This window comes from Lactuca virosa, chromosome 8 (assembly GCF_052849685.1).
Source record: "Lactuca virosa cultivar CGN04683 chromosome 8, Lactuca_virosa_CGN04683_v6, whole genome shotgun sequence".
Lineage (NCBI taxonomy): Eukaryota > Viridiplantae > Streptophyta > Magnoliopsida > Asterales > Asteraceae > Lactuca > Lactuca virosa.
This window is the reverse complement of record NC_136433.1, coordinates 11,568,049-11,633,384: the sequence shown is the minus strand read 5'-3', so window position 1 is coordinate 11,633,384 and position 65,336 is coordinate 11,568,049. Positions and strand designations below refer to the sequence as shown.

At 35.6% G+C, this 65,336-nt stretch overlaps 4 protein-coding genes and 1 long non-coding RNA gene across 5 annotated transcripts; all 5 read right to left on the bottom strand.

The window, feature by feature from the left end:
- Nucleotides 1-7,418: 7,418 nt before the first annotated feature.
- LOC145130089 (uncharacterized) lies at nucleotides 7,419-8,132 on the bottom strand. The gene has a single exon (XM_079064945.1). It carries the CDS (start codon nucleotides 8,130-8,132, stop codon nucleotides 7,419-7,421), a length of 714 nt encoding a protein of 237 aa, XP_078921071.1.
- A 1,150-nt stretch (nucleotides 8,133-9,282) lies between these two features.
- Nucleotides 9,283-11,626, bottom strand: LOC145128415 (uncharacterized). The gene is made up of 3 exons (XR_013716884.1): nucleotides 11,082-11,626; nucleotides 10,768-10,952; nucleotides 9,283-9,952 (listed from the first exon to the last, which is right to left on the bottom strand). It is a non-coding gene; the product is annotated as an uncharacterized LOC145128415 (long non-coding RNA).
- A 10,076-nt stretch (nucleotides 11,627-21,702) lies between these two features.
- Nucleotides 21,703-25,076, bottom strand: LOC145129857 (uncharacterized). The gene is made up of 6 exons (XM_079064674.1): nucleotides 24,594-25,076; nucleotides 23,378-23,976; nucleotides 23,062-23,254; nucleotides 22,642-22,706; nucleotides 22,341-22,551; nucleotides 21,703-22,268 (listed from the first exon to the last, which is right to left on the bottom strand). The coding sequence occupies exons 1-6, from the start codon at nucleotides 24,807-24,809 to the stop codon at nucleotides 21,903-21,905; spliced, it is 1,650 nt and encodes a 549-aa protein (XP_078920800.1). The 5' UTR covers nucleotides 24,810-25,076; the 3' UTR covers nucleotides 21,703-21,902.
- Nucleotides 25,077-39,945: 14,869 nt separating this feature from the next.
- On the bottom strand, nucleotides 39,946-42,039 carry LOC145130088 (uncharacterized). Its single transcript, XM_079064944.1, has one exon. It carries the CDS (start codon nucleotides 42,037-42,039, stop codon nucleotides 39,946-39,948), a length of 2,094 nt encoding a protein of 697 aa, XP_078921070.1.
- A 3,529-nt stretch (nucleotides 42,040-45,568) lies between these two features.
- Nucleotides 45,569-48,227, bottom strand: LOC145132601 (uncharacterized). Its single transcript, XM_079067447.1, has 7 exons — nucleotides 47,806-48,227; nucleotides 47,555-47,718; nucleotides 46,934-47,463; nucleotides 46,668-46,860; nucleotides 46,441-46,505; nucleotides 46,138-46,348; nucleotides 45,569-46,024 (listed from the first exon to the last, which is right to left on the bottom strand). The coding sequence occupies exons 2-7, from the start codon at nucleotides 47,681-47,683 to the stop codon at nucleotides 45,668-45,670; spliced, it is 1,485 nt and encodes a 494-aa protein (XP_078923573.1). The 5' UTR covers nucleotides 47,684-47,718; nucleotides 47,806-48,227; the 3' UTR covers nucleotides 45,569-45,667.
- Nucleotides 48,228-65,336: the final 17,109 nt, after the last annotated feature.

Genomic DNA, 65,336 nt, shown 5'->3' with positions numbered 1-65,336 from the left:
TGGTAGCTATGGACTTAGTACCTACACTGGTAGCTATGGATTTAGTACCCGATGAAGGAACTTTTGCAGCTATGGAATTAGTGCATTGGCAACTATGGACTTAGTGTCGGCCTTATAACCCTGGAAGCAAGGGACTTCGGAATAAACGAATAGATGACTCTTAGGGTAGACCCTTGAGAGTAAGGAAGATAATGGGGATGGGTAAATGGGGTTGATTGTTTGTTGTTTAAACATAATAATTATATTATTGTGGGTTGAAAACCCTATGTACTCACCAGGTTTCCCAACCTAACCCACTCAAGCTTATTTGTATCACAGGTGTAGATATGAAACTACTTTACACTGAGAGATTTAAAAGAGATGTAGATCATTAGTGTAAATGAATGTAAGTTCTGTTTATGCTTATGTTTCTGTATTGACGATGACATCCCAATGTTTTGAAAATGAATGAAATACATTTCTTCGAAAATGATTTAATAACGTATTTATCATGTTTTTCTGGGAACAAATTCCGCAACGTTTTTATTAAAAGAGGTACTCAGATTTTTATAAAGCATAAACAAAATCGGTCTTTTATGGCCGTGAAAATGGGGATGTCACAGTTGGTATCAAAGCATTAGTTTAAGCGAACTAGGAATAAGGATTTATTTCTAGACTTAAACTTAGAATGCTAAGCGATGATCGTGAGGAGTGTGTCTAATATATTTTAGATAATACACATTAAAAGACACAAGCACTAGCTTATTTAGGGAAGATGCCTAAAATGCTTTTATGTGCTAACTGATTTATGATGCTTTATGATGTTATTATTTGATCGGATCTATGGTCTGTTGCCGACCGGATCTGGAAACTTTATGTGTTCACATTTCTAAACGTTTAAATACGATATTAGAACTAGCATGTAACTTTTCGGAGTAATAGGGAGATTTATACGTCTATCATAAATAAAACTTTCCTATCTTAAATTCTCGCCTCGGTACACCGAATGTCTGCTTTGGTGTACAAAACGTCATGGTGAAGACAGACTAGGAAATATCCGAGGAAGATGACAACTTGAGCCAAAGAATGTGATGGGTCATGCTTTGGTCGTTGCGCCTGCACCCGAACCTATCACAATGGCAGAAGTTCAGGAAGTGATGTGAATCATGATAGACTGATAAAATAGAGGAAATAATAAGGCTTACGATAGTGAATGATACCTATCAGAAGATATCGTAAGAGAGGTATCTTGCCTTTAGAATGCGTCTAATAAATAATACGTCTAGTACGGGAGAAGTACGCTTTCGATTGGCAGAAAGAAAGAATTTTTGGTATAATCCATAAAGTTATCCCATGGTCTGGAATTTTCAATACCAACCGAGTTGAACATAATTAATGATTGAAGATGTGCATGGAAGAAGTCCTAGTAGAGTCTAGGGAAATTTTTTATTATTATTTGGACACACTCGTATGTGTTAAATTGTTTTGTGATTTTAGGACTTGGGGACTGTGAGACAATACTTGGGACGAGTATGAGTAGGTGTGAAAGGTAGTAGGTGCATATACTACCAGAAGCAAAGGACTCGCACTTGGATCAGGGAAAGTCACAAGGTTACCAAGGAGCTAGTAATTGAATTCGTTTTATTCAAGTATGTCGTTACCATTGTTTCGGTAACGATTAAGAAGATGATTGTTATTCCGACCCTAGTGGTCATACCAAATTGAGTCCGACTACGACGAGTATGTTACGTGGTTTCGAGAACCAAGTTCGATGTAGCACCTGACTTAAGCTGGAATAATTAATCAAAGCGATCAATAGAGGTATCGCGACAGTTGTTTGTAGCCAGAAATGCTACCTTTTAAGATGAGTGTAACATCCCAATTTTCAAGTCCAAAAATTTCTTTTTAATTAACTGACTCATAAAAGCATTCATAATAAAATACTGTGAAAACACATCATCTCATAAAACAATGCATCATGTCTGAAAACCCAAGTCATAAAATAATAACATATCAGAGTACATTCCCAGAAAACTCCATGCGGAAATCATGTGTGTGTGTGTGTGATGCGCTGCTACACTGCCGGCTCCTTCCCCTTAGACGAAGAGGTACCTGAAACCAAAACTAAAACTGTAAGCACAAAGCTTAGTGAGTTCCCCCATCATACCACATACCATACAGACATATCGCATTCATACTGCCGGGCAATTCTGGGGTGCCCGACCTACCCAGTACGACCATTCTGGGGTGCCGACCTACCCGTGTCAAGCCATTCTGGGGTGCTGACCTACCCATGTCAAGCCATTCTGGGGTGCTGACCTACCCTTCGGTCCTATCAACCGAACCTCGGGGACTATTCCACCCCTACTGCTACTAACACATATATCATAACGTAAACATACTGTCAGACGTTTCTGGGGTGTCCGACCTACCCTTCGGTCCTGACAACCGAACTTGACGACTATTCCCTCCCTACTACCACTATCACATATAACATATCATGCCAGCATATAATCATATCCTCACATACTGTCAGACATATCTGGGGTGTCTGACCTACCCTCCGGTCCTAACAACCGGACTCTAGTACTGTCACATATATATATCATACTAGCATATAACATATCAGGTAGTAGCAAACCTAGATGAATATCACAAAGAAAATCATCCAACATACAACTCCTACTGGTGGGCCGACATTGTGGCCGTAGACCCACCGCTACTGGAAGGTAACTCACCTTGAACGAGTAGCTGCTGATAATCTGTGCGGGAAATCTCTATCTGCTGCTGCTCCGGAAATCCTCCGGCTATAATCCCCACAAAACACTTAATCAGAGTCTGAAATCTATTCTTAGGGTAAAATGACCATTTTACCTCAGACCAAGTCCAAGTCAAGGTCAAAGTCAACTTCCAGTTGACCCGACTCGCCGAGTTGGGCCGCCAACTCGTCGAGTCCCTACCTCTTCAACTGTCCTCATCCACGACTCTACTCGTCGAGTTTAGCGACAACTCGACGAGTTCCTCTTCGATATGAACATCGAATGAACCTTCATCCGACTCGTCGAGTTGTATGAACAACTCATCGAGTTCACCTTCATCTGATGAACAAGTTCTGACCTTGACTCGCCGAGTTGTATGAACAACTCGTTGAGTTCATCTTCAACCATAAGGAGATTGCCTTGGACTCGCCGAGTCTGTTCTAGCACTCGTCGAGTCCCATGAACTCCAAGTCTAAGGCTAAGTCCAATACATTGGGTCACTCCTTCGGACCTTCTACAACCTTTCTAACACCCAACTGAGTTCTTTTGACCCTCAACAGACATAGGACTTTATGCCTTGGACTCGTCGAGTCCCAAGAACGGACTCGCCGAGTCGATAACGTCCACACCCTAAATCCTCGATTTCTGATGTACAACCTTTGACCAAAAGATAGATCCAATCCCCTAAGCTCGATCTAGCACGTAAAGTTTCGAACTTTACGTGCATGCATGAGACTTTTGAGCCTAAAAGGCTCTAAAATGGCTCTTATGTTGCAATGGGCCTTCCTTGAGTGCAAAAGCAACCCAAATCTGCCTTGTGACCCCTCCCAAGACTTAGATCCGAAGTATTGACCCCCAACCATGTTTGCAATCATGGTTGGCTACCTCATATGGCTTAAAAAGCCCTAAATCTTCCCCAAAAAGGGATCTAACAAACAAGCAAGCAAGGTACAGACTTTATACCTTTCAAAGACTGCAAATGATGAACCAAACTCGAATCCTTCAGTCTCCTCTTGATCCTTCTATGCTCTTCCTCCTTCCTTGAGGTCAAAACCCAGAAAAATCACTCAAAAGCCTTAGATCTTGCACCAAAACACTTAGGGTTTGCTATGGAGGGTTTCTGGGAGCATAAAGGGGCGATGAAGGCTGTATAAGGTTTTTTAAATAGGGTGCAAACCCTCAGATTAGGGTTTTGTCCAGTCAGAGCCTACTCGTCGAGTCCGGGACCCAACTCGACGAGTCCATCACTTAAATCCCGCGTCCCATCCCGCTTCTACTCGGCGAGTTGGTCCTTCAACTCGCCGAGTCCAAGGCCAAAAATGCAAAATACTTAAATAAAAATTCATACCAAGAACCAGGTGCTACAATGAGATTAGAACCTGAAGGAAGGTATAGTCTGTTCCGGAATTTGAATCTAATAGATCTGAGTCTAAGCATTGCAACATACGATGAGAGGTCATTAGAACGTGACCCATCGGTCTATTGTAGAAGTCAAATAACAAGTTTGAAGAAGGAGTCTCTGATAAAGAGCGAGATTGTGACATGAAGGCCATGATTGAAGGTCTAACATGAGACAGAGGACGGGAGCAAGATCGAGCACCGCTTGCAGTCAAGGAGTCCAAGAGTTAGATACTCATTCGAAACAACATAGAAGTTACGGTTATTACCTAGGATGAAGAGATAACGTATGGAGTCATTATATAATCCTGTTTCGTTGATGATTCCGGGACGTAATCCTCCTAAGGAGGAGATAATTGTAACGCCCGTAGATCCGGGCTAGTCAATTTAGAGACAATGATCATCAAAATGAGTTTTTTATGGAATATTATTTAGAAGGAGTAATCTTAACCAAGTGGTAGTATATGTTCCAAGGGTTCCGTACATATAAAGAACGCGAAAATCCGAGTTATAACGAAGAAGTTATGGCCCGTCGAAGTTTCGCTGCAAAACCGGCACGGCACCGAGAGACGTAAATAGTGAATTTACGATAGAAGACTTTTTAGCCTTAGTGATCTAAACAAAAGTTGTAGTATATGTTAAACCGAGAACATACAAAAAAAGAACGCCCAAATCTGACTTCGTATGAGGAAGTTATGATTTTTCTAAGATTTGGCATAACAGTGCACGACCCGAAACTCGAATTTTAGTTCGAGCGGTTTTTAGCTTACGCAACCTTAATGAGAGTTGAATATCTCATTAATAGGAACTCAACGATAAAAAGACAGACGAAAACGGAGTCCGTATGAAGGAGTTACGAGTTCTTCGTGGTCATTTAACAGTCTAAACTCATCCTACTGTTAAATTTAAGATCGGTCGAGAATTAGCCGATGGAATATAAATGAAAGTTGTAGATCTTGTTTTTACCTACGCGTGTAAAAAAAGAACGTCGAAAACGGAGCTCGTATGCGAAAGTTACGGGGTTTAGAAGTCGGCAGGGTGCTGCTGCAAAAGGGGTGACGTGGCTGATTATGGGCCAAGGCTTTCTCCCCAAGGCAAGCCACCACAAGGTGACATGTGGCATGGACTCGACGAGTAGGAGGACCTACTCGACGAGTAGAGCTGTTTTCCAGCCTATAAATAGAGGTGTCGGGTTCCCTCATTCTTCACACCTTTCCAAACCATTCTTTCTCTCTCTACACTCTCTCTCTAGCCCCCAAACCCCCCCCCCCCTAAAGTCTAGGTAAACCCCCTAGCACCTGAAGGAAGCCCCGAGGCTCCCGGAGTCCCGAGAAAAGAGCCTTTCGGCTCAGAAACGCTGCTCCAGCGAAGCCCGGTTTTGAGAAAAACCCGCTGTAAGTGCGCTACGCCTAACCTATCTTTAGTATAGCTTATGTTTTAATATAGTAATGTTATTAGGACCTTATAATAATTATTTGGGCTATTATTATGAGTTATATAGTGTTGTTTAACGCTTATATAATAATAATAATAGCTAGACTATTAATTAGTCTCGGTGAATATTGAGCTAAACCCTAGTGGTAATGATACTAGGTTTTGTCGAGGGAAATTGTTTTAAGAAGTAACGAAGCGATGTCCGAATTCAGAATCACCACCTTATCAGGTGAGTGCATAGTTACTTTCATCTTACACATAGATATGAAGTATTTAATATAAATTACGTGCTATGTGTGCATATTATCTGTATACTTGCTATCTATGCTGGATGAATGTTTTTATACATGTTTTAACTGATTTAAACTGTATATGTATTTTATATCTACAAATATGTTGGTTATAACATGGGTAGATGAATGATGAGAGATAAAAGATGATGTGAGTAAACATTGGCAGCTATAAACTTAGTGCCCAATAAATAAACACCGGCAACTATGGACTTAGTGCCTATTGGACAAACGATGGTAGCTATGGACTTATTACCTATTAGGTAAACATAGGTAGCTATGGACTTAGTACTTGTTAGGTGTTGGTAGCTATGGATTTAGTACCTGGTAGCTATGGACTTAGTACTTGTTAGATAAATGTTGGTAGCTATGGACTTAGTACCTACACTGGTAGCTATGGATTTAGTACCCGACGAAGGAACTTTTGCAGCTATGGAATTAGTGCATTGGCAGCTATGGACTTAGTGTCGGTCTTATAACCCTGTAAGCAAGGGACTTCGGAATAAACGAATAGATGACTCTTAGGGTAGACCCTTGAGAGTAAGGAAGATAATGGGGATGGGTAAATGGGGTTGATTGTTTGTTGTTTAAACATAATAATTATATTATTGTGGGTTGAAAACCCTATGTACTCACCAGGTTTCCCAACCTGACCCACTCAAGCTTATTTGTATCATAGGTGTCGATATGAAGCTACTTTACACTGAGAGATTTAAAAGAGATGTAGATCACTAGTGTAAATGAATGTAAGTTTTGTTTATGCTTATGTTTCTGTATTGACGATGACATCCCAATGTTTTGAAAATGAATGAAATACATTTCTTCGGAAATGATTTGATAACGTATTTATCATGTTTTTCTGGGAACAAATTCCGCAACGTTTTTATTAAAAGAGGTACTCAGATTTTTATAAAGCATAAACAAAATCGGTCTTTTTTGGCCGTGAAAATGGGGATGTCACATAGACGGACTCCACTCTCCGTCCTTCCATTGTTGGCTTTTCTGATATTTTAAGATCTCGATAGACCTTCACATCTTGTGGGCCAAACAAGACGTAGTTTCCTGACGATGTTAGTTGCGATACCGATAACAAGTTCTTCTTCATACCTGGCACGTGATAGACATTATGTAGTGACACCATGTCAGATTTATTACCAGGCATTATCGTTGTTTTGCCAATCTGAGCAATTGGAAGTCGTGCATTGTTGGCTGTAAGTACCATGCGACTCCCTTTGTACTCCTTCACGTCTTGTAGTTTGTTCTGATCACCAGTGATGTGATTGGAGCATCCTGAATCAATGATCCAGTCATTCTCATAGTTGATACGCTCTCCCATCATTGCCATGAGTGCCAACTCGTTTTCTTCTATGGCACATAATGCCTCAGCATCCCATTCATCCTCTATTTCCTTTTTGGAAGTTACGACATTGCTGTCCACAGACTTTTTCTTTGACCAACAATCTTTGGACATGTGGCCCCACTTTCCACAATTGTTGCAGTTGCCTTCGAACCTCCTCCCCCAAGAACTCTTATTGTCGGTCTTTTGAGATCTCCATGGTTATGAGGTTCCTGGCTGACTCTTCCCTTTGTCAGCATTTTTGTATCCTTCTTTAGAAGGTGGCTTGAAATTCCTCCGACTTTTACTTGTGTAGAGTGCTTCTTCTTCACTCTTCAGCGTGATGCCTCCCATTTGCTTAGCCATAGCTTCTTGGCTGGCCAACAAATTCTCAAACTCTACAAGTGATGGTTGAACAGGCCATCCTTGTACAGCAGTAACGAAGCTTCTATATTCCGGCCTCAGTCCATGGATGATGATCCTTTTCATTCGAGCTTCTGTAAAGACGGATTGCGGATCTAGTTCAGTAATCTCCCGACATATCGACTTGACCTTGTGGAAATATTGAGCAATCGTCATGTCACGTTGTGAGATTGATAATAGATCGTTCTCCAAAAGTTGTAGTCTCGTATCATTCTTCTTTGAGAAAAGCGTCACAAACGTGTCCCAAGCTTCTTTCGGTGTGTTCTCGTCCCGAATATGCTCCAACATCTCTTCTTCGATTGTGGTCTTCAAGGCAAACATTGCTTTGCCTGCTTTGATTTTCCATTTGCGTAGAGCGCCATTAACATCTTCCTCCAGCGGCGTAGTTTCGCTTCCGCCAACGACCTCCCATAGATCTTGTCCTTGTAAGTAGGACTTCATACATGTTTCCCATGTTTTGTAGTTGTTGTTGTTGAGTTTCTTGATTCCTCCGACGACTTGGAGATCACCCATCGTGTTGGCAGTACCTCGGTAATACCAAACAAGCTAGTTTCGACACCGAGCTTGCAGAGTCACAGACTACTCACGATACAAAGAGAATCACTCGTTCTCACTATCAAGAAACCTTGCTCTGATACCATATTGTTGAACACGACTCTTTGTATGGGAAACAACAAGACTTTTATTAAGACACTTAAGAAGACCTTACACTTTGTGAGACTACTACACACTTTGCTCTCTTTGAGGCTTTCTTGGATGGTTTGGAGCAAATGAGCTCCACACCTATTTATTGGCCTCTTAGGAAGGTTCTAGATACTAGTATACACTTACTACATACTAGATAACTCTAGAACTATCTAACATACTCTATATGCTTCCATATGTTTCTAGAATATTCTACCATGTTCTGGAGAGGTCTAGGTTGCTCCAGTGTCTTCTAGAATGATCAATAACATTCCAGGGTCTTCCATGTCGTTCTAGAGTATTCTAGACTCTTCCGGTATATTCCGGAGTCTTCCATAGTCTTCCATAATGTTCTAGAATCTTCTAGAGCGTTCTAGAACAAGCTAAAGTTTTCTAGATAATATTTGTTCTATTGGGCTAGTGATGATCTTTAACATTCTTGACGTGTGAAATGACAGTATTGTTATTTTTTCAATAAATTTGTATTTCTAACCGTTCACCTTTAAAGAGAAGTACCATCACCATGCCTCCTACATCTCGGATATGTTGGTTTCTTTTTGCAATTAATGAAAAACATTACTTTTCTCTTTTATATATATAAATAAATTATTAATCTTTTTATATTTATGTTAAACTATATAATTTTTTATAATAAGTTTCTTTCAGTGAGTATTTTATTTGAATACAGTGACTGATTTGATAAATCGTCATTTCAATTTTAAAAAAAAAAATTGACTTTAAATAATATTAAAATAATAATAAGAAGATCATTAATATTTATAATGGTTGTTAAATAGTAAATACTAGGTATCATAAAGAGCTAAGCATGGCCCACCAAGGGTTATTTGGGTATTTCAAATATATGTAAGAGAAATAGATCTTTTATTTATTGTATCAAAAGTCAGAATACTTAGCTTTTTAGTGGGAAAAATTGAAAATACAATGCTATAATTTGATGGATTATTCACGGTACAACGCATTGGTAAAAAAGAAAAGAGGTATAGAATGCTATAATATACAAACAAATGCTACTTCTAGGCAGCATCTTCGTCTGTAATTCCTTTAAAACACATTTATAGGTAGCTACATAAAACATGAAACAAAACGTCAAATTGTGGAAAATAGCAACATATATACTTTATTCTCGTAACCAATATGTGCAATTGGATATGTTGCAGTCATCATTGTGAAATCCTTATTTGATCCCTAAGTTAGTGAAACTGGTAAAAAAGGTAAAACGGAAAAAGATAAAATTAAGAAGTTGCATGAATTTCAAAGAAGCCAAAAGAAAGGATGAAATTAGAAGGAACTATGAGAAAGAAAGTCTTGGGACCATAGTCACTTTGATTTTTGACTTTTGAACCACTCGTGAATGATTTTGATTTGAGGTGGGAATGGGATGGTCCTTTTTGATGAAGATTGAAGGAGTTCTTTGGAATTTGTTTGCATTTCTTATTTTATTCTTCAAAATCTGGTTCAGTCATATCTTTCTTCACTTTTAGTATCTTCAGATTTCTCCTTTTTAGACTTGTGCGGATCACCGTTTGCTTTTTCATGTTCTTAGTTATCTTTTTCATCTTCAGTCATTCTCAATTCTTTTTATCATCTTCTTCGGAAGAACTTCTGGTTTTCTGCTTCTGCTTCTGCTTCTGCATAAACAAACAGCAAACTAAGGGTTTATTTGGTTGGATGGAATGGAATAGGCAGGCAAGGTAATGGAATGAGCCATAACATTCCATTATCATTTTGGTTGATCTGTAGGAAAGAAATAAACTTTCATACAAATTTTAACTTTATTTTATATGTTATTTTCAAAATAGCTAACAAACTTTTACCTAAAAAAGGTCAAATGAAATGAAAACCTAAATATTTTCCTCTGTTTCCTGCAATTTTAACTCCATGAAAAGCCATCTTAGAATTTTAAATCCAAGACTTTTCTGGATAGTTAACGAATCTCAAATGGTTTTCATGGATAGTTAACAATTCTTTGATGGCTTTTATGGAAAGTTAACAAACCTAAGATATTTTTCATTAAAATATTACAAGGTAAAAGATTGTAAGATGGATTTTATAAAAAGTTATGCATATCTTCTTAATAATGGCTTTTCCTAGAAGAGGGAGAAAATATGGTAGCATTTTCCGTACAAAAAATAAAAATTAAACACAATTAGACCTCTCATCACACCAAGTGATATGTCCAACAGCAGGTTGTAGGCAAACAGCATGTTGTAGAACAAGAACCCATTTAAAAAAAAAAAAAAAAAAAAAAAACACAAAAAATAAGCATCCGGTGTATTAGAAACTAAAGCCAAAATAATAACTCATCCATCATTTGTATCAAAACAAACTAACTCACTGGATTAGCATGAACACGTTGCTCTCCAATAGCCTTAATAGCATCGCTATCCAGAAAATCCGTGACATAAAAGTGTTAAAGTAAAATTTATGATTGATGATGAATTACCCTTGTCCCTTGATTATAGCGTCCGCACTACTGAACCTTGCAAGTCAAAAGAAAGGCCCAGATATAAATTTGTGGAAATTAGTGACATTCAATTAATTTTGCCAAGTTGAATTTGTCCCCTTGATAACAAGTACGCAAATATCAGATTCTGAGGCTAAGCTTCGAAAGAATTGTTCTTGACCAACCTGCACAAAAGTTACAATGTAATGTTTACCATTCTTTTGTTAATAAATCAATAAAAAACAGACAGATGGTATATGACAATTAGGATCTCAGTGTTATAAAATCCTTAAAAAAAACTAAACTTAGTTCACCATTGCAACCCCTTTTGGACATTGGGCTTAAATCCTGCAATCTTGAGAGACCTGAAAATAGATGAAGATATACGAAACAAAGGCAACACCCATTAATTTAGCTTCAACTGCAACATCATCTGTGCAAGAGATACAACACCATATAACACCCACTCCCTTATTAAAACAAAAAATCCCCAAATATGATCAGAAGCCAAACTCGGACCCTCGGTGATTTTGAGACAAAATAATTGATGTTGAAATGAACCCTAATTAGCCAAAGAAACGTATAAATTGAACTTTAAACGATAGGGAAAAAGCAAACCCTTAGAACTCATATCCAGTTCATTAAACAAAAGGTTTTTTTTTTTTTTTTTTTTTTTTTTTTTTAAAGGCGTAATATATTAAAGGCTACCAAGATAATACAAAGAACAAGCACCAAACATTATAAATTACAAGAGGAAATAGGAAACAAACATTATAAATTACAAGACCAAAATAGGAGAACACCACGATCGTTCCAATTTAAGGAACTCAAATTAGTCATGTACTTAATCCATTTGTACCTAAGTTGTATATTGTCCGCCGTCTACATTTTATCATTTTGAAAATAATAGAATTCCGGGATCTCCACATCACCCAAATGATTATCCTCAAAATTAAAAAATTAAAGCATAACAAGTCAGTTATTGTAAAGCGGTGACAATGGGTCATGTTGGTTTGGTTTTAGATTCATCATGTTTATTAAAATCGTTGAAAATCTAAACCTAACCGGATTTGTTTAACTAAATGGGTTGAGATGTTTTTTTTCAAGCTTAATCTGTTTAATAAAAAGATGAATTCTGGTCAGTCAATTTAAAATTTAAAATCTAATTAAAAGAAGCTTATACCTACTTAAATAAGTTACAAACTTCAATAATTTTTTCAAAGTTTGAAAAAAAACAACAAGGAATCAAGTGGTCATTTAACATTATAGATGTCAAATTTTCTAAGATTGTGTTTAGTTACGAAAAACAGCTTTTGTTTTTTTCTTTTCAGAAAAATAAAATATGCTTTCATTTTCAGTTTTCATTAGAAAATGTGTTTAGTTAAAACTTATTCATTATTCATTATTTATTTTAGAAAAAAATAAAAGAACGTGTTTAGATGTGTATTTTCCTATTGATTTTCATTTTTAGAAAACAATAGTGGTGTTAGGCCCCGTTTCATATACATCTTTTCAGGTCCAAACAAATCTTTTTGATTGAATAGACCGGAAACACTGTTTGATATGCACAAAAAAATGGGTCTTTCCCCGATAAGATATGTTTTTCCCAAAAAACTTCAAAAATATATTTTTCTGGCTTAATAGGCTGAAAAGACAATTGTACCCTAAACCTCGTCTCTTTTTTTCTTGGATTATTAATTACTTTTAAATATTTTATTAATTTCTTTTTTATTGGATTATTATATATTAATAAATATTATTTTTTATATATAATATTTATGTATTAATTAATATTTTTTTTTAAATAACTCGTTTTTTTTATTTTCTTTTTATGCATTAATTCTTTTTTATTGGATTATTATTATATATTAATAAATATTATTTATAAATATATAATACATATATATTAATAAATATTACTTTATTGTATTATTAATTTCTTTTAGTTAATTTTTTAATTCATTTTTATTGGATTAATTTTTTTTTTTGGACAACAGTGTCATCATCCTTATATATTTTAAATAAATTCATCTATTCCACCACTATCATACATAAACCAGATCAAGAATCATATGTTGAGTTATAAAAAATTTAAAATTGCTAGATAGAATAACAACGTAACATCATCTTGAAAAAAAAACTAAAAACAACTTAATAGATATTCTATTTAGATTTTTAAATGATTATTGTGCAATTTTGATTTTGTATGACAATTTGTATGTTTTTATAATTATTCAACAACTTCATCTATCACAGTATAGAACAACAGTGTAATATTGTCATTTTTTATCATTCAGCACAGTCAATCAGATATACAATCAAACAACATGGTTTCTTCACAGTCAGAAAACTTTCCTATACAGCACTTTCTCAGACAACACTTTCCCAAACAGAAATTATTGGGTCAAAAATATGGTTTATACTTTGCTTTTCTAGGAAAATGTATTTTTATGTCTAGGACCGTAAACAACTCAGTGTTTACGGTCATATATGTGTTTACGGTCAGGTTTACGGCCAGGTAGTGTTTACGGCCGTAAACAGGTTTACGACCGTAAACCCTGTTTACGGCCCAATGGGTGTTTACGACCGTAAACCCATTTACGGCCGTAAACCCAGTTTGCGGCCCAGTCGAGTATATATAGGGGTGAGGGGTGTGAGGAATAGACTGATGAACAGAAGAGAGTGTACGGAATAGAGAGAAGAGAGTGTGTGTGAATCTTGTAAGGGAACTTCATTCTAATCAATACTATACAAGATTTATATTATTCTTCTTCTCATTCTCTTCTATTTGATCTGACATCATCCGTTTGATTGGGATTCCGCACCATCAAACGGATCTGATTGATACACAAGCAAATTAGGGACTTACAATTGGTATCAGAGCTTGGATTGTATCAATCATTTTTGTCAGATCTGGAGCATATTTGATCTTATTTTTGAAAGATTCTTGCGTTTTTGGATAGATCTCTGAAAATTAGGGGGGGTTTGTTCTTCGCGTTTTTGATAAAAACGAGTTTTTGATCGAGTTTTGGAGCAAAAAGAGGTGAAAAACGTTGTTTTTCACGTAATCTGCGAAGAGTTTACGGTCTTTGAAGGGTTTACGGTCGGCGGCGGCGGCGGCGACGGCTAGGGTTTCCCGGAGTTTACGGCCGGAAACAGTTTACGGTCCGGAGTTTGCGGCCTCGGCTCGGAATTCGGCTCGGTGAATGGCTAGGGAAGCCGGCTCAGCAGCAGCAAGCTTCGCATCAGCATCCTCGCACCAGGTCCTTGCCTTCGCACTTCGGACCAGCGCCCTCGCATCGCAGCAACCTCGCCTTCGGACTTCAAAATTTGAAATGGATTTCGGGGGTGCCGGGGATCGAACCTGCGACCTCTACTTCATCAGCCCTCCGCCTTACCAGTTGAACCAACATATCACATGCTACAAACCTTCGCAATTTAATTCATAAACACTCCCTGTCGCATCCAGTTTCGAAATTTTGTCACTTTTAACCCCAAAATTCAATTTCTTTTATTTTAAAATTCCATTTTCATCCAAAAACTTTAGTTTTTAATTTTTGACTTTTTACTTAAAATTTGACATTGACTTTAAAGTTTGACCTTTGACTTTAAACTTTGACTTTCTCGTTTGACTTTTAAATTTTCAAATTTAGCTTTTCGGTTTGACTTTTAAGTTTGACTTTTGAGTTTGACTTTTTAAATTTGACTTTTGAGGTTGACTTTTGAGTTTTTAGTCAAAGGGCATATTAAAAAAAAAAAAAAAACAATGAGTTCTTCAAACATTCCAGTCAATAAAGTTTCATGTTCTCAATCTTGTGAAACTACGATTAAATTTCTTCGGGAACAAATTGATTTATTAAAAAGAGAAGTTGAGGACCTGAGATATGAAGGATATCAACTCAGGAAAGGACAGAAACCCCTTAAGGCCCAATTAGAAACAAAAATAAAAGATTTTAAAAGAATTCAGACAGAATACAGTGAAAAATGTGAGCTTTATGATTATGTTAAGAGACAAAATGATGAGTTAATTACCGAGCTTGATACATTAAAAAGACAATTTGAAACTGCAAATTTTGATTTTAGAAAATTTGATGGATCAAGCGAGGTAGTGGCCAACATGATTGATCACTGCATGCAGTTTAAACGAAACCAACAAAAGGGTCTAGGATATGATAGTGTACCTCCTCCTTATAATCATACATATCAGTATCAACCCCTATCCAAGGATGAGATTGCCAACGAACCATTTATGGTTTATGGCAAGCCATCTGGTTTTGTTTCAGGAGGATTTATTAATGTTGAAAATACTAACGTTTCTACTTCCCCTGCAGATCAATCCTTAGATCAGTCAAAGCACAAAGTTGAAGGATCTATTTCTGATAACAAAACTGAGCCTGAACCTGATGTTTCTGTTTCCAATGAAAAACCTTTTGTTTCTGATATTAAAGTTGATGATACATCTTGTGATGCTTTTGATGCTTTTGCATCGGATCATGTTGAGTTAAATTTTTTTTGACATATTTGATTATTTGTTTGAAAATACTGATGTTCCTGTTTCTAGCACATCTACTTCATGTGCAGGTAAAGTAGCAGAGAATGAGAACAAGGAGAACACCACTAAACAAACCAACATCTCCTTGAGCTCTGAATTTGTTGCTTCGAACTCAACTGCTTCTGATCAACCTGATGTTGAGAAATACAGGCCACCAAATCAAGTGAAACAACCGACGGCTTGTTGCAAGTGTGCATGTGGGAAAAATAAGAGACAAGGCAAGGATACGCCACCAGGGGCAGGAAGAAACAACTTCACAGTGAAGAAAAAGACATGTTTTCACTGTGGAACACCTGGACACATTGCCAGAAATTGTCCTAATCGCGCATACGTTCCCTACTATACACAAGGGTGGCAGAACGCACCAAGAGGGAGATACTCCAAAAGAAACCCCTCAAGGTCACGTTCAGAAAATGGCGACTGGAACACACAGAAGGCAAAGAATCAATCCCACAAGGCCAAGAATCTAACTCCCAAGGACAAGAAGGGAATGTCGGCCAAGAAGCCCAATCCAAGAGATGCTCCAGTGAAACAAAGACCGGTTAGGTCAAAGTCATCTCAACGGCTGACATCAAGTTCAAAATCAAGTACCGAGCCACCCATCAGATCGAAAAAGAAACGGGTTAAACCCAACTACAAATGGGTTCCAAAGGCTCACTCTCCCAAATCTTCTAACGATTCTAATATTTCTACATCTTCTGTTTATGATAAGCAGGACATGTCATGGGAGAGAGTACTATGCAAGGATGACAAAGGTCAACCCAGTTTCAAAATGGATTGGGTTCCAAAGACAAACTAATCCCGCTCTGTGTCGGAGCAGCTATGGAGGCATATCATCAGACTTCGGTTTGTTGGTAGTGGCTGTTCCAGGCACATGATAGGAGGCATCTCTCAACTGTACAACACTCAGAACATTGTTTGAGAGTATGTGTCCTTTGCGGGAAGGGAAGAAATGAAGGGATCACTCATGGGGTTAGTGCTTAACGATGTGAAGAATTTTTGGATCTGTTCTGAGATTACACGTGCTGTTCTCAGACCTTCTGGATGCAAATTCAATCGGTGACTTACGGTTTGAGTTTTCTTCTTTATACTCATGAGTTTTTCGTAAGCTGATTCGCTTTAAAGACTAATTTTTGTTTTAGGATAGTTTAAATTTGCGCATTTACTTTCGTTTCTCTCCTATGCACAAATTTAGGGGGAGAAATAAAAACAAAACAAAAAATTAGAAAGTTTTAAAAAAAAATCCAAAAACATTAAAAAAAAAATCTGAAAATCAAAAATATGGTGTTAATGAAATGTGCTTGAGGGAGATGTTTTGGGAAGTGATATAATCATGTGATAACAAGCAATCTGAATCTGTGTAAGGGACTGAATCTGAATTGTCTAGGCTCTGTGTTCGATGCGCTGGTAGGCACGAGAGATTAAAATGGACTTGACTAGGCATTAATGAACTTAAGGAATTCATAGACTTAACAAATTTTAACCTAGTTAAATCCGTTTAGCCTGACAATACGACGCTCGGATAGGTTATCCGTTTAGCCTGACAATACGACGCTCGGATAGGTTGAGCAGGGAGATATATATGGGAATCTACTGGTCATATTAAAGAACTCGTATCTGGAACTGTGGATTAACTTTTCCTCGATGTGCGGATTATGTCCTTAATCCCGGTATTGATGGGGTGACTGGTGAATTCCGATAAATTAGGTCTGTAGAAGGTTATATTCTTTCTTTCTATCTGTTAGTCATATGTTGCCTCCTCTGCGTGATCGAAAGATCCGACTTGGAATGTAGCATATGCAACTCTATCTCTCTGCATCTTCTATCTATGCAATTCTTTCTATCTGTTAGCCATATACTGTCTCCTTTGCGTGACTCACAATCCGACCTGGTACACAGTATATGCATCATTCTTTTTCTCAATCCCTCTAAAACTTCAGTTAGTCATATGTTTCACCCTCTGCGAGATTGGAAGAGATCCGACCTGGGTGTATAGCATATGCATTCTAAATCTATCTTCTCTCTTAATAATTGTCTGCTCACCCGATGTAAGGAGTATTCTGAAAGTCCTTGATTACTGGAGCATATCAGGAAGCGGGAAACATGTTCTGATACAACTAAAACTGAACACTTACAGATTGTCTGTAGATCTCGCTGCTCAATTTAGGTGGAAAACAATATCTTTGGTCGTCGTCAGCTGAATGGTCCCTAAGGAATATTATCTAGGAACTTAGGATCACATTGTCTTGTCACTTATAGTATGTCCTAATTTTGTCACAATCTCTCGTGTTTAAGTGGACCACAATACAGGCGATTGACCAGATCTATTCATGAAGGGAGAGGTACTGATAAACGGATAAAGGCTGTTTAAAAACTTTGATCCCAAATCACTCTTAAAGTTAGATATCATTTTATTTTTGTTAAATTTGTTCATAGTTTTCTTCTAATTTAAATATTATGGGAGAATTAAAAATTAAAAAAAAAACAAAAATCAGAAAATTAAAAATCCAAAAATAGTGTTATTTCTGTTTTATTTCTTTTTCAGAAAATATGAAAAATCCAAAAATATTGTGTGCTAAAATTTTCTTTTAGTTTTGTTTTGTCTTGAATAGTGAATTCAGGTGAAGATGAAACTAATGGAAGTTTGTGTCGAAGATTTCTGAGCCAAGGCTTCATCCGTGATCATCGAAGAATTCTCATTCGAAGGAGCAAGAAATGAAGATTATTCTTTCGACATTCAATCTTTCAACCCCAGAAGCAAGGAGAAGCTGAAATTGAAGAATATGTGACAGATTGCATTGAAGCCTCCTCAATCAGTCTGCTGCTATCTTGAACCTGCTGAAGTGATCCAGAAGATTTGTTCTCTCCGATGTTCTCTCTGAAGATTCTCAAACTGAAAGCATTATCTTTCAAGAATCAGTACAAAAAGCCTCCTCACCCAATGTGCGTTCAATGTCAAATTCTGAAGAAAAGCCCAACTGCTCAAGATGAAGTCATTCATTGAAGATTCATCAAGTTCATCTTGAAGTTGTGAAGAATTTGAAGATTAAAGTTGAAGCCAAAGCTCCCAATGAAAAATTAACAAGAAAAGAAAGCTATAAACCAAGGGGGAGATTGTTGGGTCAAAAATATGGTTTATACTTTGCTTTTCTAGGAAAATGTATTTTTATGTCTAGGACCGTAAACAACTCAGTGTTTACGGTCATATATGTGTTTACGGTTAGGTTTACGGTCAGGTAGTGTTTACGGCCGTAAACAGGTTTACGGCCCAATGGGTGTTTACGACCGTAAACCCATTTACGGCCGTAAACCCAGTTTGCGGCCCAGTCGAGTATATATAGGGGTGAGGGGTGTGAGGAATAGATTGATGAACAGAAGAGAGTGTACGGAATAGAGAGAAGAGAGTGTGTGTTAGTGTGTGTGAATCTTGTAAGGGAACTTCATTCTAATCAATACTATACAAGATTCATATTATTCTTCTTCTCCTTCTCTTCTATTTGATCTGCATCATCCGTTTGATTGGGATTCCGCACCATCAAACGGATCTGATTGATACACAAGCAGATTAGGGACTTACAGAAATACCAAACAGGACCTTAATGTGTCAGACGTTGGTGAGGGAGATGCAATGATAGACATAGTTGGATCCACGGTGGTATACTAACAGAAAATTTTTATTGGTTTAAGTTTTAATAGCTACGATGTCAGAGTTTAAATTTAAATCGCTCTTTGTGGGTATTATGCCTTTATGAATCCCAAAGCCAAATTCATATGGGTCGTGTACTCTCAAGACCCTCACAAGTCACTTTGTCCTAACTTTTACGTTTGAGGTTGCATTCGCTTTTCGTCATCTTCATTAGTTATTATAAGATGAATAAGGATCATAAAAGGAGTTACTTGATCTTGTAAATAGTGTGATCATGTAAAGACATTTTGTTTATTTTAGTAAACAATGTTGTATTCATTCGATGGTGATCGAAAGAGTAACGTGTAGTAGAAGTGGTGTTGACTAATCTTTTGAGGTGAGATTATCGGGACTACACACACACACACACACACATATATATATATATATATATATATATATATATATATTGATTCTCTTAGTTTGGTTTTTCATATATATTATGTACAAACCCTTACTTGCAATATGAATTATATGAGTACTGTTTGCATTCATGAAATCATTTTCTAAAATGATATTTGTTTGATAAAAGCTAATTACTTTTTTATAAATGGTTATGAGAAAACCTACTTTTTGCATACATGCTAGTATGGGTTAACTGAGAGATCACAGGTACTCAATTTGGACATTTTTTTTTGTAAGTAGATTTCTAGATAATCATCACTTACACAAGTAGAGGCTAGCCGACCCATGTGTGGGTTAGGGTTGATGACCCCCTGGTACTAGTTTTGATCTTAGGCAAAAGTCGAGTGGTAATTCGCCACTCGCGAGTCTAAGGCTTGAGATAAAAGTCGGCAGTTCACGATTCGTGAATATCAAGTTAAACCATCTATTTTGGCGAGTTAGACTTTTTGATATTGAGAATGGTTTAAGAATAGTTGCATGCATTGCATATTTGTGTATTATTTCCTTATTTACCCTTTTTGGGAGTTTTGATATAATCTTGTAAACCTTTGCTAATCAAGTTTAGCCTTTTTGATATATTTTGGAATTACGTTGGGATGATAATATTTCACAACTGAATCTTTTAAAAACTACATTCATAGATCTTTGGGGTGATAACATTGTTATGAATGACCTGTTGGACAACTCTATTGTGGAGTTTCTCAACATCTAACGTAAAGAAACCAAATGTATCAAATGTGCATTGTATAAACACATGTTGATTTTCCATACACGTTTGTTCATGCTTTTTCATTTTGTATGAATCGACTTTTAAAGCAATCTACCCCATGCTGAAAGCCTCTCTCCTCGAGCAAACGAAAGAAGAGAGGAAACTCCTGTTATATTCATACAAATATATTTCCTTTTTGTCCATCATAGACTCAAAATTTATATTTATTTTGAGAAAACCACAATTTCCCTATGTAGAAAAACCTATTCATTTATCGTTTTTTAAAAATATATCTAGAAAGACCAAGAATCTATGTATAGAACAAAAGTTATTATTTGAAAAACGTGAAATAAGATATTTAAATTATTATTTATACATCATTTTGAATTTAATTTCAATTTTTTAAAACATATGCACTATGCGTCTCCAAATAATTTTCATTTTTAAATAACTTTCCAATCACTCTTACCATCAATTTTTTTTCTCCAATTCATTATTGTACTATGTTTAAACCAGTGGAAACCACAGATGTCTTGCAAGTTCATACTTTCACACAAAAAAAACTAGGGAAATTGTTAGAAAAGTCCCAATATTTTCAGAAAAGTTATACTTTAGTTCTAAAATTTTTTTTTTAATATAAAAGTCTCGATTATTTGTAAAAACATGATAATATGTCATTTCATGTTAAAATTAAAAAAAAGGATTTTTTTTGACACGTATCATTTTAATTTTTTGGATTTATTGTTTTTTCCACTTGTCAGTTTATGGTTTTTTCCATTTTATTAAATTTCACATAATTAGTAATGTAATAATTGTAATAAATATAATAATAAATGCATGTTTATTTAATTAATGCAAGTTTCCTTTTAATTTCTAAGTTTCTAAATTTAATCTAATTATTTTTATTTATTTATATTATTTGTTTAAATTTAAAAGAGAAATAAAAAAAAAGTTAAAAATAACAAATTAAACATTACATTTAAATAATTCAATATTTTTCTTTCTTTCTTTATAAATTCAAACTTCCTAAATTTATAAATATTAATATATTTTCAATAAACTCATGTAATAGACAAATTTTACAAATAATAGACGAACTTTTTGCGATTATTTTTGTAACACTTTGCTCATAGACAAATATATCTTCAATTTTATTGTCATCTCCGATCAATTTATTATTATAAATAATTTCTTAGAAAATGCAATAAAGCAATTCAGATTTTGTTTTAATCATCATCAAAACAAAAGATTGGGACAAATGCAACAACAAAGTGTGTGGTCGCTCGTGCATACATATGCATGTATGGAAATACCGAGCCCTTAGTTTTAATGACTTAAAAGATGTGTGAACTTTTAAATGTTTGATTTTAAAGATAAATGTGTGATTTTAGATGCGTGAATCTTTTAAATGTTTGCTTTTAAACACAAATGTTTGATACATGCATACATATGCAACAGAAGTAACAGAAAAACGACATTCAATCTTCATCAACGAGATTAGAAATGGATTTGATTTCTTGTATTTAAAACCCAAAACAGAAGCCACTCATCTAACAAGCGATTTGCCTATTGTAATTTGTAAGATTTAAAAGACACATTTTATTGATACTATGAATTGGAGTTTAAACTTTTCAATTTGTACCCTATGACTAAAGATACATACGTATAGATCGTGGAAACTAAAAACCCTAAAACATGCTCTACAATCCACTCTTTTCTACCACTATAACTCGAGGAAAATACAATTATACATACAAAATAAAATAAAGGATGAGAGTTGGGGATTAGGGTTTGTTATGTTGATTTTCAAAATACCCTTTTTCCCATTTCTCAACTTGTAATATGGAGTTGGCTTTTCTTCTAAGAATAGATTTTAACGCTTGAGGTTCATATGGTGGTGGCATAGTGCATGGACTCACTTGTGAAGAAGGGCCTTTGACCATGGATTCCATCATGAATTCCTTCTCAAACCCCTTTGAACCACAAGCCATTGCTTCTGAACAAAGCTCAACTGCTTTTTCAGGTATTGTGGGCTTGTATTTTAATAGCTTTGAGTATTCGGTTAAAAGATGGAACATGTAGTCATACACCTTTTCCATTTTCAACTCCTCTTGTATAAAACTACTCGCTGTTTTTCCTATCTCTTGTGCCTGTCAATGCCATCATAAAAAAAGAGATTAGTGTTTGATGTAACTAACGGGTGTATTATTAATTATTATTACCTTTTTTTTATGTGTGTTGCCCCAATCAACTGCAAACTTAATGGATCTACATTTGTCATTTTCTTTAATAGGCCAATAATGGTGAACAGGCATTAAACCTCGTGTAAAAAAGTCATAGTAACGTGGCTTCACTATAAAAGTCACTGAGTCACAAGCAAGAATGTATTTATCACTCACGGACCATGCGGACCCCTCGATATAAATCTTGTATCTGTTAATAAATAAAACAAAATTCATCAAATACATATCATAACAATGATATTGAAAAGAAAATAAATATATATTATTAATATTCTCTTGCCTATGAATACACTGGCTGGCCAAATCTGATTGCTTGAAACCTTGCTGTGATTCTTTAAACCAATCCTGAAAAGAATCATCAACAATTGTTTAATTCAAATCATTGTGTGTATGATTACTGATTATAATAAGAATTTGAGTAAATTACACTTTTGGTCCCTGGGTATAGTTGATTTTTTGCGATTTTGGTCCTAATCAGTTTTCAATTGCAATTGAGTATATTACATTTTTGGTCCCCGAGCATATCTGAGTTTTTCAGCCATATGGGGACCGAAAGTAGTCATTTTTCTTAGAATTTGGACAAAAAAAATGTTAAAAGAACCTCAAATAAGGACCAAAGTTGCAAAAACCAGTTATACTCAGGGACCAAAACTGTAATTTACTCTAAGAACTAATTTAATAGCTGTGAAAGAAATTAAACCTGGGCATAGACCCGGGCATTCCAGTCCTGTTTTTCAGAGACATTGCATTTGAGAAGATCCATTCGGGTTTCAGCAACAATTGGATTACCTTTCCAGTAAGCATATGGTTCCCTATCTATCCATTTACTCCTTGTGTTTCCTTCATTTAGCTCTTTCAACAAAGATCCCCATGGCTTTATATTAATTTCCGGCCTGCAAAAGAGTCTCTAATTTATGAATTCATTCAACTTCAAGATTATTATAAAACATGATAAAAAGGGGCTTATACTTTATACTTTATACTTTATGAGGTAACTAAGTAACTTAGTAACTTACCACCCCCAAAAGGACCAATCTGGGAAAACAATGTCCAGAGTGGAATCATCACTGCAGTAACGAAACAATGGTGGTGGAGCAACTGCATTAGGGCCACGATAGTACTTCTTCAAGATGACTGGCCAGTCAACGCAGTCAAACATGAGGTCCAAATCCGGGACCTTTCCAGGGTATTTTCGTAATAGTTGCAGGATCCCCCAAAGAGTGAAAACATCTCTAGATTGAAATGACTTCTGATATGTTTCAACGTATGCTCTTCCGTTTGATATCACTAGACGAAAATTTGCAGTCCTTTTTGCCCTTTCCACCATATCTTCTGTGATTCCAGTCTCTTTCCATGCCTTTAGATCCTCATGAATCCAACGAAAGTATTCTGGACACTCGTGTGGTGGGTCGGATATGTATTCTTGATCTTGTATTTTGAATGTTTTTGGGTAGTAGTCAGCTGGGCATGTTCTTGTGAGATTGCCTGAAGAGCATTTCAGTGGAATCTCTATTATCTTGGGAGGTTTTGAAGGAATTACTTGAGTTATGGTAGGTTCAATGTGCACAGTTTTGGTAGTTTGGACTGAATTCCGAGAGGGATTTTCAGCTATTGACTGTAACATGGAAGATCAAACACGGAACAATATTAGATTCAAATATGTGTTTCAAAATTTCAATCCATTAGTCATTTTAATATGGAATTCTAATGAGGAAATGTAGCATCCTGTCCCTTCTATTAGCAAATTAGTTGTGTGTTTTCTCTCAAGATCCAACACATTATTGACATTCTTGATTCAAAAATGGGACCTAGATTTCCAACAACCATGTTTATGATGAACTAATAAGAAAGCTTACTTAGTTTTGATAGAATTACATAATATGATTAGTATATTTTGTACAAGACAAAGGGGCAGAAACGCAGAATTATCAGTTATGTACTATCAATTCACTTTATACTAAAGTAGAACTGTAGGTGCCGACATCTCCATATGTGGGACCGGAGAAAGGACGCGTATAAAAACCGACGAGTTTTACGTGGAGCTGAATTCACGGCGAATGCAACGTGTTCATTTAACTTCCCAAGAGGAATCTGGTATTACTACGTCGTTTTATCCATCACAACTTTGGCGTTTCCACTACAGATTTAAAAAAAAAAAGAGAGAGAGAGAGAGAGAGAGAGAAATTCAAAAGCATAAGTCGGTCGGAATCGGAGTCGGAGAGGGAGACTTACGGAGCCGGTAGCGTCTAGCAAGCGAGTGGAAAGCAAGAGTCCGACGAAGATGAATATGAGGAAGAAGAGTAGTCGAACAGAGGATCTAGAAGTTGCTGTCATGACGGCGGATAATAGTGGATGCCAGATCGTGTCTGAGAAATATCTGTAGAATCGTTTAGATCTCGATCCCCAAACGGAATTGCTACTCCCTTCGTCATACCAATCACGCTGCATCTTCAACCAAATCTAAATGTGTCTCGTCGACTCTGAGCTAAAACTGTTGTTGTTGGATTCTAGTGAGCTCCGAGATTCGGTGGTGATTTTAGTAGGATTGAATCAGAATGGATGTCAGTGTGTTGTTAGACTACTTTACAGAGTAGAGGAGGGAGGAAGGCGTTTTAACTTTTGTAGACCAGGGTTTTGGAAAAAAGAAGACACAGAGAAGGAAACAAAACCCGAGGTCCCGAGTCGCCGGGTTGAGACTTTTCTTCCGGGGTTTTTGTAGTGTTGTACCATTCTCTCTCTACAACCAAAATTCAAAATACTTTGTTTCTCTACATTTGGGAAATACTTTTTTTAATAAATATAGATAATTAAAATTATACGATTATCATATGCCATTATGATTAACTGCTTATACACAAAATAATTTGACATGAAAAATGGGAAATTAGCTAAAAGTAACCATTGTGATCTGTATTTAAAGAAAATTCTCAAAAGAAAAAATTTGTCAAAAAAACTAACAAGTTTGGAAAGAGGCGATCCAGACAAAAAAAAAAAAAAAACATTTTTCTCTGAAAAAAAAAAGTATTTCGGACTGATATTTTGGATTTCAAACTGATATTTTGGATTTCAAACTGAAATTTCGAAGATCAGAAAAAAAATAAAAAATAAAATTAACTTCAGAATTTTCAAAAACAAGTTTCAAAGAATTAGTTTTGTCATTCAGAAAGGGCTAGCGACGCAACTTATTACTCGTTTGTCTTCCGTCGATATGTATTAACATTTTTTATCATTAAAGTATTTCAATGTGTTTTATTTTATGTAAAAAAAAATTTGAATTCTAATAAACAATTGTGGATGTTTGAGATAAAAGTTTATTTTTTTACAAATAGTTAAACAAATATAGTAAATAAGAAGTTTATAAGACATGAGAGCTTGTAATTAAACGGTAATAATATACTTCACACCATACATTTTAGATATAAATAAAGAGACTTTTTGAAGAAAAAAGTTGCAAAAATAAAAAAGACCAACTCCGAATTTTGAGTCAAAAATAAAGTAATCGGGAGAAAATGACATTTAAAAAAAATATGAAAAATAGTAATCTTTAAAAAAAACTCATTAAAAGAGTGATATATAATAGATTTTGATATAAAGCAACATAACTAACTAATACATTTATCTTGGGTGTGAAACATTTACCACATGTACAATGGTTATAAAAGTATGTCATCATGGTAATATAATAAAAAGGTTTACGATAAAAAAATAAATCTTGTGTTAAATATGTTTATTCCTCGTGCAACACTGTTTTATGAGTATAATCTTTTTGATTTTCCGTAAAACTTCTCACCATGCATTAACAAATTAATATCGTTACTCGTTAATAACTCTCAAAACAACACATTTTGATATTTTGGTTTGATTGAGGGGTTGGATATTCTATCAATGTGAGACATGTATGGTCTTTGGATCATATACCAATTATGATGACATATGTCTGATGCTTACTATCAAAACTCATTTTGAAATGCTTACTGATAACGTATCTCTTGGCGCGCACCAAGGAACACCGGATAAGACACCTTTGGGACCATCGGGTTGTCCAGATCTCTCCCAGTAACAGCTGAAAACGGCTAAGCTCCGTGCCCACGGTCGTTCGCTCCGTACTAGCAAGATTGTGTGAGTCACTATTGTCCACCACACAATCCCCTTGCGACGGAAGACAATTATCCTAAGCGACAACGGTAATGCTCAGAGCATTAATACATAAGCCAATCCCGAGCTCTGACACAGAGAAGAGCACGATCATCCAATCAGTGCATCTGTAAGGTCCCACCAATATCAAGGTAAAAATTTTCATTTTTAATATAATCAAAATACCAATTATCTTTTACTCAAACATTTAAAAGTATATCATAATAAAGTAGTTATCAGAGTACAATCCCAAAATCACTAAGTTGCGGAAAACATGGGTGTATGTGCTGCGATCAAGCCGGGCCCTTCCCTTCGAACCGGAAGTACCTGAAACCATAAACAACAACTGTAAGCACAAAGTTTACTGAGTTCCCCAAAATACCACATACCATACATATCAAACATATCATACACATCATACATGCAATAGAAGGTGATATGTGCCAACCATAGTCATGTCATTATCCCACGAGCCGCACCGTGGTCTTTCCTTGTCAGGTCAGGGGGCAAACACCCTGGATCTCATAGACAAGTGACAGGATCCACCTCCTGGTCTTCGATACAAGCATCACAAAGACAACTAGCATACACTCTACAAATAACTATCTACTTAACTGCCATGGTCCAAACAACGGTCTCGCATTTGGATTTGTCAGGAGCCACCTCTGGGTTTTTCATACAAATGCCAAGGGCCACCCCCTGGTCTTCCAATAACATAAGCCAATGGGCCGACATTGGTGCCTTCGACCCATAGTACAGTGAGGAGATTCACCTCAGACAGCTAAAACCCACGAATAAATCTGACTACAGAACGGCTAAAAATCCATGCGCTATCAATCACAAATAACATCAAATTAATAATTGGGTCCCGACTCGCACTAAGAGTCCAAATTAGGGTAAAAGACCTTTTTAACCTTCCTCTAACTTGGCACAAAGCCAAGGCCCAATCTAATTGTCCAAAAGCCAAAATAATCATCTGCAACCCAAAATATAGCCCAGTTTTCCAAATTGGGCCAAAAATAATCAGCGTACTGCTTAAAGGGTGTGTATGCGCAGCGTACATGCTTGTACGTCCAAGCTCAGATTTGACTTCCTTAAGGTGGTTAATCACATAAAGTTGTCAACTTTATGTGCATACATGGCTTAATGAAGCTCTTAAAGCTCAAAAGGACTTAATAGATGACTTAATGCATGCATGAGGCCAAAAGCACCATAAAGCTTTCACCTTTAAGCTAAAGACACTCATAATATGCCCAGAACTAAAAGGATAAACCCCATAAACGACTTAACTTATCAAACCACCCAAAAAGGGACCAAAATCCTAAAAACCAATACATGAAGAGATCTAATCAAACAAGGATCAAGGTTGGGACTTTATACCTCAAAAGTCACCGAAAGGTGGAGCTAATTCTGGATCTCCAAGCTTCCTTCCAATGAATGAATCTTCAAGCTTCTTCTTTCCCCTCAAGGTGCACAAAATCCCCCACAAGGCCTCACAAGAGCTCAAAGCACCACCCAATGGCCAAGGAACGAATTACGGTTTTTAAGATGTGGAACCTGGCTAAGAAATTATCAAAAGAGGCTAACATATGGCTTATATAGGGTGCAACATCTCAAAACTAGGGTTTCATTAAACCTTCGTATGCCCAACGTAATCCTCGTACGCCCAGCGTACGAGGCCTCGGTCCCGCGATCAATCCCTGTTAGTACGCTAAGCGTACACCAGTGCACGCCCCACATACTGAACTTTGCACTAGTACTTCCTGCGTACTTCCTATGTACGCCCCACGTACTAGGGTTATCCTTAAACCCTATAACCCTTCGAATGCCATAACTTCTTCATTATAAATCCGATTTCTAAGATCCTTATATCCATGAAAAGGTAACGAGAAGCTCCACACTTTTATCAACTCATACTTGCCTTAAAATTTCCCGAACAAAAATCCAATTTCCATAAAAGCCCGAACTGACACTTTACCAAAATACCCCTTGGATCAAAAACACAAACCGAACACCCATATCATCTAAATTATGTCACCCATATCCAAATGGGTCCATATATCATTTCCTCAAAGGTCCTAAGCCTGATAATACCCGATCTTTGGTCACCACTCCGAAATAGGAAATGATTCGGGATAGGGCGTTACAACTCTCCCCCACTTAAATTAGATTTCGTCCTCGAAATCATTCCTTATCGTCCCAGGCATGCCAGACATCTTGAGCAACATGGACACAACCTTGAGCATACCACAACCTTCCCAAAGGCGACCGAAACCCACCTCGCCACAGTCTCTGTAGTCTGATGAATGTCTTGAAACTTCATCGCCAACTATTGTACCTCAATAGCTGGCACGAACTTAGCCCTAAACCAGGTCACAAACTCATACCACGTCATCGTCTCCAAGGCCTCGCCTCCCAAGGAAAAGTCTACATCGTCCCACTAATCTCGAGCTCTGTCTTTCAGAAGATAGAAAGCAAATCTGACCTTCAACCCCTCGGGGCAGAAACTCGTCATGAACGCGTTAGCCATATCTGCTAACCATCTCGTACTGGAAATGGGGTCATTCTCCCCAAAGAATTCGGGAGCTCCACAAGCACAAAACTCACGAAAGGAAAGAGTGCGAGCTCCAACAATCGCCAAAACCTCAGCACGGAACGTGCCCAAACGCTCATCCAAAATCTCCAAGATCCCCTCCTTGACCGTACCAAAAATCACAAGAGTCTGCTCCAAAATACTTCGAGTAATCTCCGACGAGATAAACTCCTGCATCTGCTCGATAATTGGCTCTGTACCTGCACCTGAGCCGAAACCAGAACCTGAACCTCCTTCCTAAGTGCTCATCACCATACTGAAAAACAACATGCAAATGATCAAAACATACCCAAGAATCCTCATCCCACAGGCTTCCTAGATTTTCCAAGACTCTCCCCGATTCGAGTATGGATCATGTGCTTTCAGAATTACGGGCACAATACTACCTTCCACACTTATCCATACTTTCCTCAAGAATCATCCCAAATCCTCTAAGTCATCTTCTCAAACCGATATCCAAATGCTCGCTACAGAGCGCAACCAACCCACTAAAAGCACTCCTTAGGCTCCCCTAGGTTCCCGACCCCACCCTGTCATCAGCTGCTGAAAGGCTCCCACCAATGTCAACCAACTACCCCATGAATATAGTCACATGCAACAGAGATAAGATAATCATTCGAGTAAAAGACTCATCCCTAGAAGGGTTGGACTCAAACACCTCATCAATGATTGTCCCACGTAAGATGTCAAGAGAAAAACCTAAAGAAATAATTCATAAGTACTGAATGAGTACAAAAACAAAAAAGACTTATTTTGAAACAAAAAAAATATCAAGGACTAAATGTGTACAAAAATATTAAGGACTAAATGTGTACAAAATGAGAAATATATTACCCTATTAAGTCATTTTTCCCGGCTAACCTGGAGTAACTGTCATAAGGACTGAATGTGTACAATTTAACAAGTTGAAGGGTGAAATGTGGACAAAAAAACTCAGTGACCAAATGTGTACAAATTGAAAAATATATTACCCTTTTAAGTCATTATCCACACATATATATATATATATATATATATATATATATATATATATATATATTATCTTTGCTTTGATATCTTTGATAGAATATTAGGACATCGTACACTTAAGTAATTATTAGGTCTTTGATACTTATAGGATATTAGGGCAGAGTAACAACTAAGTACAATGCTTATCCTAATATTTGGCCAACATAACGACTAGAAACTAGATTATTCTAGGGAATAGGCCAGCATAATAACTAGGTATAAAGTTTTATTATAATCTTAGGCATTACAACGACTAGGCCTAATATCATTATTAAAGCTTACGCATGGTAACTACGGGACATAATATTATCCTAACGTTTGCATGCAGTTTCAAAACTATTGATATATTACAAGTAATAATCTTTTTGTAAAATCATTGAAATAGTTTTATAGCATGTATTCCCCCCTCCCCCCATCCCCAATAAAACATTTGAAAGATGTAAAAAATGGGGTCGTGAAACTCACCCTAGTAGTATGATACTTTGATGTAGGGTAGATTCGGGCTCGAATCCTCGGAGATCGCCTCAGGAAGGAATGACTTCGACCAAACTTTTCTTGAGATGAGTGTGCAGAAGGGGTTTGTGGACACTTCTATTTATATCAAAGTTTTGAGGTGTGCACGATACAAATATATGTGTGCGTCGTGCTTAAGCTTCGTGGCTCCATCTAAGAGTCGCCATGTGTCACTCTATCGCTAAGCCACGTCACCCGCAATCTTCATGAATATGGGGTCCGAATGCGCCGCGCGTGCATAAATGGTTTTGTAAAAATCATATATCCTGCATACGAGCTCCAATCTTAACCCTCTTTATATCTATGTGATGGCCTCAACTAGTACTGCAACTTTCGCTTAAATTGTCTTGGCTAACTTCTATTTACACTTATTGGCCTAACGGGGGTATGATTCTAATGATTTTATAAAAATAATATATTCTTCATATGGACTTCGTTTTTAGCGTTCGTTGTCTTATTGTTCTCATCTCGAGAAATACTACGATTTTCCTTTTGGTGATACTAGCCAAAACTCGACCGATTTCTTAATCCTATTTTGACGTTAATAACTTTAATTACACGGTTGATTTTTCTTTTTACTAAATTAATAACTCATCCATTAGAAGTTAGATTTCCGTGAAGCTCATATCATTGGAATCACATCGTTGTGTATTTTCTGAATATGTCAACCAACTTAGAAAACGACATTACTTTTTGGATACTTGCTTTTTGAGATTTATAAGTCGATTTATCCTTATACGTAAGAGTATACTCAATCATGTTTATTTATAAAAATGAAATATTACATTGATACTCTATTATATTTATTTATCTAAGCTAATTTCTAACAATTGCCAGCGACGAAATTTTCCCAGTTGTCACACTCCCCCCCCCCCCCCGTTCAAGGAATTTTTTCTGGAAATTCAGCTTGTAGTTGGGATTCTTCGAACAAATAAGGGTACTTGCTCTTCATTTGATCTTCCCGCTCCCAAGTGTATTATGGTCCTCGCTTAGAGTTCCATCGTACTTTTACTATGGGGATGCGACTTTGCTTAAGCTTTTTAACTTCTCGATTCATAATCTCTATTAGTTCCTCGACTAAGTTTAGCTTGGTGTTGACTTGAATCCCCTCAAGGGTAATGATAAGTGTATCATCAGAGAGACATTTCTTGAGATTTGACACATGGAAGACGTTATGCACACCGTTGAGTTCTTAGGAAACTTAAGTCGGTAAGTTATTGGACCAATTCTTTCGAGGATCTCGAATGGTCCTTTGTATCTTGGATTTAGCTTTCCCTGCTTTCCAAATCTTATGACTCATTTATAAGGAGAGACCTTTAGCATAACCCTATTTCTAACCTGGATATCAAGGGGTTTGCGTCTGACATCAACATAGCTCTTTTGACGACTACAAGCGGTCTTCAAACGCTCTCGTATTTGCACGATTTTCTCAGTAGTCTCATGGATGATTTCTGGGCATGTTATCAAGGTATCTCCTATGAATTCCCTTGCTACTTGCGTATCTCCTACTTCTACCCAACATATTGGTGATCGACACTTACAACTATATAGATCTTCAAAAGGCGCAACCTTGACGCTGGTGTGATAGTTATAATTATACGAGAACTCGATAGGGTAGATGAGTGTCCCATGCATTTCCAAAATCTATCACACATGCCATGAGAATATCCTCCAATGTATGGATTTTCCTTTCGCTTTGACCGTCAATCTAAGGATGAGAGGTTGTGCTCGTATCTAGACGGGTACCAAGAGATTTCTGTAGACTTCGCCAGAATCATGAGGTGAATCTACTATATCTATATGAGATAATGGATAATGGAACCCCATGTAATCTGACTATCTCTCAGAGATATGTCCTGGTCATCTTCTCCATCTTATCCATCTCCTTGATTGGTAGGAAGTGGGCGGACTTGGTCAGTCTATCGATCACTACCCATATAGTGTCGTAATCACTAAATGTTCTTTGCAGTTTCATTACAAAGTCCATCGAGGTCTGTTTACACTTCCATTATGGGATTTTTGGTTGTTGCAATAATCCTGATGGCTGTTAGTGATCTGCTTTAACTTTCAAGCAAGTCATGCACTTGGATACATATATAGCAATCTCTGCCTTCATATTTTTCCACCAATAAAGCTTCTTTAAGTCTAAGTACATCTTTTCTGCTCCATGTTGAATGGAATATCTCATCTTATGAGATTCATTCATGTCTAGTTCCCTAGTATTACCAAGTTTTGGAACCCAAATTCGATTCATGAAATATCTTGCTTCATTTTCCATAACTTCGATTTGTTTTTCCATTCCTCGCAGATCTTCCATACTCATGTTTTCTCCCATGAGAGTATTCGTTTGATCATCCAGAATACGTATGGTAAGATTAGACTGGATAGTCATGGTGAGTGCCCTAACTCTTCAGGGTTTGACTCGCTCCTTTCGGCTTAAAGCATCAACCACTATATTGTCTCTACCTAGGTGATAACGGATCTCACATTCATAATCGTTTAGAAACTCTAACCATCTTTGTTGTCTCATGTTGAGCTCCTTTTGATCGAAGATGTGTTGAAGACTCTTGTAATCCGTGTAGATTGTGCATTTTGTTACATAAAGGTAATTACGCCATATTATTAGGGCGAAAACTATAGCTCCCAACTCCAGATCGTAGGTGGTGTAGTTGTTCTCATGCACCTTGAGTTTTCATGAGGCGTATGCTATGAATTTCTCTCTCTGCTCAATACACATACTAATCCCTTATGCGAAACATCGCAATCCACGACGAAGTCTCTGGTGCCTTCTGGAAGGGATGATATTGGTACACTACACAACATATCCTTTAGCTTTTGAAAAGCAGCTTCTTGTTTGTCTCCCCAATCAAATTTTATATCCTTCTGCATTAATGATGTGAGAGGCTTGGCTATTCAAGAGAAGTTCTCTATGAGTCTCCGATAATATCCCGTGATAGCTAGGAATTGACGCACTTCAGTTGGTATCTTGGGTGCTTCCCAGTTCTTCACAACTTTAATCCTCGAAAGATCAACGTGAATTCCTTTCTTGCTAACTACGTGCCTTAAAAAGTGTACTTCTCTAATCCAAAATTCACACTTAGAGAATTTTGCATCAACTTTTATTTCCTTAATAATTCTTGGATCATCTGTAGATCTTGCCCATGCTCTTCCTTGGTTCGTGAGTATATTAGGATATTGTCGATAAATACGATCACGAATTTAACCAAGTAGGTCTTGCATACTCGGTTCATAAGATCCATGACCAAGAATTCATAATGACCATAGCATGTCCTAAACACAGTCTCTGGAATGTCCTCTTCCATGACTCAGAGTTGATGGTATCCCGATCTTAGGTCGATCTTGGAGAAATAGCTTGATCCTTGAAGCTGATCGAAAAGATCATCGATTCGGGGAAGTGGATACCGATTCTTGATAGTCAATTTATTTAACTCGTGGTAGTCGATGCACATCCAGAAAGATCCATCCTTCTTCTTGACAAATAGTACTAGTGCTCCCCAAGGCAAAAAGCTTGGTCTACTGAAGCCTTTATCAAGATGTTCATGTAGTTGGCTAGAGAGATCTTGCATCTTCGATGGTTCCAAAGTATAAGGAGAATTTGATACAGGGGTTGCTCCTGAAATTAGATCAATCCTAAATTTGACGTGACATGCAGGTGGTAATCACGGTAGATCCTTAGGGAATACATCAAGGTAGTCGCACACCCGAGGTACTTCCTTGATCTCTTTCGTCTTGTCTCTCTTATCGACAAAGTGGGCTAGAAAGGTGTAATACTTATTCTGTAGGTATTTCTTGGCCTTCAGACAATAAATGATCCTAAGGTTCTTACTAGGCTTGTCTCCGTAAACAGTTAAAGATTCTTCGCTTGGTAAGGAAAGACGTATTGCTTTCTCGAAGCATAAGATTTCAGCGTGATGAATGGATAACCAATTCATGCCCAGTATGACGTTGAAGCTTCCAATAACCACTAGAATGATATCGACGAGAAATGTGTGATTACTTAACTCTATAATGCAATTCTCTAGTACTTCATGGGTGCTACGGAATTGGCTATTGGCCATTTCTACTATATAGGTTTCCTTAAGTTTACTAGATGGATGATTTAATAATTTCCTAAACTCAGAGGGTGATATAAATGTTGGGAAGAAGATCGTGAACTCGGCATAACATCTTTAACGTCACCATCTTATTGAAGGCGTTTGGAATCAACATATGGATATTGCAATCATTCATCCGCAGTAGTTCGTCCTGAAAGTCAGTGATCAGGAGACGAAGCTCGAGTGAAATTTTTTCAGATAAACGCCGATTTTACCCACATAAGAGGGCGGAATCACAGAACTAGGAGCTGGAAAATCTACGCCTTCCTCTGATGAGAAACCATAAATCTGATGCAAGGCTTCAAAATCGGTGGTGGAAGGAACGATTCCGGGAACTACAACCATGGTTTACAATCAACAATGAGAAAGGATAAAAGATTGAATAAACACCAAGATAAGGTCAAACACACAAGAAATATGGATGACAAGGGGCTGTTATATAAGGTGAAAATCACATAGGCAATAAGTTCAAAACAACGCCATAATGTTATAACTAACATTGTGAAAACCGGTCACGTCGCCATAAAGATCGAAGTATCTACAAAACCCTAAGTCAACATGTGTAAAGCAGTTAGTCTAGAACATTATAAATAGTCTATGACAAACGCTATACGTATTGTACTAGGGGACTTGATAGCATACCCCTCGGTACACACCAAGGAACACTAGATAATATTTCAGACAAGAAGTTGTGGCAGCTGTCAGGTTGCCTAGATCTCTCCCAGTAACAGTTGGAGAGCGGCCAAGCTCCGCGCCCACAGAAGTTTGCTCCGTACTATCAAGCCCATGTGATTCACTAGTGTCCAGTGGACAACCGCCTTTCGAAAAGGCAACCTCCCCAAGGAACAAAGGTAACGCTTAGAGCATTACCACCTGAGCCAATCCCCAAGCTGTGGCACATATAAGAGTACGATCATCTAATCAATGCATCTGACCCTTTTCGGATCTGACGCATTTGTCTACCATTCAAACTAACTATGAGACCCAACTATAAATGGTATCCCTGTCCACCAGAAAAACAAAGATCTCTCTCTCTCTCTCTCTCTCTCTCTCTCTCTCTCTCTCTCTTTCTCTCTCTCATACTCTCACTATACAATCTCTCTCAAGTCGCTTACTTAACCGTTAGAGCGTTTTTCCTGGGATCATCCCCCGAAGAACAACCAATAGCCTCTTTTCTATTGTGATCTTGCAGATCTCCACCGCAGGAACCTAATTGAAGTCATCCCGGAGATTTGAGTCACATCACTTACCATAAAAACTCATTGTCAATTTCAACATATTTATAAGACAAAATTACATAAACGGTTTTTGTTGTTTATCAAATGTCACAACTTTAGTCTCTACTATTTTTTGTATGCACATGGTCTCTATTGTTTCTAAAACATGCATGGTTGCACCCAGAGCAACATGAAATGACTCTTTTGCCATTTTCAATTTATTATTTTTTTTCTACTTATTTCAATTATAATAATTAAAAAGAAAACAAATATTACCACTTACCCATCCTTTTTCTTTCTCTCTTCTTCCACCGTTTACCACCATTGGTCACCTCCATTTCCATAACCAAAGTTCAATTTTGTTCTTTAACATATCAAATAAAATTTACAAATAATGAGAACATAAATAATTTTGGATGTGTTGAAATCTATCAAAAGTTCGACTCCAATAATGCCGAACAAAAGTTAAAACCCCAAAACTAACAACAAACCATTGAAATTTGATGAACAAAATTACTAAACAAAACAATTAAAACACATCCGAATTTCAAATTCTTGTAAAAATAGATTAAAGATTTTAAAATCAGAAGATATTCTTGATCTCCAATCAGTTTAACTCCAATAGCATCGAACAAAAAGAAAACCCCGAAACTGAAAACAAACCATTGATATTTGATGAACGAAATCACTAAACAAATGAAACATACCTAAAATCAAGATTCGTAAGGGCATCTCCAACCCTACACTAAAAAAGCCACTTTTACAATATAAGTTACATTATAATGCTCCAACCTACACTATACTTAACACTACATATAGTGTTGGATTTTAGTGTAACACTATATATAGTGTTGGATTTTAGTGTAACACTAAATATAGTGTTGAATAAAGAATAATATACCTAAAATATTCTTTTTTGGTGTTAAATATAGTGTGACGTGTTGGAGGAATTTAGTGTTTACACTATCTTTTACACTATAATTATAGGTATAATGTAAAAAAATAGTGTTAAGGGTTGGAGATGGTCAAGGAAATAGATCAAACTTTTTTATTACAAACTCGGAAGATCGTCTTGATCTGTTGGGCAGTAGTAAAGGAAGAATGGGTGAAATGAATGGTGGCGGAACTGAAATAGATAACCTAGTGGGTCTTTTTCTGTTAAAACATACAAGAGAAACTTTCCCAACATCACCATTTCTCATATCATTTAAGGACAAAGAAACAGGTGGTTTTCAAGAACTTACAGATCAAACCTCACTACAAACCACCTAATCTACTCTCATTACAATACACTCAACCTAATCTATATCAACCAAGACACAATGATCAAGAACTAATCAATCAGACTCTTGTACAAATTATCCTAGTCTATACAGATGAAGATGAACAAACGAAAGAAAGAATCAACGAGAGAACAGAGAGAAAACCCTAAACTGATCTGAGATGAATAATATCTTGAACAGTCTCCTCTCTCTTCTTTTATATTCTGGATATCAACCACAGTTACAACCCGAACCGAACTTGACCCAAGCTATAACCCGCGTATCAATCAACCTGCATATACACTTTACTACCCAGAAGAATACCAACTTTACATAATAACCCCTCAATCACATAACACTTTATCTTAAACAATAAATATGAGATTGTAATATGCATCTACATTTTTAACATCCCCCCTCAATCGAAATATTTATTTTCTTTTAAAAATATCAATAAGACCCATTTTTCCAATTAAAAAATCATGTTGTTTTGAACTCAAGGATTTTGTAAGAATATCAGCATTCTGTTCAGAAGAATCAATTTTAACTAACTTCAAAGTACCACTAGCAATTTTTTCCCTAACAAAATGTAAATCTATCTCAAAATGTTTTGTTCTTTCATGAAAAACAGGATTAAGAGCTAATTTGATAGTTGAACTATTATCACAAAAAATAGAAACAGGAGTAAGATTTTTAACCTCAAGTTCAAATAAAATTTTTAAAATCCAAATTACTTCACTAATAACAGAACCAAGGGCTCTATATTCTGACTCAGTAGAAGATCTAGAAACTGTAGATTGTTTTTTACTCTTCCAATAAATCAAACAATTATTAAAATAAACCATATAACCTGATACAGACCTTCTTGTAACCAAACATTTAGCCCAGTCTGCATCAACATATCCTTTTAATTCAAACACACTGGACTTAGTCAAAGCTACACCTTTTCCAGGACTATTTTTCAAATATCTCAACAACCTAAAAGCAAGATTTAAATGGGACTTTCTAGGTTTGTGCATATACTGACTAAGAACTTGAACTGCATAAGAAATATCAGGTCTGGTAATTGTAAGGTAAATAAGTTTACCTATCAGTTTCTGAAATTCAGTTTTATTTTCCAGCAACTTATCCCTTTCATCAGTATCACCTAATCTTACAACAAAATTTGTTTCCAAAGGAGTACTTACAGGTTTACACCCAAGCATCCCATATTCATGCAACAATTCCAAACAGTACTTTCTTTGATTTAAACATAGACCATCATTAAAGCTTATTACCTCTATTCCAAGAAAATATTTAAGGATACCAAGATCCTTAATCAAAAATTGACTCCTCATAAAATCCTTAACTTTTTGAATCTCAACTTCACTATTCCCAGTTAGTATAATATCATCAACATACACCAAAAGTATTGTTATAAATGTATCAGATTTTTTAACAAACAAAGAGTAATCACTAATACTTTGCTGAAAGCCAAACATAAACAATGATGCACAGAGTTTTTCATTCCACTTTCTAGGAGCCTGCTTTAGGCCATACAAAGACTTTGTAAGCTTGCAAACCCTAGAATCATTATTTGAATAATAGCCAGGTGGAAGAGACATATAAACATCCTCAGTAAGGTCACCATAAAGAAAAAGCATAATTTATATCTAACTGATATAAAGGCCAAGAATTATGCACACACAAAGAAATAACAATGCGTACAGTAACAATTTTGGCAACAGGAGAAAAAGTTTCCTCAAAATCAATTCCTTCTCTTTGATTATACCCTTTAGCAACTAAACGAGCTTTATACCTTTCTACCTCTCCATTTGACTTATATTTTATTTTAAATACCCACTTACATCCTATGGGATTTCTATTTTTAGGCAATTTTGTTATTTCCCAAGTGTGATTACGATGAAGAGCTTCCATCTCTTCATTCATTGCCCTAACCCAATTTGGATCAGACAAAGCTTCTTTGTAATCTTTGGGTTCAACAGACTTATTAAGATTAGAAATAAAGTACTTAGTTTCATTATCAAGATAGGAGCAATTAACAGACCTCTCAATACCATATTTATATTTCCCTTCAACAACATAATCAGCAAACTTAACAGGCATATGTGACTCACGTCTAGTCCTAGAAGCACCTATAGGTTGTTCTACTGAAGGTGTTAAAACAGACTGACTAATTTCCTCAGACACATTTGAAGATGAAGGAACATAAGAACCAGTAGGAGGCACAATTTCCTCGCCACCATGGTTGACAGATTCACTAGGACTGAAGTCATCCAAACTAATGGATGCATCAGTACCACCCAACTGGGACTCTACTCTCAGCTCATCAAGATCAATGGAATCATTTATATACTCATTTGTATCAAAAACATCATAGGAAAAGGGATCACTAGGGCCAGAATTATTCGAAACACTATCAACATTAGTTGATTTTAATTTGTACGGAAAAACAGACTCATAGAATTTCACATCCCTGGAAACAAAAGAAGAATTAGTATCCAGACTAAGTAGCTTATAAGCTTTCTTAACAGAACAATATCCTAATAAAACACATTTTTCAGCACGTTCAGACAACTTATCAGTAACATTTTGTTTAGCAGCAAAACATAAACAACCAAAGACCCTCAAATGATCAAAAACAGGAACCTTTTTGAAAACAAGTTCATAAGGAGATAAGCCATTTAAAACAGATGTAGGCATTCTATTTATTAAAAAAACAGAAGTCAAAACAGCATCTCCCTAATATTTCACAGGAACTCCTAATTGAAATAAAAGAGATCTTGCAACATTAAGAATATGTCTGCGCTTTCTTTCCACAACTCCATTTTGTTGCGGAGTATAAGCACAAGATGTTTGATGGACAATTCCTTTTTCAAAACAAAAAAACTTCATTTGATTATTAACAAACTCAGTGCCATTGTCTGAATGTACAACCTTAATGGTAGCATTAAACTGATTTAAAAGAATATTAACAAATGACCTAAAACAATTAAAAACCTCAATTTTAGATTTTAAAAGAAAAACCCAAGTGGCCCTAGTAAAATCATCCACAATAGTCAAGAAATATTTGAACCCTTCAACTGAAGCAAGCCTATAAGGACCCCAGACATCTAAGTGAATCAATTCACCTAACTTGGTTGAAGTATGCTGACTATGAGAAAAAGATTCTATAGTCTGTTTTGCTCTATGACAAACATCACAAGGAGGAAGGGACTCATTACCAAGGTTTAACACCTTTTTTAAAGAAGTCAGAGCTTGATCAGCTGGATAACCAAGTCTACTATGCCAGGTTAGTTTAGAAACACAACGTCTAGAGACTACATTAGCTAGAATACCCGAGGGTACACAATCAAGGTAGTATAACCCCCCTGATTCTCTACCATTCTCCACCATCTCCTTTGATAGTGAATCCTGGATTTTACAATTATGTTCAGAAAAAACAACTTCACACCCACTATCTTTACAAAGTTTATGAATAGATAAAAGATTGACATTAAAATATGGAACATCAAACACATCAAATAAGGTAAGATGTGAAGACAAGTGAAGATTTCCAATTTTATTTATAGGAGCTGAAGATCCATTAGGATGTTTAACAAGAAGATTTAGTCTAGACACATCTACAACATCTTGAAGCTGTGACTCAGAAGCTATCATATGTTGATTTTCTCCTGAGTCAACAATCAAGCTTTGAGACTTATTAGAGCTAACAAAAGAATTACAACACTGAAATAATGATATACCTGCCATATTAGCAGTGGCAGACACATCTTCATTAGGAGAATGCTCACAAATAAGACGAAGGAACTTAGAATATTGTTCATCAGTGAGAAAGTGAGCACCATTACCAGGAACAGACTCGGAAGAGGCTGAAGTGTTACTGTTAGATTCAACAGAAGAGGAATTCACAGAAAAAGACTTATTCTGATTATTATTATTATCATTTCTATGTTTAAAATCTTTTGGATAACCAATCAATTTATAACACCTATCTATTGTATGACCTTTAAGATTACAGTGTTTACATTGTAACCCTTGATTTCTAGATCTAGTTTGACCTTGTGTTCGTTTAAATTCATTTGCTCTACTATTAAAAACAGAGACTTGTGGTTTTGAGGAAACAATATTACCAAGAGACCCATTCTTTTGAAGTGACTCTTCTCTAGAAAGAATAGAGAAAGCAGTTTTAACATTTGGCAAAGGCTCCATCAAAAGAATGTGACTCTTAACTTGACTATACACATCATCAAGACCACAAAGAAACTGCATTAGTTTCATCAATTTTGAATGATCATTAAGCATTGTAACAGCCTCACAAACACATTCAGTTAAACTAGTTAATCCATCAAATTCTTTCCATGATGAATCTAGCTTATTATAATAATCAGAAAGAGAAGAACCATTTTGCTTTAAGTTGTTAATTTGTTGATGAATATTAAAAATGACAGACCCATCAGCCTTATTATAAGTCTCAAATAATTCATTCCAAATATCTTTAGCTTTATCAGAATATACATGACTAGCATATATAGTTTCAGAAATTGACCCTAAGATCCAATTACAAACAACAGCATTAACACGTTCCCACTTAGATGCTTTAGATGCTTCAGTTTTTTCAAGAGTAATAGTACCATCCATAAAACCTAATTTGTTTCTAGCCTTAAGACCTCTAGACATAGCACTACGCCACAGACGATAATTTTCATTACCAGTCAACTTAATTGTTATAATAGAAGTTACAGTATTATCAGAAGGATGGACATATAAAGGATCATCAAAATCAACTGGATTATCTTTAGCACTACCACTTCCTTCTGAAGTAACACCAGCCATAGTAGATCACAGAAAAAAAAACAAAAAAAAAAAAACAAATAGCAAACAGATCAATCAAGAAATCAGAAATCACACACACCTGTGTTGACTTAAAGTCCAGATGGTCACCACAGTATGTCGGGGCCCAATACAATCAACACAGTGTAAAAAAAACAAACAACAAGTAACTGGTGTACTCAAGACACCAGGATCTCCCACATCTACAACTAGGAAAAAGAAAGAAGAGAACAAGAAAACCTCACAGCGCAACAGGCTAGAACCGATTAACAGAACCGACTCCCTGAATATGTTTCCTTCAAGGGTTTATCGGTGATGAAATCCGACCCCAAGAGGATTATTTCAGATTTAAGGGATTGATCAATTACACCACGAAAGCTTGATTTCTCAACAGCAGTGCTTAGTTAAGAATCCGATCCTCATCAAACCTGAAAGATCAAGAACAAAAAACTTCGCAGTACCAGGATCTTAACAAATAGACTCAAGTTTTAGGGTAAATAACCAATAAACCCTAAAACTCTCAATCGTCTAACCAAATGAACAAAAACTGTAGAAAGAGGAAGAAGACGAAATACCTTTCAACAGATCGTCAACAACATGAGATTAACGAACACGAAGCGAGACGTCAGGATCAAAAACCACGAGCCTTAGAGCTCTGATACCATGTTAAAACATACAAGATAAACTTTCCCAACATCACCATTTCTCATATCATTTAAGGACAAAGAAATAGGTGGTTTTCAAGAACTTGCAGATCAAACCTCACTACAAACCACCTAATCTACTCTCGTTACAATACACTCAACCTAATCTATATCAACCAAGACACAATGATCAAGAACTAATCAATCAGACTCTTGTACAAATTATCCTAGTCTATACAGATGAAGATGAACAAACGAAAGAAAGAATCAACGAGAGAACAGAGAGAAAACCCTAAACTGATCTGAGATGAATAATATCTTGAACAGTCACCTCTCTCTTCTTTTATATTCGGGATATCAACCACAGTTACAACCCGCACCGAACTTGACCCAAGCTATAACCCGCGTATCAATCAACCTGCATATACACTTTACTACCCAGAAGAATACCAACTTTACATAATAACCCCTCAATCACATAACACTTTATCTTAAACAATAAATATGAGATTGTAATATGCATCTACATTTTTAACATTTTCTCTTCAAAATCTCCGAAGAATTAGAAGAATAAGAAATGGGTCCATCTTTGTTGGAAGCTTTGATAATTCTAATGGCAGGAAAAAATGGTTCAAGAAGTCAAAACTTGAACGTCGATCGATAATGGTGTCGGTGGCTGCATAGAAGAAAGAGGGTGGTGTTGGTAGCGGGGAAGAAAGGACGATGTTGGTGCCAATGGTTTTCTGAAGTCAAAATGTGAACATAGATTCATAATGTTGTTGGTGACTACGTGGAAGAATAAGGTCAACATAGGTGGAAGGGAAGGAAGGACGATCCTTGAGGTTGTTATCGATTTCTTAGGGATACTAAAACATGTACAAAGTTGCCTGAGAAGTCGACAAACTAATTTCATTTTTATCCTTGCTGCTCTCCTATATTCTCTATGCTCTGAGGGGAGGGTGTTGCAAACAAAATCATTTCAGAAGATATTGAACCGATTGGGGAATCGATTCAGAAGAGATTGAAGGGGAGATACTCGACTTCATTCTTGACTTCTTAGGGTTGAATCTTGATTGAAGGGACGATCCTTGACTACGTGATTTGTGCTCTGACAACCTTATTTACCCCCATTCATACTTGTGTGAAGGGGGCTGAGAGTTCTTGTTACTGTTGGATTTCACACGATTGCATCAAAATCAATTTAAAACTAACTAAGGGTAGTTGCTTTTCATGGAAGAGGTGGAATAGGGAAGGGAAATATGAAGATGGGAACCCATCGAAAAGGAAGGGTTTCGATTGGGGTGTATTTAGTTTCTTTTTTTTATTTAAAGTAAAATTACATAAAAGAAAAGGAAAAATGAATTTGAAAAGGGTATAATAGTAGTTTCAGATCAAAATTGCAACAAAATGAAACCATGAGGATCACCCATGCAAGGTTTAGAAACCATATGGACCATGTTCGTAAAAACATTAGAAATGACTGAAGTTGTGACATTTGGTAAACCACAGTGACCATTTATGTAATTTTGTCTATTTACAATCTCATTGACAATTTGAGATCTGATTCTTTTTAGTCGATCAATTTGGTCCTTCATGTTAGAAATAAAAGGTCTCAAATAACATTCTTCCCTTTCACGAGCAGTCCCTTTTCGGTTCAATAATGTAAATAAGGTTGATTAACTTGTTATTGAAAAACATGTTCTTCATCTTGTTAATCATTTCATACGTTTCAAGGTTCATATTCTTGGAGAAAACTAGGACATCATCGTAATTTGACTGCTTCGTGAATTAGGTTAGTGATATAAGTGAGGGACGAACCACATATGAAAACACTTCATTAATGATTTTCTCACATAGGATGACGCGTGAGCAAAATCTAAAGAAATCGATTATAAGAACTGAATGTATATAGAAACATTAAAGACTAAATACAAACTAAGAACTATATTACACTATTAAGTGATTTTCCTAGCTTAACCAAAAATAGTCGGTTCTAATAATTGAATGTGAATAAAAAACAACAAATTCAATGACTTATTTTGTAAAAGAAACAATAAAGATAAATATAACTGAAAAGTATATCATTTCTCTCTCTATCTCTCTCTTTTTCTCTCTCTCTCTCTCTCTCTCCCCGCCACACACACACACAAAATAATAATAATAATAATAATAATAATAAAATAAATAAAAATAAAAATAATGGTTAAAAAGTCAAGTTAAATCCTATGACCTTTATTCCTTTTAATATAAGTTGTACTATCTTTGGTCCGGCTAGTCATCATCCTGTCATATTTAGTCGGTGACATTAATGCTAAAGATTTTAAATTAATAAACATTAATTTTAAATATCGTTAACATTGAAAATAATAATTAATAAAGAAAATCATTTACTAGTACTAATACCAAAGTGCTTTTAGCCCGGTATCCGGTGTTGTCCTCCCTGATGTTGATGGTTCAAGTCTCTTTCCGGACATATATGGATTTAAGGTGTAGTATAGGAATAGTTTAAATTTGCTGTTTTAAAAAAAATAATAATAATAAATAAATAAAATTTACTATTACTAATATACAACAATAAAACAAACACCCGCCTAGCAAGTAACTAGAAGGGGTGAAGAAACGGAACAAAGTACATAATCAAGAAAAAGGAATTCGAACAATTACATACAATCAAAAGGGCACACAGACCACTCAACCCATATGGTTCAAATTTCTCGAGCAATAGCATCAACTATCAAAGTCCCAATCAACTCAAGTAGTAAAGTTTATAAAAGCAAACATATTAGTAGCTTTTTGACTTAGTAGTATAAGGTGTTGAAATGATGTCATGGTCGAGGGTCCAAGTCATGTATTGATTTAAGAATATGATTATATATATGGGTGTTTGAGTTTGTCGTTCTAAAAACAAAATACACATAACTAAAGTACAAAAATCTAATTACCAAACAAAAAAAAAATGAAATTTTACAAATGGATATCATAGACAATCAAGAATGCCAATTCCAATAAAACTTTTCCACTTTCTCAACTCCTCTTAATATCTTCTCTTTTCTTTTAAGAATAGCATCAAGCGTAGAACGGTCATAAGGTTGGGGCATTGTACATGGTGCTACATCACTTGTACCGTTCTTCACCAACGATTCCATCATGAAGGCTATACTAAGCCCTTGGGCACTACAAGCTATGCTCTCAGAACATAGCTCGACTGCTCGAGGTGGAACCTTCGGCTTATACTTCAAAAGCTTTGCATACTCATTCAACAGATGAAACATGTAATTGTACACATTGTCCATTGTCAAATCTTCTTGTATAAATTTACTTCCCGCTTTCCTTATCAACTCAACCTGGATATATAAAAGTAAAACCCACATGATATTAGATTTGTGAGTGTCTGACATTAGCTAGATTGGTCACAGGTCCCATCTACATATGTATATATTAGAGTCTACGTGCATACCTTACGATCGTTACTGTTTCCCCAAGCAACTGCAAACTTTATGGACATGCATTTGTTGTCATTGCGTATGGGCCAATAATGGCGCATAGGCATTAACCCCCTTGAGAAAAAGTCGTAGTATTGCGGCTTCACATATAGGGTTACAGAATCACAAGCCATAATGTATTTTTCACTAACTGACCAAGCTGACCCCTCGATATAAATCTTGTACCTATATATTTCCATAATAGTAAATAAATAAGATAAAGTTTTTTATTTTTAACCCATATCATATTGTGTGTCCAAAAACAAGTATTTCTGTACCTATGATTGCATTGCTTAGTGAGGCTTGAATTTTTGAACCCTTGCTTTACTTCTGAAGGCCAGTCCTGTAAAACACACTAACGATTAAACTTGATTTTGACTATTTATTTGACCATACCACATAACGTCGTCGTATCAACTATCAAGTAATCAATTCTTAAAATTTGGATATTTTAACTTTGACTTTTGATAAGTCAAACTGTATGAATATGATATATATCATATACCTGGACGTAGATCCGAGCATTCCATTCGTGTTCAGCGGAAACGTTACATTTAAGAAGTTCCATCCGTTTTCCGGCAACGAAAGGATTACCTTTCCAATACGCAAAACGATCGCGATCTTTCCATGGAGTTCTCTGGTTTGCTGAAATTATGTCTCTCGATAAGCGTTCCCATGGCCTTACGTTCGTTTCAGGCCTAAAAAAGGAAGAAAAACCTTTAAGATACACATATTCATATAAGAATTTTTATGTATGAATCAGATTATTACCATCCCCAGAACGACCAATCGGGAAAGACAATGTCGAAAGTGTTGTTATCGCCACAGAATCGAAAGAGAGGTGGTGGGCTGATTGAATTGGGTCCGGGAGTGTAATCGGTAGACCGGATGACCGGCCAGTCAACACAGTCAAACATGAGGTCTAGATCAGGAATTTTGCCCGGGAACCTTCGTAACAACTGTAGGATCCCCCATAGAGTGAAAGTATCTCTACTTTGAAAACCCTTTTCATAAACCTCAACGTAAGCCCTTCCGTTTATAATCACTAATCTGAAGTTGGCTGTTCTGTTGGCTCTTTCCACCATCTCTAGCGTGATTCCGGTTGATGTCCATGGCCGGAGATCTTCGTAAATCCACCGAAAGTAATCAGGGCACGTTTTCGACGCCGGCGAAGGGCGAGGGGGTTGATATGTAGACTTGAATTGTTTTGGGTAGTAACTTGCTGGGCATGTTGTCGTCATGGGGCCATTAAAACAGTTTAGCCCAAATTCTTTTAAATGATTAGGTATCGATTTGGTGATCTAAAAGTGTTAAAAAGATTTTGATGTTATTGTAACCTGTAACACATGCTATGCATTAATAAGTGTGCGAAATGGAAGAGATTAGACTTACAGTGAGGGTAGAATTCGAATCGTCAAGGAATATGTATAGAATATAAAATACACAAACGAGTGTGAAGAAGAAGAAGAGTAATTGGGAAGTTCTTGCCACCAAATTCTTCCGAGCAAACGCCCTCCACATTGCCTCTGTTCTTCAGCTGTTGGTAAATCTGTTAACTTTTCAAGAGAAAAGGTCAAAAATTAGCCGACGAATTGGTGTTCTTGAGGTAGAATTATTAAGATGTCGAAGAGTTGTTCATCAACCTTGCTTTTCGAATAGAAATGGTCAAATTAGGGGTCGTTGAGGTAAAAAGATTTGTTTTTTTCTCTTGATTTCATCAACATCTGTCCCTGTCTTCTAAATTTCCTTCTGGGTATGAGAATCCTAAAAATGTTGGTAAATTTGAAGACGAAAGGTCAAGATGGGGTGAAAAGCTGGAGTTTTCGAGGTAAAACGACGGTTTCTTTTTCCCTTTTTCCTGGAGATGATGATTATAAAGAGGTATTGATTGATCCATATGGGAGTAATTGTTTTGATTTTCAGTTGCAAACTTGCAATAATTAGGGGAAAAAAGAAGATATGAAAAATGAAGAAAAGGTTCCAGAGAGAGGAGGCAGCATGAGGTTCCGTGTATGCAGGGTTGTGCGCCATAACTTCTCCTGGTCGTACTGTGCATCTGTTCTACAGCAATCGCTGGGACTGGGAGGTACTCCTATCATTTAGGATCCAAATACTGTCTTATTTATTTACTTTATTTTTTTAAAGTTAAGGAGTTAACCTATCTTGAAACATTTTTGTAGAACAACCTTCTCAATTTTGTGATATTTGCCTATTTGATAACGGCAAGTATCATTTAAATGAAGGTAAAACCGTAAAACAGTAAAATGTGATAGATTTTTGTTAGAGGAAATTATAGTTTTAGTCAATGGGGTTACATCAATATACAAACTTTGGTCGTAATTTTGTAAATTTGACATCATGAAGGCAAATTCATTGTCTAGAGGGTGTTCGGCGAAAAAACTTATTATTTATTAGCTTATAGTTATTAGTTTATTGGCTTATAAGGCCAACTCCAACCACAGACACTAAAAAACACAAAAATGATGTTCTTTTAACACCAAAATACAATTTGTATTCCAACCACACACTAAAAGTTTACGCCAAATATAAATTTTCATATTATTATAATAAATAACATATTTGAATAATATTAAAAGCAATGCATATATAATAAAATAATGCATTTATATTGAAAAAGTGATTTGGTGTTGGAAGAATGCTCCGCTAAATATAGCGGCCAACAAATCTCCCCACAAAAATAGTGATACTTTTACAGGTCCATTGGAGTAAAATATAGAGGTTTTCCACCAATTTGAAGGCCAATTGGAGTTGGTCTAAGTTAATAAGTTAGAGAGAGTTAACTTATGAAAAATGACTTACTAGCGGTTTGTCACCGCTATAAACTATTTTATCCAAATATATTTTTAGCTTATAGTGATGTGAAACCGATAATAAACTGTTTTGCCAAACACCCTCTTAGTCCTATAACTCGTTATCGTCCATTAAAATTCCGTTAAACGTATGTAAAATGACAATTATATAATTTTATTTTATTTTTTTTAATATTAATATAGATTAGAGGACCAATTTTATAAAAAAAAAAATTGAAAATATGCCTTAAAAGGCTAAAGCCATCGACTTCCCCTATTGACCTTAGTGGGTAAACGAGGCCGGGAGCCTATAGGCTCATGCAGATTTAGTTAGGGGATGATGATGGAATGGTTAAAGAGGTCGGGAACCTATTCCAAGATGCATATCTTAGTGGCAGATTGTGAGCTATTGTTTGTATGCATGTATATGTATTGTAGTATATGGTATCTTAGGGAACTCACTAAGCCTAGCGCTTACCCAGTTGATATTAAATGTTTTCAGGTACTCCATCAAGTAATAAGAAGGGCGAAACTCGAATGTACACACACATTGACAACCTATTTCCGCATATACTCTGAAATAAGATAAATGACTTTTGAATATAAAACATTGGTATTTGTCACAAATCAACGAAATGTTGTTTTATAAAAATGAAAATTTTTGTTATGAAAATCGGGACGTCGCACTAAGTTTAAGTTGCATGTGGTGATATATGGTGGTGGTGGTGGTGAAAAATGGTGGTAATATACAGTGTTTGCAACGTTTGCAAGTTGGTGTACAATGGTTTTTAGCTATTAATAGTATGTAAAGACATTGGGAAAGCTTTCAAGTTTAAGGTTTGTAAACTGATGTAGCAAATAGATCCCCGTGATTTGTTATCCCAGTGGTTCTTCCAATCCAGTTGTGTTTATATAATCAAGCGACAAACCCGATACGAACTTTCAAATCATTTCTTGCGTCAAGGCCCAGATGTATCTACACAAAGATTATTGTGCCTTCTTAGCTCACGTGGTAGATAGGACACAAGAAGTGAAAAACATCAAGGATATCCCTGAAGTTTGTGATTTTCCCGATGTATTCCCCGAAGATCTCCTAAGAGTTCCTCCTGAATGCCAAGTCGAATTCCGAATCGACTTGATTCCCGGAGCTACCCCCATAGCTAAATCCCCGTACCGTTTAGCACCGTCAGAGATGCATGAACTATCCAGCCAATTAAACGAACTTCTAAGCAAAGGATTTATAAGACCAAGCTTCTCGCCTTGGGTAGCACCGGTCTTGTTCGTGAAGAAGAAGGATGGATAGTTCCGAATGTGCATAGATTATCGCGAAAACTTAGCCCTTAGATCAGTTAGGGTTTCATTAGGCTTACTAGGGTCTCATAAGGCCCATTAGGGTTTCATAAGGCGGGCACCACCCACTACCACCTCGGGTAGTGGTGGTCAACAGCGGCTCACGACGGCGGCCACCACCTCACGGTGGTGGTTATATTGAATTCTACAACGGGTTTGGTGGTGATGTTTCGGTGGCGGCATGGCAGGTGGAAGTGTGTGGTGGTCGGCTCGGGCTCGCAACCCCTTGGCTTCGTCGGCAAGGAGATCGACGACGGCTGGAAGGTCTCCTCATGGTGGTGGCTAGTGAAGAATTAGGGTTAGGGTTCCTTTGAGACGCATCTTCAACTGGTATGGAGGTATCGAGTTTAATCCCGTGACCCCAAATCAAACTTATGCCTATAATCCAATTCTGGTCCCTCCCCATTAATTCTTTTTCAGATGAAGTCTAATAATTACAATTTCTACCCTAACATCGGAAATTCCTTTCAACTCCAATCCAAAATTTACCCAACAGCCCTCAGCTTTTAAAATCCTTTCATAATAAGTCCAATACTTACCAAACACCCCCTGCCTTCTAAAAATCTTTACAAAATAAATCCCGAATTTACACTTTAACCCCCAGATAATTCAAATTATAACATTCGGCTCCCCAAAACCAATACCCCGCTAAATAATATGGATTTAGGGCGACTATTCGTTCATCAATTTTATCTATTTATTTATTTAATAAACATGATGTTACAATTTGTGAGAACTTGCAATCTCATAATCAACTCATCATTTTTCAACACCAAAAACATCAATCTTCTCCAAATGTTGCGTCTAAGCCATATCTAGACTTAAAAAAAAAAAAATTTTGACAATATTTTTAATTTATTTTTGAAATTTTCATGTATGCACAATCAGCAGATGCACGGACCGCTATGAGCACAATAAGTCATATGGACTGGGGATGTGCACAATCAGCAGCCATATGGAATGTTGATAAGCGATCAACAGTCCATATGACTGATGATTGTGCTCATTAGCAGTCATTCAAAAAAAAAAAAAAAAAAACAATCGTTGAATCTTTTTTGAGCCTAAATATGGCTTAGACGCACCATTTGGACAAGATTGTTGTTTTTGGTGTTGAAAAGTGATGAGCTGATTATGAGTTCGCAAGTTCTCATAAATCTTTTGGTTCTCAAATGAATTTGGGTCTCTCTCTCTCTCTCTCTCTCTCTCTCTATATATATATATATATATATATATATATATATATATATATATATATATATATATATATTTGAAAATAAAAAACTTATAATAGTGATAAGACCTATTTTTCTCTTGCTCGTCCAGAGGATATATAGAACAAGACGTTGCCACGTAGCATCCCCTCTCAAAAAGAACCTACTCAACCATCGCAACCTTCTTCACATATTATGAACTAGGCTATAACTCATGGGAACCACGGTTACAAAATTAAATGAAATTTGATAGTTAAAAATTATAATAATTAATCAACTATTTTCACAAAATTATTAATTTATAAAGTTATATGATTTGATGTAACTTTATAACGGTTGAATAAAATAAATATGTGAAACATTTTTTTAGATACATGAGACATTTTTATGTGTAAATAAAGAAAAAAAATGATGATATTATATAATGAAATATAAAACTAAATAAAAAAACAAAAATTAAAAAAGTACCACAATCAATGATGTAAATGAAAATTGGTATATGGAAAATTAGTTTACATAAACGGTCATGTTTTTAAAGGTTATAGAACTTGTACATAACTGTAACCTCCCAAAAACACAGTCTGAAAATTTCGTGTAATTTAACAATAAAAACCATTGTCGATAAACCTCATATAAAAATCATAAGCAATGTATCCCAAAATATTATAACAACTGTCAAGTATATCAGAGTATAAACATCCGAGGCTGAATAAATGGTGTGTGCACTGCAATCTTCCCGAGCTTCTCTTTTAAAAACTGAGTACCTGAAACCAAAACTGAAAACTGTAAGCACGAAGCTTAGTGAGCTCCCCCAAACTACCACATACCATACAATAACATATAAAGCACATACTGGGCCTTGCCCACTGCATCAGATCGAAGTCCGGACTAATTGGGGCCTTGCCCCCTGCATCAGACCGAAATCCGGACTATCTAGGGCCTTGCCCCCTGCATCGGACCGAAGTCCGGACTAACTGGGGCCTTGCCCCCTGCATCGGGCCGAAGTCCGGACTAACTGGACATAGCATAACATGATCATAGCATATAACATAAGCACATATACTGCATACTGCATCGGACCGAGGTCCGGACTAACTAACACATAAACATGCCTGAATCACAAAGACATCAAGCATACTGAACTACTGCATCAGACCAAAGTCCGGAACTACTGCTATCTAAACGGGTCGGCATTGTGGCCGTAGACCCGTTCCCACTGGAAGGAAACTCACCTAAGTCATTTTTGACTCTTTCTCCAACCACACTGAAGCTTGCATATAAAATACAATTTTAAAAGTAAATGTTAAAAAGTTAATAACGAAATATAAAAAAAAATATAAACTACCAGGAGCCAAATTGGATTCATAAGGGCCAATAAGATAGTGAGAAGAATACCTGTTAGTACCATGTACAACCATCCTTTCATAAGAGTGGCAATGAAATTACAAGTATGCCCCTCATCATCTGATATTTGAATATTCATATATTTACAACTTCTACTAATTCCAACCTGCTAACAAAAAATATTCAAAAATAGTGAGAAAAACTACTTCACTGATAAAAGGGAAAAATGCATAATCAATAGAATGTTTACTTTTGATTTTAGATAAAGTTGCATCTTTTGGTCGCTCAGTATAGCTGATTTAATTTTTGCAAATTTGGTCGTTTTACAGTTTTGGTCCTCATTAGAGGTTCTTGTAACATTTTTGGTCTCTATTCCAAGTCAAATGATTTTTTTGGTCCCCGAGTAGAGCTAAACTTTGCAATTTTGGTCCCAAAACTATTGTCATTTTTCTTGGGACAGGGACCAAAAACGTTACAAAGACCTGAATTCAATTTAGAACATAGCTTTGTGACCCTCTGTAACAATGCACTCTGTGTGGGAACTGAAATGGAAAAAGAAAGTTACAAAAAGCCCCAAAAAAATGAAAGAAAATTAGAAAATTTAAATTATTATCCATTCCATAACTGTTTTGTATATGCTCTATGGTCTCATCAACATTCTTCACTACTTCAATTGCATTTTGAGTTATACTGATAATGGAATATAGTTAACTTCATACAAGTGACATGCTTTAAGAAGATTGGTAGAAGCAAATTCATATACATATAACAGAGAGGAACTTTGTTATTCATTCAATCAATCAATAAATAAAATTCCTTCATTTATTCATATGAACTGAAAAGTAAAAGTATACCACCATATCATCATCATCATCATCATAATACATAAATAAGGTTATAAAGTCTTACAACGATCAATAAGAGGTAAATTGTATTTTTGTAACTATAACAGTTGTAATATATGAAATATAATTTATAGAGTAGAAAACAAATTAGTGTCTGCATTTTAGGAGGTGATAAGGGTAATCAAGAATAATAAAAAAGATGCAAATTTTGTTACTATGTAAATAAATAGTAAAATCCATTTCAATTTTCAAGAACCATGGATCCACCACAAGATGAATTGAAATGTTTTTAGGATCAACATAGATTTCATTATCTTTGTTATGAATCCAACAACTAAACAAGGAAACTGTAAGATGAGTGACAGATTGGACCTTTGCTTTCAGAGTCACAAAATTTGACAACTGATTGATCTCTCCTCATATCATCACAACCATCAAAAACACATAAATCTGATGACCTGCCATTTACAATGGAAAAAGGTTTCATCATCTTCTTTTTTTTCAGAAAATAAATGAAAAGACTTGCCATAATAAACTGGAAAAATACCTTTTCTTTTCTTTGTTGTGCTGTGTCTTTGCTTTGCTGGAGAAAAAGCATACACAGAACATCAGCTTCTTTTATGTGGTTTAAAGCACATTCAATGCTCTCTGATTACTCTGCCTCAGGAATTGCAAGTTTTTCCCTCATTTCTGTACGACAAGTATGGATACTAATTAAATAATTTGATATTATATTAATGCTAATTTTATATAAAGTATAAGTAAAACATGCTTACCTCAGTTGGGACTTTCCTATTTCATTTTCCAATGTCACCAAGGGCTCCCCTGTTCTTTCTTTCTCCTTTCTGGTTTCATATGCTATAGAAGAATCATACACAGTCAATTTAAAATCATTGAAATCTAACACAACCATAAAATGGAGACTAAAAAATTTAAATTCTAAACCAGTTTGTGACTATTCAAAAACCTGTATTTGCAGATTTTAAACACGTATTTTCAGTTACTGGATAATCTGATGGGCAAACTCACTAGAATCACAACCAAAACAACAAAATAGAGCAGTGAGATAAAATTATTTTGATAAGTTACAGAAACCACAAATGACCATATTTCAAACAGATTCAGGACAAGTTTCATGACAAAAAAAATCATATCTCATATATTAAAAACTAGTTATTAAAAAGATCAAACCTCTGTTTGGCTGTTGAATCGACCTCATTTCTTCTTGTTATTCTTGATTATGACCAAAAACTCCCTGACTGATCCAGTTATCCTGTCAGATAGCCAGAAAACAGGTTGTGTCACATGATATTAATTTTACAGATCTTCATATAATTATATAACGCGGGACAGTTATCATAATAAGGTAAGTAGCCAAGGTTCATACTCATTTTACAAATCTAGAATCAATCTAGGTGTTGATAAAATTAGTTAACTTTATTTTTACATAAGAAAAATCATGTCTCAATAACAGAAAAACCCTGGAGTAAAGAAATAAAATACATATACGAATGAAAAGATGAAGTAGAAAAACACCCAATGAAAAGATGCAGACCAAGAACCCCATCAACAAAATGCAGATCCTTTTTTAAGTTGTAATGAATGAATTTAGTTAAACTGCCAAAATCAGAGTTCACAAAAAACTCTCCAACAAAAAAAGATGAAGAGGGTGCGCTTCTACAGATCTTCAACTGTATAGAAATGTATCTACAAAAAAATAACGATTATAATACGTAATTGAAGTATGAACATTTGCAAGTGTAGAAGCATCCTTTTATTTCTTTGGCATCACCTGTCCTCAAACATGTCTTTCACATATCAAAACTCTAAAACAAAATGGAAGAATAGTTATTAAATGTTAGTTAGTTTGACTCAAAAGTCAAAGTTGCATCAAATGTCCAATTTAACTTTTAAACTCCAATCTTTAAGCAAAATCAAACAAGTTTGATATTTTAAAAGTAAAAATGTGTGGATGATGATATGATATGATAATAACTGAAAAAGGTGGAAATACATGAATTAATATTATATAAGCCTATTAATAGCAGAATTACCTTCATACCACCCAAGCCATGGGAGAACCAATCAATTGATTAATTGTCCTGAAAATTTAAAATCAAAATATTAGAAGTACAATGCTTGTAGATGTAATGATGTATAAAAACTCCAACAAATTATAATTGTTAACAACCTACCCATAGATTCTACCTGCCCTCTTTCAAAACTTCAACCCATAATTAGACAGTCTATTTATTATCTGCAGAAGAAGATTCATTGATCATTATAAAATTTAACTTCATGCACGATTCCAACCACTAAAGACATTTTTAGACTTCTACCTGCACATAGTAAAAGAACCATCAAAGTACATTGATTTAATTACAGTTGCCTGGTATTTACAATGGAAAAAAGTTTTCTTCATCAACTTCTTTTACAGAAAGCAGTTGAAAGACTTTGCCATAATAAACTGCCAAAATACCTTTTCTTTCTACTGTAGCAGTGTTGTGTCTTTCTTTGCTGGAGAAAAAGCATAATTAACCATAGTTATGTTTGTAATCTATACAAATTATAAAAACTCATCAAGTTTTTTTTTTTTTTCAGTTTACCTAACTTTTTGGTACCCATTTTGCCGGATTTCTACATTTTCTTCAAAATCATAACCCTAACAGTCATATTTGGCTCTTTCTCCAACCACACTGAAGTTGTAAATAAAATACAATACAATTTTAATAGTAAATGTAGAAAAGTTAATAAAGAAACATAAAAAATATACAATACCAGGAGCCAAATTGGATTCATGAGAGCCAACAAGATATAAGAAAGATTCTGTACAAACATCCTTCCATTGGAGTGGCAATGAAATGACATGTATGCCCTTCATCATGTGATATTTGTAGATTCATGTTTACACCATTGGGTTGGGTTGTTAGGAGTCTCCAGCATATCACCCTTCAAAGTTTCAAGATTAACTCTATAATCTTAATTAATAAAATGATACGAAATAATCAAAAACCATCTTACTTTTTATAAAAGATCCGACAAACTCATTGCATAAGCCACACCCACAATATTATCAATCCTTCCCTCAAATATTCGCACCCAATGAGTCCAATTTAACAATTGTTAAATAAATCATTCATGTAAATTTCCTTTCTTTAGCCTAACTGTTTCAAATTTACCCATAATATTGATCAGTTACCCATAGGTGATGAAAATCAACCAAAAATGCACCAGAATCAGCTACAACTACATGTACAAGACAAGTCATAACCTCCTTCACATTGGTCTCGAAAAGTTCTCATCAAAATCTCATCAAAAAGAAACATAAAATGGAGGCTAAAAAATTTAAAATCTAAACCAGTTTGTGACTGATCAAAACCCTGTATTTGCAGATTTTAAACATGTATTTTTCAGTCGGTGGATAATCTGATAAGCAAACTCAATAAAATCCATTTTTTTGTGATGAAACAAACTCAAATTTTGAAATGATTCAAGATTTTTTTTAAACCATAGATCACAAACTTTACAAATGAATCCCTCCTACAAAACAAAACAGAACACAAAGAACTATTAGATTATACCATAACTCAAACAACTTTTGTTAATTAGAAGAGCAGAATCACAATCAAAACAACAAAATAGAGCAGTGAGATAAATCATTTTGATGAGTTATAGAACCCTATGCGATTCGCGTGGGTCTGCTTTTTTTTTTAAGAAAGCAAGGAGGTTATTATCCTATAGAGATCACAAGTTTAGAGAAAAATTCTCCCAAAACAACACACAAATGACCATATTTCAAACAGATAAAGGAGAAGCCTCATGAAAAAAAAATCATATCTCATATACTAAAAACTAATTGTTGAAATAATCAAACCTCAATTTGGCTGTTGAAGACGACATTTCTTCTTGCTGTTCTTGATTATGACCAAAAACTCTCTGACTGCTCCAGTTATCCTAATATATCCAGAAAACAGGATGTTATCATAATAACCAGCCAAGGTTCATACTCATTGTACAAATCTTGAATCAATCCATGTGTTGTTAAAATTAAATTTCTTTTCCATACATTAAATTTATTTGAACATAAGAAAAATCACGTCTCGATAACAGAAAAACCCTAGAGTAGAGAATAAAAAATTATAAGAATGAAAAGATGCTGACCAAGAACCCAACGAAAAGATCAACAAAATGCAGTTTCTTTTTTTTAAGTTGTAATGTGTCTGGTGCATTTGGTTAAACTGACAGAATCAGAGTTTACAAAAACAAACGTCAACGAAAAGATGAAGAAAATGCAGGGTAATACTAGAAACCCCAACGAGAATAAAAAAACAGCAATTAACTTTTGATTCTTTCTTATTCAAACATCAATTTTAATTTTACAAGAAAATTACAATATCTTAATCACCAAAAAAACCTAGTGGAAACTTACAGCGATCTTGATAATTTCTTGGACTAGAGAGGTTAATGAGAGTCTCTGCGAAGGTTGGGGGTGTTTAAGTCTCGTGCATTGGAATTGTATAGATCGCTATAGGTCTCGGGGGTGTTTAGATTTGTTGAGAGCGGAATGACTGAAGAACGCAACCCTTTCGATTTCCATCAGTTTTAGATCTCCGGCGAAGGATGGCGGAGCTACTGGAATAGCTATGTGTCTGTGGGGTGTTTTTGGGAGCGGGACTCCTGAAGAAGAACGTATAAATAGCGGGAATACTAAGCCAACCCTTTCAACTTCTAACGGTTAAATATTACTCTATAAAAGCTTTCCAAAATTAAGATTAAGATTTCGCTTATAAAGAAAGCAACGTATTAAATCTTAAAACTATGTTTAATTCTTATTTTGTTGAGAATAACTTAATTGAATTAAAATGTTTATTTATAAATGGTTTTTGTCATTGTAATGTTAAATTTTGGCATATAATCCGAACTTTTTTTTAACCCATTAGGTTAAAATATTTTATCGGATAAAATTACACATCTCTAAATATTATTAAATAAAAGAGAAACCTTATTACATCATCTTAAATAATCTGGACCCTTGATTGTATTTCAATCTTATTTTTTCCACCTTTAGATCAAATTGCTGACATCATTTTCCCCATATAGAATGTATTTGATTCCAATAAATGCTTTCCAATCGTCAAACAATAACTTACATTCGTTGAAATGGAATGTATTTAATTCCAATAAAAACTTTCCATATTTTAAATCTTGAATTTCCGGTAATGAAGATTTTAATATGGTCAATTTTAAAAGCATTTTACTAACAACCCATTTCAATCAAGGCATTAATATCAACCATTAATATAAATCAGTTTATATTAGTAAACCATTAATATAAAATCTATTTTTATTAAGAAATCATTAATACCAAAAAATCATATTCAAATTGTCACATACATATACGATTCATCATTGAATCCGCGGCTCACACTTATTTTCAATCGTTTCTTTTCTTCAAACATTCTCCTACAACATCATTCTTATTGCTTATAACTTCCATCATCATTCTCTGCTTCAAACATTCGCTCTTGTGCACTAGAAGGTCAATACCTTCTTTCGCTTTTTATATTTTTTTCGATTATTTTTTTGTTCCTATATCAAATATATGTATTCATATATTTCGATTTTCTTTGTCACAAATTACATGAAATCAGTTAACTATTTTTTCTGAAACTTTTCAAATAAACAGGAAAATATATTACATACATTTAACAAAACATAAATTAACTATTTTGGGAACTGACATTAATTACAAAAATGTTACTTTTATATATTAGAGATGATTATGATTTTTTTTTAATTTTTATGTCATAAGAATTCGGTTAATTTTGGCATGATTTTAAAATATCATTGAAATTATTATGTTTTTGTATATCATATCAACCTACTTTTTTATCTTTATATAGTAACAATAAAATTTATAAATTTACACAACAAATATAGATATTTCGAATTTTGTAATATTATTATACCTTACAAAATACAACTCCCTCCAAAATAATTTTCACCATTAATTTCATCTATAATTTCACCAAATTTAAATTTGTATTTTCTTTATATAAAAATTTTTAATGATCCTGATTTTTTTCCTCCAAAAGTATATCAAGCATTTACGTTTTAGATAATGCTGTCCCATTATAATTATTAATTTCCAAAAATATATTCGTTTAATGAGGAATTTGATTTAATGAATGTAACATCCCAAAAATACAGGCCAAAAATTTCATTTTTAAATACGTTATTATAAAACGAACAGTATAATAAAACATCCATAATATCATGTCATGCCAAAACCAAAGTAGAAATAATCAAAACATGTTATCATAAAACAATATCAGAGTATAATCCCAAAGATCTCATGTGCGGAAAACCATAGTGTGACGCGCTGCGATCGAGCCGACTCATTTCCTTTAAAAACAAAGTACCTGAAACCAAAACTGAAAACCGTAAGCACGAAGCTTAGTGAGTTCCCCAAATACCACATACCATATATATCAACATACTGCCTGGCATATCTGGGTGCTGGCCTACCCTTTCGGTCTCTTTCAACCGGATACTGTCTAGCATAAAAAAACATATACTCACATACTGTCATACATAACCACGAGCCATACATATATCATAATCAGTAAAGATGATATGTGCCAAACATAGTCTTGCCATTATGCCACGGGCCGCCACGTGGTCTTTCTTGCCAAGCCGGGGGCCACCCCCTCGGTCTCACAGACAAGTGCCAAGAGCCACCTCATGGTCGTCCATGCAAGCATCACAAAGACAACTAGCATACATACTACTCTACTTAGCTAATCAGCATATAGTGTGTCAGGAGCCACCTCCTGGTCTTTCATACATAATAGCATACAATGTGCCAAGAGCCACCTCCTGGTCTTTCATACATATTGCCTAGGGCTAACCCCAGGGTCTTCCTACCATACATAATAACATACTGTGTGCCAGGAGCCACCTCCTGGTATTTCATGCATAATGCCTAGGGCTAACCCCGAGTCTTCCTATCATACATAAACTAAATGGGTCGGCATTGGTGCCTTAGACCCATACAAACAGTGAGGAGACTCACCTCACACTGCTGAAGTCCCGCGGATAAAGTTGTGGCTGCTGGCTGACAGATTCTCGAATCTGTCAACATCAAAACAACACCCAATTAATAATTGGGTTCCAACACATATCCATAAGTCCACGCTTGGGGTAAAAGACTGCTTTAACCCTATCTTAGCTTGATTCAACCCAAGGCCCAATCCAAGGCTCAAAAGTCAACTATGAGTCAAAGCCCCAACATATGGCCCAATTTTCCAAATTGGGCCCAACTTCTACATGGTCTTACCCTGAGGCCCAACCATTTAGTCCACTCCAAACATTTGACACTTCTAATGGTCCAATATCTCATAATCATAAAGGCCCCATTATGGCCCATCTATGGCCCAATTTTCCAAATTGGGCCCAAACCCTCATATGGGCCTTACCCTGAAGCCCATCAACATGTTCTAGTCCATATGATTATTCTTGGATAGCCCATCCTTATCTCAATCATCAAAGCCCAATAGAAAGGCTTGAAAGCCCAAGTGAAATTAGGGTTTTCACATAAAATGACGATTAGGGTTAAGTGTTTCTTGCTTAACCCATTAAGGACTTAATCCATTAAGTCCATCACTCTACTAGATAAATCATTTGGTGTAATCGGGATTAATACATAGTCCAATTCCAATGGCTCAAAATGCAGGTCCGATAAGTCCAAGCCCATGGTTCCAAAATTAGGGTTTTCTAAACCCTAATTAGGGTTTCCAACCCAATAGGCCCAATAGCTAAGTCCTTAGATCCATTAGGGTTTCATTAGGCCCATTAGGGTTTCACTAGGCCCATTAGGGTTTCACTAATCGGGCACCACCCAATACCACCTCGGGTAGTGGTGGTTTCATTAGGCCCATTAGGGTTTCACTAGGCCCATTAGGGTTTCACTAATCGGGCGGCGGCCACCACCTCACGGTGGTGGTTAGGGTTTCTAGTCCATTTTGTCCAAGCATCCAAAAATCAACTACACGCAAGCAAAAGCACACCGCCACCCAACACGGCGGTTGGTGGCGGCAGGAGGCGGCAGCCACCACCTCACGGTGGTGGTTTTGAGTTTTCTTTTCATTATTCTAGCCACTAATACAATTTACAAAGCAAAATCCCAATAACACACACACTAAGCTAAGCTAAACACACACACACAGCCATCTTGTGGTGGCCAGCGGTGGTAGATGGTGGCAGCCACCACCTCACGGTGGTGGCGGTGGCTTTTTTCATGAATTCCGGCCAAACAACCCCTTACTCAATAAAACACACGCACACAATCACTAAATATCACACACAGCCACCAGCACATGGCGGCTGGTGGTGGCAGAATGGTTGTACACGGCGGCAGGCACCATGTTCGGCTGCCATGGTGGTTGTTCTCGGTTTTCAAGCCACACAAACATGCCCACATGAACAGCAATGCAGTAGAGCACACATACATGAGATTTACACGTCGAGAAGCACACCACAGCCTCCCTCGGAGTGGTGAGTGTTGACCGGAGCGGGTAACAATAATCGTATGGGTGGCGGTGGACAGCTGGTGTGGGTCGAGCTCCGAAGCGGCAGTGGTCGGCTGAGACGTAGCGCCGAAGGACAGGGAAGAAATGAAGTCGCAACTCCGACTTGCGAACAGCAGCAGCGACAGGAAGAAAAAAGGAGAGTAGAATTGTGGTGACAGCGGGCACCTCCGGTTATCGCGTAGTCGACTTACCTTCGTCGGAGGATAACGTTGCCGGTGGATCGACTGGTCGGAAGAACTAGCGAACAGGTGGTGGCGGCTGAGATTTCAAAGGTGATGGTGGCTGCAATACCTAGGGTGGGTTTGATACTTCATTAAAATGAGAGGGAGGGTAGCGGGTTCAGCTCCCGTATCCTCATTCAAACTAATTCCATTTTTTCCAATTCTGGTCCCTCCACACAAAGTCTTTTTCAAAACAGCTCCACAATTTACCCTTTTAACCCCTGTCTCTAAGAATGCTTTCATAATAAGTCCTAATAATTACCATGTAGCCACTGACTTCAAAAATCCTTTCAAATAAAACCCATAATTTACTACACAACCCTCAACCTTTAAAATCCTTTACAAGTAAATCCGGAAATTACATTTTAAACATTCAATCTCTAAAATTGTGACAATTAGCTCCTCGAGACCAACACCTTGCTATATAATTATTGATTTTAGGGCCACTATACAATCAATAATTTATTTACTTATTTATTTAATAAATGGGGTGTTACAATGAAGGAAGTAAATGTTAATTAAAACGAGATATATATTCCATAATTATTACACGGGTTTATTAAAAAAAATTAATATCAAGGTGTTAACATTAAGCATTTTTAAAGTGAAATTTCAGAATACATACAAACGATGATGATGTACAATGAAATATAAAATTGAATAGACTGAAAAAAAACTATTAAGATAGTAAATCTTGAAAATAACGTAGTTATGAAAAATTATAAAGTAAGATAAAAATTATAAGATATTAGGAGATTTGTAAAAAGTACAATTAGTAAAAGCGTTACTTTTATTAAAAAAAAATAAGACCGTTAAGATTAGTAAAAATACAATATATAAACTAAATTATCACAATAGTAATGAAATGTCATTATTTGATACTTCGTATAATTGAAAGATATACCAAAATTACATTGATGATATACTAAAATTATTCAAAGTTGCGCCAAAACTAATGCAAAGTTCTTGCGAACACCAAATAAATAAGAACACAGATAAAAGCTAGCACTTATATTCATAATCAATTTAAAATAAACCAATCATGATTTAGAAAAGAATCTCCACTGATGATATACTAAAATTAAATCCATATAACATTTAACATTCTATAAATTATATTATATGACTTTATTTGAATAAATGAAACAGGTGTCAATATTTAATGCAGTGGAAAAAACGGTATATTGATTGTCAATATATGTTTAAATTAGGTAACCTTATTATGGAAGGAACGTCTAATTAAAATGCTTATAATTATATAACAATATCATAACTATATGAGACGAGGAAGGTCGTTCAACTAATATAAAAAAATGTTGTCTACAAAGAGGTCCTTCAATGATTATAGATATTTATCGTTTTCAATGTATTTTCTACACATTTCAATAATACCAATAACCATATATATTTTTTAAAATCACTAATATTTTAAAAAAAGTTCTATCACGACCACTATTACTTGTTGCTTCCTATTTTGCATGTAATGTTGTTCTAAAAACTCATTCAAATTTAGAAAAAAAATCAATTGTGGCTACTATGGTTTATTTCCTTTTGTTATTAAATTTTTTTTTTTATAAAATTTATAATTTTTGTTCTTCATAAAAGACATCCATGTCGATATCTGAATTAAATATTGGAAATTCTTTGTAATAAAAGATTGTATGAAAAAAATATACTTGTGAATTTGACTTGAGAAGTATAGTTTGATGGGTTTTCTAGGTTACATAAAACATATTTGCACAACGGAATTTCACATAAACATTTTATGACATTTTCTTATTATAGCAACATACTATGAAAAACTAATTTAATCTGGGTATAATCGAAAATACAATTATTAGAATACAAACCTTTAAGTATATTAAAATATACTAACTATTGAGTTTTTCAAATGATCCATGGAAAGCTAACATCCAATAGTGTGAATGTCTCTAATGTTTCACATCCAAAATCTTAGAACACTAGAACTTGAAAAGGAGAGATGAAAAAGAAGTGAAATTTGTATTTCACCTTCTAGGTATGATAAGCCACAAAATTTTGATGCCCACGAGTCCTATTTATAGTTTAGATAACTTGTAGATAAATCTAGATTTAAACAATTAAATATTAGATTTAATCCTCAGTTCAAATCATTTCCTTATCAACCAGCAGGAGGCTTCCAAAAAACCTCCACAAAAACGTCCATGCTTGGATGGTTCTAGAGTTGCTTCTTTTGTTCAACTACTGGAGAATTACAATTCAATCCTTAAACCTTTAATTAATTTCATATTAATTATGACTAATAATTAATCAATTCCAACTATTTCTAATTAATTTATTAATCATATAATAAATTAACAAATCATTTTTATCTCTCTCCTAAAGTCATTTCTGGCTATTTCTAGCTTTTTAGGGCAACCCAAAAAGGACTTTACTTCTATTCACTAAGATTATACCATTTTAGTTAAGACTTTATACATCTTAATCCAACAGTCTTCCACTTAAATAAGTCGTCAACTACAATTTCAAGTATAAACTTTGAATAACCAGTAAAGAGTTCTTTCCACATGTACTGCTGTAACGCCTCGATTTCCAGGTATTTACATTTTTGATCCTTATGATGTAAATTTTTTGCAAAATGGTCCCGTGTGGCACTTAAATAAAATGTGTGGATCTGATGGCATACGTTGGGCGTACGCTTGGTACGTTGGGCGGTGGCTGAAGGCCAAACCCTAATTTTTTGGGTTTGGACTCTATTTAAGCATCATTAACTCCCAATACCTCTTCCCATTATCATCCTTCACCCCACATTTTGTATCTTGT

What these genes read in the sequence shown, in the direction of transcription:
- LOC145129857 (XM_079064674.1), bottom strand. Translation starts at nt 24,809, where the DNA reads ATGCAGCGTGATTGGTATGACGAAGGGAGTAGCAATTCCGTTTGGGGA. An exon ending in GATTGGTCCTTTTGGGGGTG is followed by an intron (nt 23,255 to 23,377) that starts GTAAGTTACTAA and finishes ACTCTTTTGCAG; the next exon opens with GCCGGAAATTAATATAAAGC. An exon ending in GCAACACACATAAAAAAAAG is followed by an intron (nt 22,269 to 22,340) that starts GTAATAATAATT and finishes TGGCATTGACAG; the next exon opens with GCACAAGAGATAGGAAAAAC.
- LOC145130088 (XM_079064944.1), bottom strand. Translation starts at nt 42,039, where the DNA reads ATGGCTGGTGTTACTTCAGAAGGAAGTGGTAGTGCTAAAGATAATCCA.
- LOC145130089 (XM_079064945.1), bottom strand. Translation starts at nt 8,132, where the DNA reads ATGGGTGATCTCCAAGTCGTCGGAGGAATCAAGAAACTCAACAACAAC.
- LOC145132601 (XM_079067447.1), bottom strand. Translation starts at nt 47,683, where the DNA reads ATGTGGAGGGCGTTTGCTCGGAAGAATTTGGTGGCAAGAACTTCCCAA. An exon ending in ATTCGAATTCTACCCTCACT is followed by an intron (nt 47,464 to 47,554) that starts GTAAGTCTAATC and finishes TAACACTTTTAG; the next exon opens with ATCACCAAATCGATACCTAA. An exon ending in GATTGGTCGTTCTGGGGATG is followed by an intron (nt 46,861 to 46,933) that starts GTAATAATCTGA and finishes TTCCTTTTTTAG; the next exon opens with GCCTGAAACGAACGTAAGGC.